The sequence below is a fragment of the Benincasa hispida genome, chromosome 9 (genome assembly GCF_009727055.1).
Source record: "Benincasa hispida cultivar B227 chromosome 9, ASM972705v1, whole genome shotgun sequence".
NCBI lineage: Eukaryota > Viridiplantae > Streptophyta > Magnoliopsida > Cucurbitales > Cucurbitaceae > Benincasa > Benincasa hispida.
In genome coordinates this window covers 80,016,333-80,088,421 of record NC_052357.1, presented here as the reverse complement: position 1 = coordinate 80,088,421, position 72,089 = coordinate 80,016,333, and the positions used below count along the sequence as shown (strand labels likewise).

The 72,089-nt window shown below is 36.5% G+C and overlaps 2 protein-coding genes across 6 annotated transcripts; one reads left to right on the top strand and one right to left on the bottom strand.

The window, feature by feature from the left end:
* Positions 1-39,978: 39,978 nt before the first annotated feature.
* Positions 39,979-46,782, top strand: LOC120086991 (serine/threonine-protein kinase tricornered). Of its 4 annotated transcripts, XR_005484395.1 has the most exons (14): positions 39,979-40,385; positions 41,046-41,220; positions 41,321-41,404; positions 41,961-42,202; positions 42,356-42,581; positions 43,054-43,133; positions 43,871-43,955; positions 44,156-44,287; positions 44,378-44,491; positions 44,940-44,987; positions 45,186-45,273; positions 45,971-46,015; positions 46,114-46,443; positions 46,562-46,782. XR_005484395.1 is itself a non-coding variant. In XM_039043834.1 (13 exons), exons 1-13 carry the CDS (start codon positions 40,243-40,245, stop codon positions 46,144-46,146), a joined length of 1,488 nt encoding a protein of 495 aa, XP_038899762.1. In that variant the 5' UTR covers positions 39,979-40,242; the 3' UTR covers positions 46,147-46,782. The 4 variants fall into 4 exon arrangements, 3 of the variants coding, with proteins under 3 accessions (XP_038899762.1, XP_038899760.1, XP_038899761.1); XM_039043834.1 differs by having other exon boundaries at positions 45,971-46,008; positions 46,114-46,782; XM_039043832.1 differs by having other exon boundaries at positions 46,114-46,782.
* Positions 46,783-48,100: 1,318 nt separating this feature from the next.
* On the bottom strand, positions 48,101-60,868 carry LOC120086990 (aminopeptidase M1). 2 transcript variants are annotated; one of them, XM_039043830.1, is made up of 19 exons: positions 60,550-60,868; positions 59,900-60,045; positions 59,087-59,189; positions 58,290-58,476; positions 58,121-58,214; positions 57,884-58,037; positions 57,657-57,761; positions 57,448-57,564; positions 57,182-57,295; positions 56,907-57,089; positions 56,464-56,767; positions 56,272-56,393; positions 56,089-56,186; positions 49,553-49,730; positions 49,346-49,460; positions 49,197-49,264; positions 49,033-49,107; positions 48,620-48,697; positions 48,101-48,505 (listed from the first exon to the last, which is right to left on the bottom strand). In XM_039043830.1, exons 1-19 carry the CDS (start codon positions 60,763-60,765, stop codon positions 48,320-48,322), a joined length of 2,643 nt encoding a protein of 880 aa, XP_038899758.1. In that variant the 5' UTR covers positions 60,766-60,868; the 3' UTR covers positions 48,101-48,319. The 2 variants fall into 2 exon arrangements, with proteins under 2 accessions (XP_038899758.1, XP_038899759.1); XM_039043831.1 differs by lacking the exons at positions 59,900-60,045; positions 60,550-60,868 and adding an exon at positions 59,700-59,845.
* Between the last annotated feature and the right edge of the window lie 11,221 nt (positions 60,869-72,089).

Here is a 72,089-nt window from a genome sequence, read left to right as displayed (position 1 = left end):
TGATAGAGTGAGATAATTTGTTACTTCGTACAACATCTCCGCAATCCTATGCCTTAATCGTTGTAAACAAACAAAGAGAGGGTCAAATGATTTCAAACACAACAACAAGTTTTTTTTTTTTTAGAGGAAAAAATGAGTAAGATGCAGATAGCTCAATGATAGTAAAAGTGACGAAGGAGTAAGAGTTCAAGAATCAAGTAAGGGGTATTCCGGGTTTTTCAGCTTCACAGAGGCTGTTTCTGGTTGGAAATCACCTCCGCAATATGCCTTAACTCACTGCCCATTAACCTTAAATGTACGACTTCCATCCTCAGTGATTAGCTCCACCGCACCATATGGGAATATTTCTTTAATGATGAAGGGTCCGGACCAATGTGATTTTAGTTTTCCCGAGAAGAGCCGCAGACGTGAGTTGAAGAGTATGACCTTTTGCCCGACTTAGAGGTTCTTACCGCATATGCGTTTGTCATTCCAGCGCTTGGTACGCTCCTTATATCTTCGCATTTTCATGTGTTGATCCTCCATTCTTCTAGCTCGACCAGCTGTAATTTTCGCGCTTCTCCTGCTTTCTTCAAATCAAAGTTCAGCTTCTTTACCGCCCATAGTGCTTTATATTCCAGCTCCAAAGGCAAATGACACGTCTTACCAAATACCAACGCATATGGGGACATACCTATGGGTGTTTTAAATGTAGTTCGATATGCCCATAACGCATTGTCAAGCTTTGTTTCCCAATCTGTTTGTGAAGGCCTTACTACCTTCTCAAGTATCAACTTAATTTCTTGATTGGACACTTCCGCCTGACCATTCGTCTGCGGATGGTATGTGGTGGCCACTTTGTGGAGGATTTTGTATTTGTACAACAGCTCCTTGATATTACGGTTGACAAAGTGGGATCCTTCATCACTTATGATGGCACGGGGAGTGCCAAAACGAGTGAAAATATATTTCTTCAGGAACTGTGAGACTACCGCCGCATCACTTGCGGCGCATGCTATTGCCTCTACCCACTTGGAGACATAATCGACGGCTAAAAAAATGTAATGCTTACCATTCGAATGAGGGAATGGTCCTATGAAATCAATCCCCCATACATCGAACAATTCAAGCTCCAAGATGGTGTTCATTGGCATTGCATATTTCCATGAAATGTTACCTGTGTGTTGGCATCGATCACACTTCATTGCGTAGTCAGCCGCATCCTTGAAAAATGTAGGCCAAAAGAATCCACTCTGCAAAACTTTGGCTGCGGTGCGCTACCCTCCAAAGTGCCCACCATACGGTGAGTCATGACATTATGATAATATGCGTTGTTGAGCAGCATTTGGTATGCATAATCAAAAAATCTGGTCTGCACCTCTTTTATACAGATTCGGCTCATCCCAATAATAATGTATGTATTCATTTTTTAGCCTCTTCCGTTGGTGGTAGGTGTAATCTTCAAAAAATTGCACGCAAACCAAATAATTGACTATGTCTGCATACTAGGGAAATTCTTCTATATGAAATAGCTACTCATTCGGGAATATGACACTCACCTCAGACTCATTGCGGTCAACCTCAGGATTTTCCAGTCTAGACAAGTGATCTGCAACTTGATTCTCTGTCCCCTTCCGGTCAATTATTTCTATATCAAATTTTTTAAGGAGGAGAACCCATCTGATCAACCTCAGCTTTGCATCCTTCTTTGTCATTATGTATCTGATCGCCGAGTGATCAGTGTGCATGAGTACCTTTGTTCCCAACAAATATGTCCGAAATTTTTCCAACGCAAAGATTATAGCCAGGAGTTCTTTCTCTGTAGTGGTATAATTTGTTTGAGCAGTGTTTAATGTTTTACTCGCATATGCGATGGGATGCAAAATTATTTTTCTCTTCTGCGCTAAAGCTGCTCCCATCGCATACTCGCTTGTGTCACACATTATTTCAAATGGCAGTGTCTAATCTAGCGCAATCAATACGGTATGGTAATCAGCGCATTTTTCAAAACTCTAAATGCGTTAAGGCAGTTGTCGTCAAACTCAAATTTTTTGTTAGCCTCTAACAATGCACTCAGTGATCGTGCTATTTTAGAAAAGTCTTTGACAAATCATCTATAGAATCCAGCATGTCCCAAGAAGCTTCGTACAGCCTTCATGCTAGTTAGAGGTAGAAGTTCTTCAATTGCTTCAATTTTTGCTTTGTCCACCTCCAACCCATCCCGGGAGACCTTATGTCCAAATACTATGCCCTCCTTCACCATAAAATGACATTTTTTCCAATTAAGCACCAGATTCGTCTCTTCGCATCTCTTCAGTATCTTTTCCAAGTTGGCTAGACAGACTTCGTAAGTGTTCCCATAAACGGAGAAGTCATCTATAAATATTTCCACAGAGTCCTTGAGATAATCTGAAAAGATGGCCATCATGCACCTTTGGAACGTACTTGGCGCATTGCAGAGGCCAAACGGCATGCGGTGAACAGCAAATGTCTCATATGGGCAAGTGAATGTGGTCTTGTCTTGATCTTCTTAAGCTATCATAATTTGGTTGTATCTAGCATAACCATCCAAGAAGCAGTAGAAGTCATTCCATACTAGACGATCTAGCATTTGATCAATGAATGGCAAAGGGAAATGATCTTTCTTTGTAGCTGCATTCAGCTTGTGGTAGTCCATGTAAATGTGCCATCCAGTGATGGTTCTTTGTGGTATTAATTCATTGTTTTCATTCGGAACTACCGTCATGTCGCCCTTCTTCGGCACACACTGCACGGGGCTGACCCACGTGCTATTTGCTATAGGATAGATAATGCCCGCATCTAGCCATTTAATGATCTTCTTCTTAACGACCTTCTTCATCGCAAGGTTGAGTCTGTGTTGATGTTCAATTGTTTCTTTGTGGTCATCTTCAAGACGAATACGGTGCATGCAATACGCAGGGCTAATTCCTCTAATTTCGGCGAGCATCCAGCAAATTGCTCGCACATGCTTCCTTAGAATGTTCATCAACGCATTCTTCTGGTCTTCGTTGAGCGCAGAGGAAATGATAACTGGCAGCTTCTCATTTTGTCCCGAAAATGCATACTTTAGATGGATTGGTAGGGTCTTCAATTCAAGTGTTGATGGTTCTACTAGAGAAGGTTGCGTTGTTTTCTTTCTTCTTTTTCTGTTGGCTCTACTTCTTGCTTTGCGATCATTTCTTCTTCCTTGCTTGTTTTTGTTATGATCACATTGCAGGCAGCAATGGATGCGCTGGCATCCTCTTCTTCATTCTCTTCATCAAACTTTTCTTCTTCAATCGAATTCTGGTCACCATTTGAGTCATGCAGGTCTTCTTCATCCGAAAACTTCATGGCACGAATTATGTTAAACTTGAGCTTCTATCCATTGATACTCAAGGTGATTTCCCCTTTATGCACATCAATTTGAGCACGACCTATGGATAGAAAAGGTCGCCCCAAAATGATGAGCACATCTTTGTCAGCCTCATAGTCTAAAATGATGAAGTAAGCTGACAGGATAAATTTGTCAATGGTACATCCTTCACCTTTCACTCTAGATGCACTAGAGATGTATTGGCCAGTTATAGAGTCACTGTTGTGGGCATAAGTTGCCCCACATTCAATTGTCTAAAGATTGACAGAGGCATAAAATTTATGTTGGCTCCCAAGTCACACAGGGCTTGCCCGATGTATAGTTCTCCATGGAGCATGGTATAGTAAAGCTCCCAGGATCACTCATATCCGGTGGAATTATTGATTTTGAACTTTGAGTTAACGCCATTGTGGCAAACCTACTAGCTTCCCTCTTCTTAGTTACCATATCCTTCAGAAACATGGCATAGGCAGGCATCTCCTCAATCGTTTCACTGAAAGGAATGTTAACATGTAATTGATTTAACATAGATAAGAAACGTTAGTGTTTTACCTCTTCGTTCTTTTTCTTCCTTAGTCTCTGTGGGAAAGGGGGTAACTGCACTTTCACGGTCCCCGTTTCAGATGGTTTCGAGGTCGACGCAACCTCCGGTTCTACTACTTCTTTTTCTCTTTCTTTCTCTTGCATCACCGCAATCTCAGGTTCAGCCACAATGGAAGTTGTTCAACTAAGCTCCTTCTTTTCTCCCTCCACAGTCTTCCCACTACGCAACGTCACAATCTGACATTGCTCTTTACCTGATCCCCCCGGGTTGCGTGGAAGTTCAGTTGAACTCGACAAAGCCCCTTGTGGTCTACTCTTTAGCTCACTCGCAATCTAGCCCATCTGTAATTCGAGATTGCAGATGAACGTAGCCTGACTTTGAAGCACGATTTCATTTTTCTCTATGTATTTCTTTAATAGGCTCTCCAAAGAAGAGGATTGCGGTGGTTGTGAGCTACTTACTTGATTGCTCGGTTGATCGTTGTTGCGTGGAAAGAATCCTTATGGCCCTTCGTTCTACGCCACGGGTTGGAAATTTTGTTGTTGATTCTTCCAAGCAAAATTGGGGTGGTTCCTCCACCCGGGGTTGTAGGTATTCGATTTACAAAGTAAATAGATTGTGGATTTTGTGGGCAATCTTCCATCGTATGCCCATCACCACAAATTGCACACCTTACGTTGTTTTGATTGATTGCATTGATTATCCCAGTTTTCGGTGTTGGGCTGCTGATCGCAATGCCTTGGATTAAATTCATCATTGCGGTCATCTGGTTTTGTAGTGAAGCAATAGCACCATTATTTGCGTCATTGTCCAAAAGTCTCAATCTCTGGTCACTCTTTCTTCAATCTTCATGGTTCTTAAGATGCGATCCAAGATATTCTTTGCCTCGTCATATGTTTTATCAAGCAGATCACCAGCGGCTGCCGCATTACTAGCGGTCTGCGAAGCGAGATTCAAACCATGATAGAAAATCTCCATTTGAAGGCAGTCTGGCAACCCATTATGTGGACAGTCCCGGACCAACCTCTTAAACCTTGCCTAGGCATTGCTGAGCAATTCGTCCATGTCTTGTTCAAAATTTGTGATAAATTTCCTTCGTCTGGCATTCCCAGTAGGTGGAAAATACTTCTTCATAAACTTTTCCACTACCTGATCCTAAGAAGTGATATCTCCTGACTCGAGAGAATATTCCCATTTCCTAGCCTGATCACAGAGAGAAAATGGGAACAACGTTAGTCGAACTTCTTCGGCAGAGATGTTCGGGAACACAAAAGTATTGCAGATTTCAATAAAGCTTCGAAGGTGGGCATGCGGGTCCTCGCCACACCTTCCTCCGAATTGACTGCAGTCTGGATAATCTGCAGCATCATCGACTTCATTTCGAATCGGCTTCCGTCAAGGGCAGGTCTCATGATTCCTGGGGAGAAATCATAGAGGTTTTGCAATGCATAGTCCCTAATGGGTCTATTGCGATCGTTCACCAACAGGATTGGATTCGCCATGACATTGTTATCATTTGGTGCTCCATTTCCAGGCTACTCTGCCATCTCTTCTTTATCTGACCGTGTTTGTTGTTAGCGGTCTCTCAGTCTTCGTCTAAACGTCCTCTCAATCTTCGAGTCATAATTTTCCAGAGATTGAGAGTATGCAAAGAAATCAGAAAAGTTATCGTTAGCACTCTATTTTCCCGAAGTCCCCGACAACGGTGCCAAAAACTTGATGCGTAATTTTATGAAGTGGAAATGTGGATGATATGCATTGCCGAAGTTGTGTTGTGCACTCAAGTTTCCTCAGTGGAATCTAAGTGTAAATTCCACTGAGTTTCCTAGTAAGTCAAGGGTAAAACACAGGGACTTGTGAAAACAGGATGCGTTGGTAATTTTTATGAAAACCTTGCGATAACCAAGTATATAAATTGTGGTTTGTTGTTGATTGCGTTGATGAGAAAATAAACAAATGCAGCGGATTTGAGAAAAGGCAATTGTGTGATAGATGCAATGAGTATCCCATGAACGGGTGGAGAAGATCTTTAGCTAGCATTACTTGGGAATGCGTTCGACTATGTGATCATGACGCAAATGCGATGCTCCTAAGTCTAGGACGCATGTGTTGAATGCAAAAGTGTCCATAGAGCTTATCCCTAGGTCTCTACGCTTGTCCTATGCGATGATGCAAAATGCATAAAAGCAAGGTGACCGCATACAATCATATCTTATCTCTAGGATGCATGCGATGCGTTGAAAACAAATAGTGCTCATTCCTAAGCTCATATCTCTTGATTATGCGTTCTAATCTGGCTCTTCCGAGCCTAGATTCTAACCTGACCTTTCCAAGTCTAGATCCTATCCTTAGACTACCCTCCCGAGTATCTCTAATGGACGAATGAAGCATACATAATACAAGATAATCACATCGCATGAAGATTCCCTAGTTGTGCTAGCTAAATACTTCTCAACCCATTCAACTGATTTAGCTACCCATGCATAAATAACAAATAGTGAACAGATATAGAGAAGGAAATTCCATTTTTATAAATGAGTTTGAGTACGAAATAACAGTGAAAGTTAAAGGTAAAAAGCCTGGTAGCAATTCCTTGCTAACCGAGGCTCTTACACTGCAATCTTTATTTGATTCTAAAGATGTTCTCGCTTCCACAAGCGTCGACCCTCTCTCTGTCCTTGAAGCTTCCGGCACTCTCCCAAGCTTACCAGAATGATCTGTCGGCACAACCTCCTCCCTCCGTCTACCTTAGAATGAAAGAAAACTATGGACAAAGACGTGTGTATGAACTTCGAACTAAAGAATGGTAAACTGATCAACCCCTTTTCTGAAGGCTTCCCTTGGTATTTATAGACATCCAAGGTGAACGGCGGTTTCTCTTTCATGATTGTACAAATGAGACGACTTTAATTCCTAATTGATGCGCCGAATATTTGTCATCGAAAAGCTGAATGTACTTATGATCGTTATCGGCTGTCAACTTAATTCGGATTCGACTGTCATCAGCTTTCTGTCCCATCGCGATTAATTAGCCTTTCACCCAGATGTGCCCATCATGTTGCACTGACCAAGTTGTAGCGATCCTTCTCGGGCGAATGTTTGCGAAACAATTATTGCAAAGCCTTGCGATGAAGTTGCGCTCGACCAATGATTTCCTATGATCGCAATTCTTGCATTGCGTCAACGCATATTCTGCACAAAAATGAAAAAATCAACTGTTCTAATATGATGAATGCATGCAACCACATTATTATGAAATTGATGCTTAATGGACACAAATTAGTATATTTCATCAATGCAATTAAACATTGTTTATGTGCCAAAAACTTGATGCGTAATTTTATGAAATGGAAATGTGGATGATATGCGTTGTCGAAGTTGCGTTGTGCACTCAAGTTTCCTTAGTGGAATCCAAGTGTAAATTCCACTGAGTTTCCTGGTAAGTCCAGGGTTGAACACAGGGACTTGTAAAAACAGGATGCGTTGGTAATTTTTATGAAAACCTGTCGGTAACCAAGTAAATAAATTATGGTTTGCTGTTGATTGCGTTGATGAGAAAATAAAAAAATGCGACGGATTTGAGAAAAGGCAGTTGTGTGATAGATGCAATGAGTATGCGATGAATGGTTTGAGAAGATCTTTAGCTAGCATTACTTAGGAATGCATCCGACTATGCGATCATGTTACAACCATGCATAGCAAGTCATTTTCCAATGCAAATGCGATGCTCCTAAGTCTAGGACGCATGTGTTGAATGTAAAAGTGTCCAAAGAGCTTATCCCTAAGTCTCTACTCTTATCCTATGCGATGATGCAAAATGCATAAAAGCAAGGTGACCGCACACAATCATATCCTATCTCTAGGATGCATGGATGCATTGATAACAAATAGTGTTCATTCCTAAGCTCCTATCTCTTGATAATGCGTTCTAATCTGGCTCTTCCGAGCCTAGATTCTAACCTGACTTTCCCAAGTCTAGATCTTGTCCTTAGACTACCCTCCTGAGTATCTCTAATGGACGAATGAAGCATACATAATACAAGATAATCGCATCGCATGAAGATTCCCTAGTTGTGCTAGCTAAATACTTCTCAACCCATTCAACTGATTTAGCTACCCATGCATAAATAACAAAGAGTGAACAGATATAGAGAAGGAAATTCCATTTTTATAAATGAGTTTGAGTACAAAATAATAGTGGAAGTTAAAGGTAGAGAGCCTGGTAGCAATTCCTTGCTGATCAAGGCTTTTACATTGCAATCTCTATTCGGTTCTAAAGATATTCCCGCTTCCGCAGGCGTCGGCCTTCTCTCTATCCTTGAAGCTTCCGGTGCTCAACCAAGCTTGCCAGAATGATCTGTCGACACAAGCTCCTCCCTCCGTCTGCCTTAGAATGAAAGAAAACCATGGACAAAGACGTGTGTATGAACTTCGAACTAAAGAATGGTAAACTGATCAACCCCTTTTCTGAAGGCTTCCCTTGGTATTTATAGACATCCAAGGTGAACGGCGGTTTCTCTTTCATGATTGTACAAATGAGACGACTTTAATTCCTAATTGATGCGCCGAATATTTGTCATCGAAAAGCTGAATGTACTTATGATCGTTATCGGCTGTCAACTTAATTCGGATTCGACTGTCATCAGCTTTCTGTCCCATCGCGATTAATTAGCCTTTCACCCAGATGTGCCCATCATGTTGCGCTGACCAAGTTGAGGTGATCCTTCTTGGGCCAATGTTTGCGAACACAAACATTGCAAAGCCTTACGGTGAAGTTGCGCTCAACCAATGATTTCCTATGATCTCAATTCTTGCATTGCGTCAACACATATTCTGCACAAAAATACAAAAATCAACTGTTCTAATGCGATGAACGCATGCGACCGCAATATTGTGAAATTGATGCTTAATGGACGCAAATTAACATATTTCATCAATGCAATCCAACATTGTTTAAGAACTTAGCACTATGATTACGTACATTTCTGCCCGTTATCAGTGATCTGTGTGTCTTGAGGAGCTCATCTTGGCATTAGTGCATTCGTATACGGGTCGTTCATAAATCTTAATGTCCCTATACCGCCTCTTCCTATCCGACATGATCAATGATGTAGGTGTGATCCTTGTCTGTAGAAAACAATAAATAATTTGTAAGTTATATGTGACCTTCACCTTAAACCCAATTAAATATTCACGTAATACACTAACCTCGCTAGACTCAAACACATATTGCTATATTGTTCTGGTCAGCAGTGACGTACACTTCCACCTCAATAATCAAGGTATGACACATCTATTCAGTCGAGTTGCAACTTTTTTAGCAATCGTTGATATGATCTCGTATGCTCACACCTACCATAATTCATAAACAATTATAAAACAAGAATAAGTCTTAACTGATATTGTGACTAAAATAAGTAGATTTCTTATGGCCAAGGAATGGATATTACCTAGAATGCATGACGAAACCCCGATAAGTTGTACTTGACAATGTAGTTCTTATTGTTCTGGGATTTTTTCTTGTAGTTATCGACCTTCCCACTCAATCCTCTTTGTAGTCCAAGTAACGTCCTCTCCCGTAACACATTTCCCCAATCCATGCCATTGAAGTAATCAAAATCCTCCACATCAATAAATAAGGTCTTATCGACATTGGCGATCGTCTTGTCCCTCCCCATCATAGCCAATTTAATGTAATAACTAATGTCATCTTCATAGCATCCATGTCGTTCTTAAACTTCAACTTCTTGTACACTGTCTCTAAGGTACCAATGTGAATGTCCTCCACAAAATCATTCTTGAAGTACCTATTACGAAGTGATCCAGGTGCTTCATCCCTCCTCATAACTATTGGCTTAAGTGATTGCCACAATTCCATCACCAAACAGGAAGTCTTATCTGAATAATGTTACAACCGTACCATTCAAATCGAAGGCATTGCATCCTTCCTATCGTCTACAACCTCCCTCAATAGAATGTAGTGGATCAATGGATTGTTGAAGATATTGTCAATGTTTATAAATCGCCCAAATACCATCTTCTTGAAGAAGGCAAGCTGAGTAAGAGTAAGTTTCTCTTTCACTATCTTCTTAGTCGTCCCAATGTGAGAGGATAGGCTGGTCGCTTGGTCTAGGAAACGATCCTGGGGAGGAATCTTGAATTGTGTAGACATACTACATAGAATAACAAACAAAACCAAAAAGTAAGCATTCTATTCAAAACTCAATACAAGATACTCGATGCACGATATTCAATACTTGATGCATGATACACGATACTCGATACTCGATACACAATTGCTCGATACCAGATACTCGATACATGCTACGTAGTATCCTTTACTCACATTACATGTGAGTCGATAGTTGGTTATCGAGCATTCAGTTTGATTTTCCATCTTCATGACTTATCCTACTCAAACCTTAAAGTCTAGATGGTTCGAAATACAAAAAATATGAAAACAAAAATGAAAAAAAAATTTGAGCTTCAGTCAAACATGCAAGATATAAAAATCGAAATGAATATCATATCGGTCGAGTATCGAGGAACATGCAAGTGCATGTCGAGGAACATGATGCCAAAAGGATGCTCAAAGAAAGGAAAAATGATGCCAAAATATAAACAAAGAGAAGAATGTTACCTGATGCAGGGAGAATCAATAGAGTTTCGAGACAAGAAGGGTGCAGTCGTCGAGGAATTCAAAAAGTTTAAAATGATCGAGTATAAAGTAATCGAGTATCGAGTATGATGTGGCTATAATCAAGTATGTACGTGTCTATTATCGTCGTATCGATTGACCGGGTATCGAGTTGTTGGGATTGGTTTCCTAAATCTTTCTTGTATTCTCGTAGTTTGTAAACTTTGTATAAACAAATTGTTATTAATAAAATAATCGTTATTTTATGAGCATACACTAAATCCAATAGACTAAGATCCTAAGTTATTTTATGTAATTTAAACATGTATGTCGTGACAAATAAGTGGATCATGTTTAAATGATAACCTAAATAGTCTGTAGTAGATGGATAAAGTTGGGTATCTTATCCTGGTGACACTATGGATACAATCCACTTTGTAGATGTTACAAATGATTTGATCCTGATCATTCATGTGGAAACGTGTGAGAGGGGGGGGGGTATACTATACAAAGAGTTTGTATAAGACCAGACCACGAAATGATTAGTCTCATTATACAACATCGTTAATAGTAGATATATACATTTCACCAAGATGACCATAGGTGACATGACCTAAATCCTGAATGAGTTGTGAACTTCTGCCTATGAAGGCGGTCATTTGATTTGCATGGGTGAGAGTGCCCAAATCGCCGACTCAATATGCCTACCATTTTTGGGGATTCGTCTGATTAGGGAGTTGGGAACACAACTGCACAAGATGGAATTCACTCCTTCCCTGATATTGGGATAAGTAGATAAATTACTTCATTAAGGATTGATTCCAAGGCTTGAACAATGTGGCCACACTCTCTCTTGGCTCGAGAGGGATTTGGTCATAGTTGGACTATGACTTCGGTGGTACTTAAGAAGTTAGATGTAACTACATGGGCAAAACGATAATTTTGGCCCAATTGTACTTACGAGCAATTTGTGAAGGGTCATCGCACTGTTGACTGGTTATATCCAATGGACACAGAAATATATATGTAGTGCAAAGAGTGCAGCTGTCTGTCTTTAGTGGAGTGACCTGCAGTTAATGGATGTTGGGTAATTTAACTAAAAAGTTTAGTTAATTATCTAAGTATCATTAGAGCTTCAAACTACAGATCCATAAGGTCCATTCTGTGGCTCAACAGGGATTATTGATAATTTTTTGGATTAATTTGAATTGTTCAAATTAATTAAGGGAGTTAATTATATATGATATAATTAATTAAATTAATCATATGTGATATAATTAATATAATGTATTTGATACATTATAACATAAAGTTTATTTTCTAAAGAAATTAAATATTTGAATGTGATTCAAATATTAATTATATGGATAGGATTCATATAATTGAATTTAGTATAAATGTAATTTATATTAAATACCATGCATTGGTGAGAGAAAATAAAACTATAAGCTATATTGTATTTGATACAATATACGGAATGTGAGGATGGGGTCAGTTCATTTTTTATCTTCTTCCTCAACTCTCTGATGGTCAGAGATATTCTCCTAGTAATTCCCAATCATATAGAAGAAAAGTATTCTTCTTTCTCCTCTCAAATCTCTCACTCTCATCTAAAATTTAAGAGCCCACAACTCCTGAATTCTCAATCCCAAGAGAATACAGAGGGTTCTCAAATGCTGGTAGCCATTTGGGTTGCCGTATTTTTGGAGATCGAGATCCAAAAGAAAGGGTTCGTGATCCAGATCAAGGGAATTTGTAAAGACCATTTGGCTTCAAGGGTAAGCACTGTTTCTTTCCTAATTTATTTTTTACGCATGCTGTAATTTTAAATATGTGTAATGCATACTTTTCTTATTTTGTAAAATTGGGATTCCATGAAAAAATGAAAATTAAGACGATCCTTTTCTGCTCGAAACTTCACCGTTCCTTCAATTTGTATCAGAGACAGGTTTTGGTCTCAATTTTTTAATTTTTTTCAGAATTGTTTTACAAATTTGGTGGATATTTGCATTTTTTATTTTGTTCATGTGATGAATTTATGGAATGTATGTTGGTTTGCGATTTATGGATGTTTTGGGATTAGGTTTTATTTTAATGCTTTATTTTTACAATTTGGTATGTAAGGGCTATGTGTTTTTTGGCGTTAATTGCTATCGAATTTGTATTATTAAAGTTTTGAGTCATTCGTGATATTTTCGATGATGTACTGGTGAAAATGAGGCCCAAATCAGAGAAAAAACAAAGCAAATCACAATTGTACAGTCGCTGCTGTACAGTAGCATTGCAACGCGTGAAAACGAGCCCAAATCAGAGAAGAAGCGAAGTAAATCGCAACTGTACAGTCGCTACTATACAGTAGCATTGCAATGTTGTGCCCTAGCGTTGCAATGTTGCGATGATGCAGAACGGAGATTTTTTCTGTAGCGTTGCAATGTTAGGTCACAATGTTGCAATGCTCCGAGACGAAAAAAATTCTGGTTTGTGTGCGGTTCGATTCATGGCTCGGCTGGTTCGCATTTGGTTTGCTTGGTTCGAGCGGTTCGGGTGCTGGACGGTCCGATTTTTATAGTTCAAGACCCAGCTCACTTGTTTTGAATCGGTTTGACCATTAGTTTGTAATAGTTAAACTTTCGATTAATTAAATTAATATAAATTTTATATTAATTTAACTAATGGTTTAGCAATCCAATCCATAAACTGTTATTTAAATTATGCATATAATGTATGATTTAATTTTATTAATATATATCATAATGTATGTCATATAGTAAAAATCCCACCATAGGCTATGCATTATTCATGCATCATTTATATTATAAATGTTATAATATATAGATTATGCAAGCTCATACATCATATAATATAAGTATTATACTATAGGCTTACACACATTAATAACATAGTCATGCATCATTTACATTATAAGAGGTATAATATATAGTTGAATATATGGATGCAATGTAGGTTATTAATTATTTCGTTATTTTAGTATATAACTGTTATATATGTGTAGTAATGAAATGAAATTGTATGAAGCATGATACTACTTTAGATAATCATATAATTGTTATGATTTTATTAAGTATGTTATTTGATTCAATGTATGATTTTAATTTGTTTTATTTATTTTATAATTTTTATAATTAAATAAAATTAGAAACAAAATTTGATAATTCAAAATTGCATGCAAACTTAGTTAAAATTATTTTTAAATTTTTTTTTAAAATATGATTCATATAGACCTAAGATCACAAATTTCTAATGAGATTAGAAATTAGTTTGATTTTTTTAATCAGTTTAATAGGATTAAATTGGTTTTAATAAAAGATTCAATTTGTAGCAAACATATCTATAAGGGACCTTTTGTCTAAGCCTAGTTATGTCTAAGCTGGGGTATTTAAGTTGACGGAAATGGAACACTCCTACTTGGGAACTTATCTGGAAAGGTGAATTAGTTAGATTTGCTATAAGCATGTGATTATTGATTGAGGTTTGTTAAAGTGTTTAATAAACATTAATCAAAATTGTTTAACTATCCAAAGTAAATGTTACTTTTGGACAAACTTAAACAATCACTTAGTAAAAATAATTAGCCGTTTTTCTCCTAAGTTAAATAGACCCTAAGTTTTTTAAAATACTCAATGGGAGGAAAACGATGTATACAATACGTCAATTTTTTCACTCACGTTTCTCCCTTAATGTTCACACTGTGAGACTCATGCTTGGCCTTGAGGTGCCCTGGGAGCATTCCCTTTAGATGGTGTTTGCATGGATCAATATCAAGGTTCACGGAGAGAGTATTTATAGTAAGTGAGAGAGGGATGTTTGTCAACATGTCCTACAGTCTTCTTCATTAATTTGCATTGTGAGATCTTATTACACGGCCTTGAGGTGCCCTGGGAGCGTCCCCCTTCGGATGGTTTGTGCATTAGGTCAATATCAAGGCGAATCCATAAATGGATAGGATTGCTTTAGTTTTTTCCCCAATCGATTTTTCCCTTTGGTTGGCTCATTGGGGCGGAACTTTAAGGTCTAAAATGAAGGGTTACACTTACAAGAAATTTTTAATCTAGTTAATAATTTCTTGACCAAATCAATGATGACTAATTGGTATAGAAACAAGAGTTATTTTGGTGTAATATAGTTGAGAATGTCTCAGTTCAGTGAAGGGACAACTGACTACCCGTCGGTGGCCTTTATCCTAAATCATTGAAGTATCATTGCAAAAATTAGATGTTAAATGGGGTTCAAGTAGTTTTTGCTAAAAATTGATTGGATGTTTTAGAGTTATGCTAAAATCTAATGTAGATCAATTTGTTTCTTTTCAGCAAAATTGTCAAACTATATTTTTCCGTTATTTGCCTCTAGTAATTTGACTGGTTTTAATTATACAACTTAGAAAGATTCAATTAAAACTTTTTTCGTGGTTAACGAACTCAACATCATCTTGACTGAGGATTGTCCTTAAGTCCCAACCCCTGATGCAACATAAAATGTTCAGTTGGAGTTCTGTTCGGACTATAGCCAACTTATCTCATATTGGGGAGAAGCGCCCTCGATCAAACAAACTCTGAATTTCATAAGAGAAGAAAGATCGTAGCGTAGAGGGAAGGACTTTTCCCTCTGGGGGTAGGAAAATCATGATCGGGAGATGCAGATGAAATGTGGACGAAGGCTAATGTTAAGGCCCAAGTTTACATTTTGGCAAGCATACCTGATACTTTAGCCAAAAGATTTAAGAGCATGGCCACTGCACATCAGGTCATGCAATCAATGCAAGAATTGTTTGAGCGAAAGTCCTCACAATTCAAGAAAAACAAGGTTGACGACGATGAAACCAGTAATGTTAGCTCCCTAGATAAACTCCAGTTCATATTGAATGTCAAAGAACAAATAGAAAAAGGTAAATGTTGCTAAATCTAGTGAAGTTAATCAACAAGAATTGTCCTTTAAGATGAAAATTGGAGTTTATGATATGGGTTATGGAGTTGATCTCACTACTCTCTAGAAAAGGAAGAATTCTAAAGAAAATAAATTTGATTTATTTGTCTTAGAAACATGCTTAGTAGAGAATAATGATTCTGTCTGGATAATTGATTCAGGAGATACTAATCACGTATGTTCTTTCTATCAGAATTTTAATTCCTAGAGACAATTGTTAGTTGGAGAGATGACTCTTAGGGCCGATATTGGTGAGGTCGTTTCAGCTGTTGTTGTAGGTAGACTTAAGTTATTTTTGGACAAGAAACAATATATGTTATTGGATGATGTATATGTGGTTCCTCATATCAAGAGGAACTTAATTTCTATTTCTTGTCTGATTAAACAAAAGTATTCTCTATCCTTCTCTGAAAATAAAGTGTTTATTTTTAAGAATGAAATGAAGTTAGGTTTTGGTTCAACGGAAAGTAACATATATACTAAGGTTGTTAATTACAAAAGTCGTGTTAAATACTAAAATGTTCAAAACGGAAACAATTGTTAAAAGATCGAGAGTTTCTCCTAACGAAAATGCTCATCTTTGGCATCTAAGGTTAGATCACATTAATCTCAATAATATTTAGAGATTGGTAAAAATTGGACTTCTAAATGGTTTAGAAGAAAACTCTTTACCTGTATGTGAGTCATGCCTTGAAGGCAAAATGATAAAACGACCTTTTACTGGAAAAGGTTATAGAGCCAAAGAAACCTTGGAGCTTATACATTCAGATCTTTATGGTTTGATGAATGTAAGAGCATGAGGAGGCTATGCAACATAAGTCTAAAGCATTTGAAAAGTTCAAGGAGTATAAAACTGAAGTCGAAAACTTGTTAAGTAAAAAGATAAAAACACTACGAACTAATCGTGGTGGAGAGTATATGGACTCAAGATTCCAAAACTATATGATAGAACATGGAATTACACTGCAACTCTCAGTCCCTGTTACACCTCAACAAAATGGTATATCGGAAAGGAGAAACAAAGCCCTGTTGGACATGGTTCGGTCTATGATGAGCTATGCTCAACTTCCTAATTCGTTTTGGGGATATGCAGTAGAGACTGTTGTTTATATTTTCAACAATGTTCCCTCAAAGAGTGTTTCTAAAACACCTTTTAAGTTATGAAGAGATCGTAAAGATAGTTTACACTGCTTATGAATTTGAGGATTTCCTTAGTTTACACTGCTTATGAATTTGAGGATATCCATTAAGGAAATCGAACACAAGGATTTCCATGAGCAACGGAAAAGATCATTCCAAAATTACAATCATGTATGAACATTAAAATTACAGTCAAAACATAAACATACGATTATGCAATCAATACAAAAAATACAGCATGAAAATACAAATGAACAAGGAGAAATGCTACGAACATTAGTCGACTCGTCTCAACGCTCTTTGCTCATGAACGCTCAAATACAGTAATCTCGAACGCTCAAACAACACGACCACTCTACAGCACGAACATCATGCACTCGTCCTCAGCGATCACCTCGGTCACGAACACCCCAACAGCACGAACAGCCTCCACAGAACCTCGACGGCATCAAGTTGAGTATGACACCACCAAGAAGGCTACTTTGGTATTCTCGGTGTGAGAATCCAAAGGGTAGGCTCTGTGTGGACTTGGTTTGAGGCAGAAGACGGAGGATACAACAATCGTGTAAACGATTGAGCAAGTGGGAGATGGCTAAAACCTATAGTACAGGTCGACGCCCAATTGTTTAGCAAAAGCTAAGCGATCATCTAGCAAAAGCTAAGCGATCGTTTAGCTCATCGCTTAGTTCTATGTCTGTCGCTTACAAAACACTATACGATCGTCTAGCTCGCTCAAGTTGTCGCTTAGTAAATCATATTAACTTGACAACTTCTGTGAGATTCTTTTTCCGAGAGAAAATCTCAAAATCACTTTTGCAAAACTTACTAAAATTAGGAAAACAATTTTCCTTTTATCTCACGGTTACCATGAACCACCAATAACCTCCCACTCAATTGGTTATTAGAGAAAAAGTTTAATTATCCAATAATTAATATTATTATAAATATAATGATAACCAACTTATCATACTATATTTATAACCTATAGTTTTAATATTTCATCTCATGAAACATATAAACAATAGTTCTTTTTCTATTTCATGTAAATCTCATTTACATTAATCCTCCATTAGATGTATCTCATACATCATACCAATCATAATCAATATATAATCGAATTACCTCTTGTCAATTTGAACATTTCAAATCAACACCAAGAACTGATCCTCAACTGAATCCATTGAGCTATCAAGGGGACCTTATGGACCTGTAGCTCGAAGCTCCAACAGTACGTGAATAACTGACTAAACTCTTTAGTCACGGGATCCACCATCCATTAACTATCAGGCACTCCACTAAAGACTGATAGTTGAAATTTCCTTACCACATATATATTATGTGTCCATCTTAACCAATCAGTAGTGCGACAACCCTTCATAAATCGCTCATAAGTACAGCTAAGCCAATAATCGTTATGCCCCTGTAGTTACATCTAACTTCTTAAGTACCACTGATCCCTCTAATGAACATAAGTCATAGTCCTACTATGATTGAGTCCTCTCTTCCAAAGAGAAGTTATGTCCACTATGTTCAAGCCCCGGAATCAGCCCTTAAGGGAGCAATCTCTCTACTTATCCTTGCTTCGGGAAAGGAGTGAATTTCATCTTGTGGATTGAGTTCCCAGCTCCCAGATCAAACAAGTCCCCAAAAAGGTAGGCATGTTGAGTTGGCAATCTGACCACTCTCACCCATACTAATCAAAGGACCACCCTCAAAGGCAGAAGTTCCCAAAATACTCAGGATTGAGGTCGTGTCACCTAGGGTCATTTAGGTGAGATGTAAGTCTCTAGTATCAACGGCGTTATATACAGAGTCTAGTCATCTCGTGGTTCGGGTCTTATACAAACTCTTTGTATAGGACACCCCCGCTCGCACGTCTTCACGTGAATGGTTAGGATCTACCATCTGTAGTAGTTTACAATACTTGCAAACCTCTACAAAGTGGGTCGTATCCGTAGTGTCACCAGGATCAGGTATCCTACCTTAATCCTTATACTACAGACCTATTTAGGTTATCACTCAAGGATGATCCACTTGTATATCACATATACATGCTTAAGTTCACATAAGATAACCAAGGAGCTTTGTTTATTGGATATGAGTAAATGCCATAATTAAATAAAAATTATTTTATTCATCAAACAATGTGAATCTTTACAAAACAACGAGACTCCGAGAGAATTAGGACACCAATCCCAACAGTCCAGCCCATGTGTTAATGAAAAACTCCAAAAAGTTGGAACCTCATTCAAAAGTATGCCTATTTGTTGGCTACCCCAATGAAACAAGAGGTGGCTACTTTTTTTATCCAAGGGAGAATGAAGTGTTTTTATCGACAAATGCTACCTTCTTGGAAGAAGACCACATGAGGATCATAAACAATGAAGCAAAGTTGTTTCAAGTGAAATTTCTAATGAATCTACTAAGACTTCAACAAAGGTTGTTGAATGGGTTGATACATAAACAAGGGTTGTTGATATCGGTTCATCTAGTCATTCATCTCAAGAGTTGAGATTTCTTTAACATAGTTGAAGGGTTATGAACCCACCTGTATGCTACATGGGTTTAACAGAAGCCCAAGACATTATAGCTGATGAAGAAGTTGGGGATCCATTGTCTTATAAACAATGTCTTATAAACAAGCAATGGAAGATGTTGACAAGGATGAATGGATTAAAGCCATGAATCAAGAAATTGAGTCTATATACTTCAATTCTATCTGGAAGCTTATAGATCAACCTGATGGGGTAAAACTTATAGGTTGTAAATGGATCTACAAGAGAAAAAAGGTGTAGATGGAAAGATACAGACCTTTATAGCTAGATCTATGGCAAAGGGTTATACCCAGGTTGAAGGAGTGGACTATGAAGAAACTTTTTACTTGCTGTCATGTTAAAGTCTATTAGAATTCTCTTATCTATAGTCATGTATTATGACTATGAAATATGGAAAATGGACGTCAAGATTGCATTTTTGAATGGCAATGTAGAAAAGATCATCTACATGAATCAACCAGAAGGATTCATTGAACAAGATTAAGAGCAAAAGGTTTGCAAGCTTAATCGGTCCATTTATGGACTGAAACAAGCATCTCAATCTTGGAATATAAGATTTTATACTACGATCAAATCTTATGTCTTTGATCAGAATATTGATGAACCTTGTGTTTACAAGAAAATCATCAACAGCTCAGTACCTTTCCTCGTGTTGTATGTGGATAATGTCTTACTTATTGGGAACGATGTAGATTTTCTTATTGATGTAAAGAAATGGTTGGCTGCCCAATTCTAAGTGAAAGATTTGAGAAAGGCGCAGTTTGTTCTCAGGGATCGTAAGAACAAAAGGTTGGCCTTGTCTTAGACATCATATATTGACAAGATGCTTGTCAGATATTCGATGCAGAATTCCAAGAAGGGTTTATTACCTTTCAAGTATGGAATTATATTGTTTAAGGAATAGTGTCCTAAGACTCCTCAAGAAGTTGAAGCAATGGGACAAATTCCCTATGCATTGGTTGTTGGTAGCCTTATGTATGCAATGTTATGTACCAGAGCTAATATTTGCTATGTAGTAGGGATTTCAGTCATTATCAATCCAATCCAAAATTAGATCACTGGAAAACAGTCAAAACGATCCTTAAGTACCTTCGGAGAACGAGGGACTATATGCTTGTGTATGAAGATAAGGATTTGATCCTTATAGGATACATAGATTCTGACTTTTAGACTAATCGAGATTCTCGAAAATCCACATCAGGATCAATGTTTACTCTAAATGGAGGAGCTATGGTTTGGCCAAGCATCAAGCAAGGATGCATCACAGACTCTACTATGGAAGCCGAATATGTAGTTGTTTGTGAAGCTGCTAAAAAGATTGTTTGGCTTAATAAGTTCCTTACTGATTTGGAAGTTGTTCTAAGATTCTAGGTTATTTTATGTAATTTAAACATGTATGAAGAGACATACAGGTGAATCATGTTTAAATGATAACCTAAACGGTCTGTGGTAGATGGATAAGTTTGGGTACATTATCCTTGTGACACTAGGATATGACTCGCTTTGTAGATATTAAAAACGTTATAAAGTGCTACAATGATCTGATCCTGATCCTTCATGTGGAGAAATGTGATCGGAGGTATCCTATACAAAGAGTTGGTATAAGACTAGACCTACGAAATGATTAATCTCGTTAAACAACGTCGTTAATAGTAGAGACTTAGATTTCACTAGGATGACCATAGGTAACATGACATGAATCCCGAATGAGTTGTGAACTCCTACATATGAAAGCGGTCATTTGATTTGCATGGGTGAGAGTGGCCAAATCCGACTCAATATGCCTACCATTTTGGGGATTCGTCTGATTGGGGAGCTAGGAACACAACTATACAAGAAAGAATTCACTCCTTCCTTGATGTCGGGATAAGTATATAAATTGCTCTCTTGGGCTTGAACAATGTGGCCACACCCTCCCTTAACTTGAGAGGGATTTTATCATAGTTGGACTATGGCTTATTATTCATAAGTAGGATTAGTGGTACTTAAGGAGTTAGATGTAACTACAAGGGCAAAAATGATAATTTTGGTCTACTGTACTTACGAGCAATCTTTGAAGGTTCATCGCATTGTTGATTGGTTATATCCTACGAATATAGAAATATATTTGTAGTGTCAAGAGTGCAGTTGTCGGTCTTTAATGAAGTGACCGACAGTTAATGGATGTTAGGTAATTTAATTAAAGAGTTTAATTAATTATCTAAGTACCATTGGAGCTTCAAACTACAGGTCCTTAAGGTCTCCTAAATTAATTGAGGGAGTTAATTATATATGATATAATTAATTAAATTAATTTTATGTGATATAATTGTTGGGATTGGTGTCCTAATTCTCCTAGTAGTCTCGTAGTTTGTAAACACTTTGTAAACATATTGTTATTAATAAAATAAGTGTTATTTTATAAGCATTCCAATAAACTAAGATCCGAGGTTATTTTATATAACTTAAGAATATATGTGTAGACATACAAGTGGATCATGCCTTAAGTAATAATCTAAATGGTCTGTAGTATAAGGATAAACTAGGGATACCTTATCCTGGTGACAGTACGGATACAGCCTGCTTTGTAGATGTTAAAAGTGTTGTAAAGTGCTACAAATGGTCGGATCTTGACCATTCATATGGAGACATGCGAGTGGAGGAATCCTATACAAATAGTTTGTATAAGACCGGACCATGAAATGATTAGTCTCTTTATATAACATCGTTCATAATTGAGACTTACATTTCACTAGGATGACCATAGGTGACATAACCTTAATCTTGAGTGACTGCTCATGATGGCGGTCCTTTGATTTGCATGGGTGAGAGTGACCAAGTTGCCAACTTAACAAGCCTATCATTTTGGGGATTCGTCTGATTGGGGAGCTGGGAACTCAGCTACACAAGAAGGAATTCACTCCTTCCCCGAACCAAGGGTAAGTAGATAAATTGCTCCCTTAAGGACTGATTCCGAGTCTTGAAATAGTGGCCTCACCCTCTCTTGGGAAGAGAGAACTCAGTCATAGTAGGACTATGACTTACTATTCATTAGAGGAATTGGTGGTACTTAAGGAGTTAGATGTAACTATAGGGACAAAAAGATAAATTGGCCTAGCTGTACTTACGAGCGATTTGTGAAGGATCATCGCATTATTGATTAGTTATATCTAATGGACATAGAAATATATCTGTAGTGTGAATAGTACAACTATCGGTCTTTAGTGGAGTGACCAATAGTTAACGGATGGTGGATCTCATGACTAAAGAGTTTAGTCGGTTATTCATGTACCATTAGAGCTTCAAGCTACAGGTCGATAAGATCCCCTTGATAGCTCAATAGGACCAAATTAAGAATCAAATTTTGGGTTAGTTTGAAGCGTTCAAATTAACAAGAAGAAATTTGATTATATGATATAATTAAATTGATTCAATTATATGTGATATAATTGATATGATATATTTGATACATTATTAATTGGAGGAATTAATATAAATATGATTTTTAGTACATACCATAAAATAGAAAAAGAACTATGGTTTATATGTTTCATATGATGAAATATTAAAACTATAAGTTATAAATATAATATGATAAGTTGGTTATTATATTTATTTATAAATATATTAATTATATGGTAATTAATTATTCTTTTTCTTTAATAATCGACTTCAGTGGGAGGTTATGCACATTTATGGTAACTGTGAGATGAAAAGGAAAATTGTTTTCTAAAATCAAGGTTGACGATTCATCGAATCTATCTCACAAAAAGAAAGACTATCGAGTAAAAGAGTTTTACTAAACGATAGCATCTCACAGACTAAACGATTAATTATCGAGTTTACTATATGATAGTTACTCATTACTACACGATCAAGTAGCAATACGATAGGCTTATTCTTACTACACAATCAAGTATCAAGTCTATACGTTAGACTTCTTCCTTTTCCCACTTACTCGATCGTTTACCTCCTTCATTTCTCTATCCAAAGTCATACAGAGCCCACAACTCCTGGACTCTCACACCGAGAATACCAAGGTAACTCTTGTGATGGTGTTCTTGTTCTGTTCGAGGGTCGAGGATCGAGTTGCACTCAATAGTTATCGAGGATTATTCAATTCGTGTTTTTGGTTGTTCTGATCGTTCCGTTCTAGTTCGTGTTGTTGAACGAGTTCCTAAACGTTCGAGGGATACTTGAAGAAAAATTTCTTCAAAGGTTTGCATACTCTATCCCTTGTTCAATTAAAGAAGCATGCTTGTAATTTATTGTTTATGCATAATCTATTCTTTTATTGTAATTGTTTGTATTTTTTCTCAATGAAATTTGGAACGATCCGCTTCCACTCACTGGTTCTCTATTTAGAGTTCCTTCAATTGGTATCAGAGTCAGGTTGTTCTGATATTCCAAATTTCATTATTGTATTGAACTTCCTTTACAGTCTTGGTGGGTTTTAAGTTTTCTACAATGCGTTTAAGAGTTAAGTGTGCTTGTGGATGGTTTGATGGATGTTTCGAGATGATTGCCTCTTCTATAATGCTTTTTTTACATTTCAAAGTTAATTTGTATGGTCCCCTATGGTTTTGTGTATAATTAACTTGCTATCGAGCCTGTATTCAAAGTGTTTGGAGTTTTTTGAGTCGTTCTTGATGAAGTTTCAAAGCATAGAGATGTTGTTCACCTTGGGGAAGAAGACTAAGCGTTGGTCGTGTCATGTAGCCCAGGGTGAACGATTATTTGGATTTGACTAAACGATCGTGTAGAAAAGTTTTGCTCGATCATGTAGTATTTACTAAACGATCGCATGGCTGATGCTAAACGATCAGGTAAAGAGTTTACTCGATCGTGTTGCATTGACTACTCAATCGCGTAAACGCTCGGGGTAAACGATCGCATATAGTATATGATACTCGACACATGGCGTGGTCGCGCACTAAACAATCGTGTAGTCCAGCATGGTTCATCGCATAGTCACTGGCTACTCGATCACCCGGTATAAGATACTTTATTCTTTCTCCTCGATCGTTTAGACGATCATGCTTTATCGCATAGTTGTTGTCTACTCAATCGTTTAAGCATGCGTTGTTCGTTGTCCACTGCACGATCGTGTGGCCTTCATGCTTCATCGCATAGTCAAAGGCACTCGATCCATGCTACACGATCGTGGTTACTCGCTCAACGTTACTTGATGATCACAAGGAATTGCTACACGATGACTTGAAGAGGCTTCGCTCGGGCGGTTCAAGACCCAGTTTGCCTGTTTGAACCGGTTGACTCGATGATCTATGTAATAGTTAGTTTTATTGTTCCTGTTTTGAGGCACATATCTCGGTCCATCATGTTTTATTTAATGTACATGAGATGTATGTTAGTTTATATGCTATGTATGACATATAGATTCAAATAGTTTATATGCTATGTATGACATATAGATTCAAAACCCACCTTAGGTTATGCATTTATTCATGCATCATCTTTTATATTGTAAGTGTTATAATATAGTAGATTGCATGATTAAATTACATTAAAGCATGCTCATGCATCATATAATATAAGAGTTAGATTTATTCATGCATCATTTTTATACTATAAGTGTTATAGTACAAGGGTGTATGAGAGCATGTATGCTTGTTTCATTACTCAGTTATATAAGTGTTATATAAAGTAGTAATGAATGAACATTGCATGAAGCATGCCACTTAGGTTTATTTATAAAAGTTATAAATGCCTTGTGGATGTGTTACTTCGCATTGTGGTTAATTTTGATTGTTTCATTTTTTATAAGAGTTATAATTAATGAAATTAGAATTAAAATCAATACCTAGGAGTTGCACACAAACGTAGGTAAAATCATGTTTTAAAAGGGTTTTAAAATTTGATTGAGATAGACCTAAGTTCATGGATCTAATGGGATTAGAATCCTAAGTTTAATTTTTTAAATCGGTTTAATAGGATTAAATTGATTTCCATAAAAGATTAAATTTGTAATAAATCTATCTATAAGGGACCTTTTGTCTAAGGTGGGTTCTGGCTAGGCTGAGGTATATCAGCTTGAAGGAAATCAGACATGAGGATTTCCATGAGTAGTAGAATGATCGTTCCAAATTCCATTCGATATTGAACATACACAATTACAGTATAAGAAACAAAAAATAATAGGTCATGCACAATACGAAATTATAGCATGCTTTCAGATAAGATCAAAGGATAGAGTATCATACCTTTGAAGACTCATTCTTCAAACTCCCTCGATCACGAACGCTCGATCAGTCTCCAAGACAATAATACACGAACGCTCGAACACAACGACCGTAACACAACACAATCACCAGCAACCACCATAGAACAATGCGAACACACAACGAATGACCTCCAAAACCTCAAACTCAGTCGAGTTGAGTGAGGACACCACCACAATGGTTTTACCGTTGGTATTCCTCCGATGTGAAAAATCCAGAAAGTGGGGCCCATGTAGATCTTGGTTAGGAGGAAGAGACTAGAAGGAACTAAAGGAAAATCGAATCTGAGAATTCCCATGAAAGTAGCGGAAAAAATATCAATTCCAAATTACAATCATGGTTATGAATATTACAAATTAACCAGTCGTAAACAAAACATACAATTAATGGCAATCAATACAAGAAATTACAAGCATGAATGATCAAATAAACAAGAAGAAATGCTACGAACGTTTGTCGACTCATCTCTACGCTCTTGCTCAGAACGCTCAAACACAACAATGTCGAACGCTCAAATAACACGATCCGCAACACTTAAACGAACACTTTCGCACTCCATCCTCAAGCGATCGCCCGGTCACGAATCTCTAGCAACATGAACGGCCCTCCACAAAACCTTGATGTGTCGAGTTGAGTAAGACACCACCAAAATGTTACCTTGGTTTTCGTGTGAGAAATCCAGAGGGGGGTTCTGTTTGGACCTTGGTTTTGAGGCAGACGAGGAGGAAAGAAAATCATGTCAAGATTTGGGCAAGTGGGAGAAGTAAGAAACCCTATCGCAATAGGTCATGCCCAATCGTTTAGTTAAGTAAAGCGATCGTCCTAGCAAAAGCTAAGCTGATCGTTTAGCTCAGTGTCTGGTCATCTACATAAAACACTACACAATCGTTTACTTCGCTTAAGCTGTCGTTTAGTAAATCCATATTTACTTGACAAGCTCCGTGAGTTTGTCTTTTTTGTGAGAGAGAAAAACTAAAAAAAAACAAAATTTATTCAAACCTTTTGTAAAACTTACTAAATAGGAAAATAATTTTCCTTTTAATCTCACAGTTACCCCAATGAACAACAATAACCTCCAACTCAATTGGTTATTAGAGAAAAAAGATTTAATTATCCAATATTAATTTATTATTATAAATATAAATGATTAATCAATTTTATCATACTATATTTATAACCTATAGTTTTAATATTTCATCTCATGAAACATATACCCCAAGTTCTTTTTCAATTCCATGGTACTTAATGTAAATCTCATTTACACCAATCCTCCACTATATGTATCTCATACATCATACCGATTATATCATATATAATCAAAATACCTCTTGTCAATTTGAACATTTCAAATCAACACCAAGAACTGATCCTCAACTGAATCCATTGAGCTACCAAGGGGACCTTATGAACCTGTAGCTTGAAGCTCCAACGGTACATGAATAACTAACTAAACTCTTTAGTAACGGGATCCACCATCCGTTAAATGCCAGGCACTCCACTAAAGACCGACAACTGAACTCTCCTTACCACAGATATATTATGTGTCCATCTTAACCAATCAGCAGTGCGACAACCCTTCACAGATCGCTCGTAAGTACAGCTCGGCCAATAACCGTTATGCCCCTGTAGTTACATCTAACTTCTTAAGTACCACTGATCCATCTAATGAACATAAGTCATAGTCCTACTATGACTGAGTCTTCTCTATGACATATGGCCACTATGTTGAAGCCGGAATCAGTCCTTAAGGGAGTAATCTCTCTACTTATCCCTACTTCGGGAAAGAAGACATTTTCATCTTGTGGATTGAGTTCCTAGCTCCCAGATCAGACAAGTCCCCAAAAAAGTAAGCATGTTGAGTTGGCAATTTGGCACTCTCACCCATACTAATCAAAGGACCACCCTTAAAGGAAAGAGTTCCTAAAACACTCAGGATTGAGATCGTGTCACCTATAGTCGTTTAGGTGAGATGCAAGTCTTTAGTATCAACGACGTTATATACAGAGTCTAATCATCTCATGGTCTAGGTCTTATACAAACTCTTTGTATAGGACACCCCTGCACGCACGTCTCCACATGAATGGTCGGGATCTACCATTTGTAGTAGTTTATAACACTTGAAAACCTCTACAAAGTGAGTCATATCCATAGTGTCACTCGGATTAAGTATTCCACCTTAATCCTTTTACTACATACCTATTTAGGTTATCACTTAAGTCATGATCCACTTGTATATCATATAAATATGCTTACATAAGATAACCAAGAAGCTTTGTTTATTGGATATGAGCAAATGTCATAATTAAATAACACTTATTTTCTTTATTAAACAATGTGTTACAAAACAACGAGACTCCGGGAGAATTAGGACACCAATCACAACAGGAACAACAATCGTGTTGACGATTGAGCAAGTGGGAGATGGAAAGTGTCTATCATATAGAAGAATTCTCGATCGTGTAGAAGAAGGTAGCCTATCGTATAGACAACGCCCTGCGATCGTTTAGCTATGACGCTGAGTGAATTATCGTATAGTAACACTCCACGATCGTTTAGTCTCTCTTGGAGCTATCGTTTAGTGAAACGATTCCACTTGATAACAATCCGTGAGTACTTTCCGAATTAAGAAACTCCACTAAATTTAGGAAAACATTTTTCCTTTTATCTCACGATTACCATAAAACCACCAATAACCTTCCACTCATTTGGTTAATGGAGAAAAAGAGATAATTATCCAATAATTAGTATTATTATAAATATATATGATGACCAACTTACCATATTATATTTATAACCTATAGTTTTAATATTTCATCTCATGAAACATATAAACCATAGTTCTTTTTCTATTTTATGGTACTTAGTGTAAATCACATTTACATTAACCCTCCACTTAATGTATCTCATACATCACACCGATTATATCATATATAATCAAATTTCCTCTTGTCAATTTGAACATTTCAAATCAACACAAGAACTGATTCTCAACTTGAATCCATTGAGCTACCAAAGGGACCTTATGGACCTGTAGCTTGAAGCTCCAATGGTACTTGAATAACTGACTAAACTCTTTAGTCACGAGATCCACCATCTGTTAACTGTCGAGTACTCTACTAAAGACTGACAGCTGAATTCTCCTTAATACAAATATATTTTGTGTCCATATCAACCAATCAACAATGCGATAACCCTTTACAAATCGTCGTAAGTACAGCAGAACCAATTTACCTTTATGCCCATGTAGTTACATCTAACTCCTTAAGTACCAATGATCCCTCTAATGAATATAAGTTATAGTCCTACTATGACTGAGTTCTCTCTTCCAAAGAGAAGCCGTGGCCACTATGTTCAAGACCCAAAATCAGTCCTTAAGGGAGCAATCTATCTACTTACCCCTACTTCGAGGAATGAGTGAATTCTATCTTGTGTAACTGAGTTCCCAGCTTCTAAATCAAACAAATCCCTAAAAAGGTAGGCTTGTTGAGTTGGCAATCTGGCCACTCTCACCCATACTAATCAAAGGACCGCCCTTAATGGTAGGACTTTCTAAAACACTCAGGATTGAGGTCATGTCACTTATGGTCGTTTAGGTGAGATGTAAGTCTCAAGTATCAACGGTGTTATATAAAGAGACGATTCATCTCGTGGTCCGGTCTTATACAAACTTTTTGTATAGGACACTCCCGCTCGCATGTCTCCACATGAATGGTTAGGATCAACCATCTGTAGTAGTTTACAACACTTATAAACCTCTAAAAAATGGGTCGTATCCGTAGTGTCACCAGGATTAGGTATCTCTCCGTAATCCTTATACTACAGACCTTTTTAAGTTATCACTTAAGGCATGATCCACTTGTATATCTCATATACATACTTAAGTTTTCATACAATAGCCATGGAGCTTTGTTTATTGGATATGAGTAAATACAAGATAAAATAACTCTTATTTTATTCCTAACAATGTGTACAGTTTACAAACTACGAGATTCTGGGAGAATTAGGACACCAATCCCAACAAAGCTGACGGAAACGGAACACCCCTACTTGGGAACCTCCCTGGAAAGGTAAATTAAATAGATTTACTAAAAGCATGCAATAGTTGATTAATGTTCGTTAAAGAGTTTAATGAATGTTTATTAAAAGTTGTTTGACTTTCCAAAGTAAAAGTTACTTTTCTGCAAACCCAAATAGTCACTTAGTAAAATAATTAGCCGTGTTTTTCTAAGTAAACTAAACCCTAGGTTATTAAAATACTCAGTGGGAGGAAAAGATATATATGATATGTCAATTCCACTCATATTTCTCCCTTAATGTTCACACCATGAGATTCATGCTTGGCCTCGTGGCGGTCTGAGAGCGTCTCCCTTCGGATGGTGTTTGCATAGGGCAATATCAAGGTGAACGGAGAGAGTATTTATAATAAGTGGGAGAAGGATGTGTGTTAATATGTCCTGCGGTCTTCTTCATTGGTTTGCACCGTGATATTTTCTTGTATGACCTCGTGGTGCCCTGGGATTGTCCCTCTTCAGATGGTTTGTGCAGTTGGTCAATATCAAGGTGAACTCTAGAAATTGATAGGGTCACTTTATTTTTTGATCCAATTGGTTTTTTCCCTTCGGATTGTCTGTTTGGGGCGGAACTCTAGGATTTAAAATGAAGGGTCACACTTACGGGAAGTTATTAAGCAAGTTAATGATTTCTTGACCAAATCAATGATGGCTAGTCGTTATAGAAACAAGAGTTGTTCTTGTGTAATGATTAGTTGAGAGTGTCTCAATTCAGATGAGGGATAAATTGACTACCCTTCGGCGGCTTTTGTCCTAAACCACTAAAGTGTCATTGCAAAACTAGTTATGTTATAGGGTTCATTTAGATTTTTCTAAACTTGATTGGATTTGTTTTTAAAGAGTAATTGCTAAAAATCTAACATAAATCAATATGTTCGTTTTTCAACATGTCAATGCTTGATTTTCCGTTAGTTTCCTTTTCTAATTTGACCGATTTCATACGTTGGAAAGAGTCTATTAAAACATATTTCGTGGCAAACGACCTCGTTTTTGTCATGTTTGAGGAGTGTCTTCAAGTCCCAAACCCTGATGTACCGTGAAATGTTTGTAATACATATAAGGTGTGGATGAAGGCTAATTCGATGACCCGACTTTACATTTGGGCAAGCATACCTGATGTATTGGCCAAAAAAGTTGAGAACATGGTCATTGCATGTGAGAACATGGACTCGTTGTAAGAATTATTTGAACGTAAGTTCTCATTTTTAGAAAAATGGGATTGATGACAAAGAAACCAGTGATGTTAGTTCCCAAGATAATCTACAATCTTTCTTGAATGTCAAGGGACTAAAAGAGAAAGTAATTGCTGCTGACTCTGATAAAGTTCATCGATGAGAATTGTTCTCTGAAATGGAACTTGGAGATTATAATCTAGGTTCTGACATTGATCCCACTACTCTCTAGAAAATGAAGAAATCCGAAGACGATAAATGCGATTTGTTTGTCTTGGAGACGTGCTTGGTAGAGAATGATGATTCTGCGTGGATACTTGATTTAGGTGTTACTAACCACGTATGTTCTTCCTATCAAGGATTTAGTTCCTGGAAACAATTGGAAACTGGAGAGTTTGACTTTTAGAGTCGATACTGGAGAGGCCGTTTCAGCTGTTGCTGTAGGCAGACTTAAGTTATTTTTTAACAAGAAACGATATTTGTTACTGGATAATGTTTATGTGGTTCCTCATATCAAAAGGAACTTAATTTCAGTTTCTTATCTGATTGAACAAAGTTATTCCATCTCCTTTTCTAAGAATAAAGTGTTTATTGTTAAGAATGGTATGGAGATTGGTTTTGGTTCAATGGAAAATAACTTGTACGTACTAAGGTCATTAGTCATAAAAGCCTTGCTTAATACTGAAATGTTCAAAACAGGAACAACTATGAAAAGACCAAGGATTTCTCCTAAAGAAAATGTCCATCTTTGGCATCTAAGGTTAGGTCACATCAATCTTAATAGGATTGAGAAGTTGGTGAAATGTGGACTTCTAAATGGTTTAGAAAAAAACTCTTTACCAGTATGTGAATCTTGCTTTGAAGGCAAAATGACCAAACGACCTTTTACTGGAAAAGATTATAGAGCCAAGGAAACCTTGGAGCTTATACGTTCAGACCTCTGTGGTCCGATGAGTGTAAGAGCATGAGGAGGGTATGGATGTTTCATCTCTTTCATAGATGATTATTCTAGATATGGATATCTATACCTAATGCAACATAAGTCTAACGCTCTTGAAAAGTTCAAGGAGTATAAGACTGAAGTTGAAAACTTGTTAGGTAGACAGATAAAAACACTATGATCTGATCGTGGTGGAGAGTATATGGACTTAGAATTCCAAAACTATATGATAGAATATGGAATCATGTCCCAACTCTCGGCCCCAGGTACACCTTAGAATGGTGTATTAGAAAGGAGATACAGAACCCTGTTGGACATGGTTTGGTCTATGATGAGTTATGTTCATCTTCCAAACTCGTTTTGGGGATATGCAGTAGAGACTGTAGTTTACATTTTGAATAATGTTCCCTCAAAAAGTGTTTTTGAAATGCCTTTTGATTTATAGAGAGACCGTAAAGGTAGTTTACGCCACTTCAGGATTTATGGATGTCTAGCCCACGTGCTAGTGGCTAACCCTAAAAAATTGGAACCTTGTTCGAAAGTTTGCCTATTTGTAGGTTACCCCAAAGAAACGAAGGGTGGATACTTCTATGATCCAAGTGAGAACAAGGTATTTGTATTAACAAATGCTATCTTCTTGGAAGAAGACCATATAAGGGATCATAAGCCACGAAGTAAACTTGTTTTAAATGAGATTTCTAATGAAACTGCTGAGACTTCAATAAGAGTTGTTGAACAAGCTGATAGATCAACAAGAATTGTTGATGTCAATTCATCTAGTCAACCATCTCAAAAGTTGAGATTGCCTCAACGTAGTGGGAGAGTTGCGAACCCACTTGAACGCTACATGGGTTTAACAGAAGCTTAAAACATTATATCTGATGATGAGGTTGAGGATCCATTGTCTTATAAGCAAGCAATGGAGGATGTTGATAAAGATAAGTGGATTAAAGCCATGAATCAGGAAATGGAGTTTATGTACTTCAATTCCGTTTGGGAACTTGTGGATCAGCTTGATGGGGTAAAACCTATAGGTTATAAATGGATCTACAAGAAGAAAAGAGTTATGGATGGAAAGGTACGGACCTTTAAGGCTAGGCTTGTGGCAAAGGGTTATACCTAGGTTGAGGGAGTGGATTATGAAAAAACTTTCTCACTTGTTGTCATGTTGAAGTCTATCCGGATTCTCCTGTTCAAAGCCACATTTTATGATTACGAGATATGGAAAATGGATGTCAAGACTGACTTTTTGAATAATAATCTTGAGGATACCATCTACATGGCTCAACCAGGAGGATTCATTGATCTAGATCAAGAGCAAAAGGTTCGCAAGCTTAATAGGTCCATTTATGGACTGAAACAAGCATCTAGATCTTGGAATATTAGATTTGATAGTGTGATCAAATCATTTGGCTTTTATCAGAATGTTGATGAGCCTTGTGTTTACAAGAAAATCATCAATAGCTTAGTAGCTTTCCTGATGTTGTATGTGGATGTTATCCTACTCATTGGGAATGATGTAGGTTTTCTGACTGATATTAAGAAATGGCTAGCCGCCCAATTCCAAATGAAAGATTTAGGAGAGGCGCAGTTTATTCTAGGGATTCAAATCATAAGGGAACGTAAGAACAAAAGGTTAGCCTTGTCTCAGCCATCGTATATTAACAAGATGTTAATCAAGTACTCGATGCAGAATTCCAAGAGGGGTTTATTACCTTTCATGCATGGAATTGTTTTGTCTAAGGAACAGTGTCCTAAGACACCTCAAGAGGTTGAGGAAATGAGATGGATTCCCTATGCATCGGGTGTTGGTATCCTTATGTATGTAATGTTATGTACTAGACCTAACATTTGTTATGCAGTGGGGATTGTCAGTCGATATCAGTCCAATCCAAGATTAGATCACTGGACGGCGGTCAAAACGATCCTCAAGTATCTTCGGAGAACGAAGGACTATATGCTCATGTATGGAGATAAGGATTTGATCCTTACAAGAAACACAAAGTTTGACTTTCAGACTGATAGAGATTCTCAAAAATTGACATCAGGGTCAGTGTTCACTCTGAATGGAGGAGCTATAGTATGGCGAAGTATCAAACAAGGATACATTGCGGACTCCACTATGGAAGCTAAATACGTAGCTGCTTGTGAAGTTGCTAAGGAGGCTGTTTAGCTTGGGAAGTTCCTTATCGATTTGGAAGTTGTTCCAAATATGTCTTTCTCGATCACACTTTATTGTGATGACAGCGGGGCTGTGGAAAATTCTAAGAAACCTTGGAGTCACAGAAGAGGCAAGCACATAGAACAGAAGTATCATTTGATTCAGGAGATTGTGCATCACGGTGATGTGATTGTCATGAAGATCGCGTCGGAGCACAACGTTGCTGATCCATTTACAAAGGCTCTCACGGCTAAAGTTTCCGAGGATCATGTGGAGAGTCTGGGTCTACGGGATATGCGACATCTTGTCTAGGACAAGTGGGAGATATTACTGGGGTATAGAGTATGCCCTAGTTTATTGTATTTTGTACTGTTTTGTATTGTACATTAGTCTCCCAAGGCTTTAGGACAAGTGGGAGATTGTTGGGATTGGTGTCCTAATTCTCCTAGTAGTCTCGTAGTTTGTAAACACTCTGTAAACATATTATTATTAATAAAATAAGTATTATTTTATAAGCATTTACTAAATCCATACACTAAGATCCGAGGTTATTTTATGTAACTTAAGCATGTATATGGAGACATACAAGTGGATCATGCCTTAAGTAATAACCTAAATGGTCTGTAGTATAAGGATAAAGGAGGGATACCTTATCCTGGTGATACTATGGATACGACCCGCTTTGTAGATGTTACAAGTGTTGTAAAGTGCTACAAATGGTTTGATCCTGACCATTCATGTGAAGACATGCAAGCGGGGTATCCTATATAAAGAGTTTGTATAAGACCGGACCACGAAATAATTAGTCTCTTTATATAACATCATTCATAATTGAGACTTACATTTCATTAAGATGATCATAGGTGACATGGTATTAATCCTGAGTGAGTTGGGAACTCTTGCTCATGAAGGCGATCCTTTGATTTGTATGGATGAGAGTGGCCAGATTGCCAACTAAACAAGCCTACCATTTTGGGGATTCGTCTGATTGGGGAGCTGGGAACTCAGCTACACGAAATGGAATTCACTCCTTCCCCAAAACAAGGGTAAGTAAATAGATTGCTCTCTTAAGGCTTGATTCCGGGTCTTGAAATAATGGCCCCACCCTCTCTTGGGAAGAGAGGACTTAATCATAGTAGGACTATGACTTATTGTTCATTAAAGAAATCAGTGGTACTTAAGAAGGTAGATGTAACTATAGGGGCAAAATGGTAAATTTGTCCAATTGTACTTATGAGCAATTTGTGAAGGGTCATCGTACTGTTGATTGGTTATATCCAATAGACACAAAAATATATCTGTAGTGCGAAGAGTGCAACTGTCGGTCTTTAGTGGAGTAACAAACAATTAACGGATGGTGGATCTCGTGACTAAAGAGTTTAGTCGGTTATTCACGTACTATTGGAGCTTCAAGCTACATGTCCATAAAGTCCCATTGGTAGCTCAATGGGTTCAAGTTGAGAATCATATTTTGGATTAGTCTGAAGTGTTCAAATTAACAAGAGGAAATTTGATTATATATGATATAATTAAATTGATTTAATTATATGTGATATAATTGATATGATGTATTTGATACATTGTTAATTGGAGGAATTAATATAAATATGATTTATATTAAATACCATAAAATAGAAAAAGAACTATGGTTTATAGTTTCATATGATGAAATATTAAAACTATAAGTTATAAATATAACATGATAAGTTGGTTATTATATTTATTTATAAATATATTAATTATTCTTTTTCTTTAATAATTGACTTCAGTGGGAGGTTATGCACATTTATGGTAACTGTGAGATAAAAAGAAAATTTGTTTTCTAAAATCAAGGTTGACGATTCATTGAATCTGTCTCACAAAAAGAAAGACTATCGAGTAAAAGAGTTTTACTAAACGATAGCATCTCACAGACTAAACAATTAATTATCGAGTTTACTATATGATAGTTACTCATTACTACACGATCGAGTAGTAATACGATAGGCTTCTTCTTACTACACAATCAAGTATCAAGTCTATATGTTAGACTTCTTCCTTTTCCCACTTACTCGATCGTTTACCTCCTTCATTTCTCTATCCAAAGTCATACAGAGCCCACAACTCCTGGACTCTCACACCGAGAATACCAAGGTAACTCTTGTGGTGGTGTTCTTGTTCTGTTCGAGGGTTGAGGATCGAGTTGCACTCGATAGTGATCGAGGATTCTTCAGTTCGTGTTCTTGGTTGTTCTGATCATTGCGTTCGAGTTCGTGTTGTTCAACGCGTTCTTGAACGTTCGAGGGATATTTGAAGAAAGACTTCTTCAAAGGTTTGCATACTCTATCCCTTATTCAATTAAAGAAGCATGCTTGTAATTTATTGTTTATGCATAATCTGTTCTTTTTTACTGTAATTGTTTGTGTTCTTTCTCAATGAAATTTGGAATGATCTGCTTCCGTCCACTGGTTCTCTATTTAGAGTTCCTTCAATAATTAATATAATGTATTTGATACATTATAACATAAAATTGAGAGGATTTAAATATTTGAATATGATTCAAATATTAATTATATGGATGAGATTCATATAATTGAATTTAGTATAAATGTGATTTATATTAAATACCATGGATTGTTGAGAGAAAATAAAAATATAGGTTATATTATATTTGATACAATATAAATAACTATAGGTTAGGTATTATATTTGATATAACTATATATATTATTATATATATATATATATATATATATATATAATATATATATATATATATATATTAAATTAAATTAAATTAATTTTAATTTTAGTTTAATTAAAGGGAGAGAGTTGCAACTTTCTCCCCTTAATACTCTTAACCAGAACATGAGGATGAGTGTAGTTTGTTCTTTATCTTCTTTCTCAACTATGGTTAGAGAGATTCCCCTGGTAATTCCCAATCACACAAAAGGTTCAAGAGAATAAAGAGGGTTCTCAAGTGGTGGTGGCCATTTGGGTTGTCGTATTTTTAGCGATCGAAATCCAGAATGAAGGGTTTGTGATCCGGGTCGAGGGAATTCGTGAAGACCATTTGGCTTTAAGAGTAAGCGTTGTTTCTTCCCTAATTTATTTTTAACGCATGCTATAATTTTAGATATGTGTAATACATATTTTTCTTGTTCTGTAAAATTGGGATTATGTGAAAATTAAGATGATCCTTTTTCGCTCGGAACTTCACCGTTCCTTCACGAGTGATTGTGCATCGAGGATCAAGTGACGAGCCAACGAGAAACAAATGATGAGCCATCAAAGATCGAGTTCCTTGGTAGTGACAAGTACATGAGGTGTATCTCAGGGGTGAAGCGGTAAAATCACACGTGGATGACGTAAGCAAAAAATCACTTTCCATTACTTTTTTAACAAGTGATAATTTTTCAGTTGGGCCTCCCAAATGAGGTCATCCATACAAAAAAAATTCTTTACAATTTTCATTGGCAAATAAAACTAAAAATATTTAAACTTTCATATAAATCATCTTATAATATTAAAATAAATTTCCTAAATATCATCGAATTCTTACTACGCAATGTTTCCATATATTATACAAATATTTTTATTCTTAAAGTATGTATTTTTCTGCTTACGAATAGATCTGGGGGGGAAGGAAGCACCAAATCAACAGCTGTTTTTCGTACTTTCCCAAACTTAAAAAATAAAAAAAAATTAAAATTAAAAAAAAAAAAAAAGTGTGTGAGAGAGAGAGAGAGAAAAGAAGCCAATTTGGAGCTCCCGGGAAGAACAAGCTTTCACTTACTGTCCCCTAATAGGGGTAGTGGTAGGCTGCTATCGGTTCTAGTTGAAACAACATGTAACCGACCAACGAATCGGTGGGTCTCAGAAAAAGTGAACGTGCAATAGTTGATGACCGGTGGAAAGTTGAGAAGAGAGGGTTTGTTATTATGGAGTGGGCTGCAGACGATTATTGGCAATAATAAGGTACAACGCAGAGCATGATAAAAACGGTGGTGGTAGCAGATGGTGTCGGGATTACAGCTAGATCTAGCTTGGATTTCACTGTAGAGCTCCTTATTCTATGCGTAACAGTCTGGGATGGCTGTCATGCCCCCATGCCATTGCCTTTTCATATTTATAAATAAATAAATAACTAAAATAATTATTTTAAATGATAAATCATATTTTTAAGTATAATAAAATGTCATTGTCTATAAATGATAGACTACGATAGACTTCTATCATTAAACAATAGACAATGATAGAAGTCTCGTTGTCTATTATTAGATTTGAAATTGATAAACTGTAATATTTTACTATATTTATAAATAAATTTCATCATTTTCTTTTATTTGAAAATAATCCTCAAAATATTCCATAAAGATTTAAATCCACTTTTTAAACATAGAGCTCTTGACATTAAACATTTTAGCCCCTTTCCATATTAATTTATATATTTTTTTTATTAAAATGTACCGTATATATCCTCTAAGTTAAATTAAGGGAAATATAAATATCAATATTTCAATTTTATTAATATATTCATGTTGATAGGTATTTTTATAAATAAATAAATCTATAAAAATTATATAAATTAATAATCGAGTTATGTTTACTGTCAAACTAAGTTATGGATTCATATTTATATTGAAATTTATAGATGACAATTTAATCGTGTTTTAGTTTTATAAATAGATAACAATTTGAAATTAACAATTGATGTGATATCTAAAACATATAAATACACATGAGGTGTGTATTTATATAAGCATTGATTCATCTTTAATATTGATGTTGAATCATTGATATATCGATGTAATTGATGGATATTTCAATATGTAGTTAAATTACCAATTTGATCTATTTAGTTCCCCTAACTTCAAAAACTTCAATTTGATAATGTTGAAATTGTTGTGGTACTTAAAGTTATTGTAATATATCAATTTAAACTTTTAGATTGATTAGTAATTCAACATGGCGTCAAAGTAAGTGACAAATAGTTTGGATTTTCGTAATGTCGTTTTTTTTCAATTAATATCGTTTTTCGGTTATTCGCTTTTCACATTTTTTTTTCAAAGAAATAACTAATTAAACCTTAATTCACATGTTATTTTTATGCGAAATGTTGGAGCTTTTATGACTTGAAAATGCAATAATTCTATTGACAAAAGGTTGAATTTTGAAATTAGAGATACTCAACTTGAAATGCAACTCAAACTATATAAACAAACAAAAAAAAATACTAAATTTATTAAAAAAAAGTTAAACTAATTTGTCTAATCTTTCTTTAAAAAGAAAAAACTAATATGACAACTTGAATTTACCTTATATTATTTATCGAGTGAAGATTAGATTTTGCTAGTCTCATATTTGTAGAAGTGAAAAATGTAAAATTTGAAAAATCCCAAACATTTGATACTCTGAGAAATAGGAAATATTAGTTTTGAAACATATTTAGGGGTATTTGGAACCGTAATGGAATGAATTTGTCATATAATGTAATCCAAAACCCATGTTTGGATTGAACATTTTGGGTTCGATCTGTAATACCAAATTCATTTCATTCCCACACTTTTTAACACAACATTTTTTTTTACCACTTTCACGCTTCATAATTCAATTTATGTTTCACTCTCGATTATTTACACATCTTAACATTTTTTAGATTTTTAATGATATTGATTCATTCCAGCACACCAAACAACTCCTTGAATATATCATAAATTCTACTCATGTTTGTACATCATATCAAATTCTCTTGTCATCATTTGTGACATAAAAAATTATTTTTATCTTAAACTGCCCTTAAATATTCAAATGACGAGGTGGCAGAGTATTTGTACGTTATATTTTACAGTTGAACAGTGGAGTTGCATGTGGTGCGACGCAGGAGAGACAAACCCGTTGTAAGTAACAAATCCAAAGCACGGACAAGATTAAAAGAAAAAAAAATGAACTGACGGGGAGAGCAAGAGAGTGGGCGACACGTTCCAATCATGGAAAACGATGAGCGGGTGAAGTCTTACGGTTTTCACGTACTAAAAATGCGTTAAGACGTCATTTCACCATACGACAGCGATGCTTCTCCTTTCCTACGGGTCCAACTTTCCCACACTCGCACTACAAAGCGCGTGAATATCACTCGTTTCATCACAGCACCCTGAAAAGAGCTGCAATTACCTACAACGCCAGATGATGCTACAAAAGTAAATCTCCCAATGCTAGAACGACACGTGGATGAGCGGAATATTTAAAGCCAAGCGGCCTAAGAAAGAAAGTCCGAGTGGGATTGAATGTGTTTCCACGCTCGAAGCAGCAGATAAGAAAGAGGGGGCTAAGCCTGAGAACTTTTTCAGAATGGGTTTTATGCTCTCACTGAGGTTTCTCTTCCAGTTTTTCTACCTGTTGCTATAGATTACTGCTTCTTCCGATTGAGGAAGTTCGTTGGAGTCGGCGGCGTTGATTCGGTCTGTTTTCTCGTCGGCGGTTGCATAGAGTGTTGTTTTCCTTTGGAGGTTTATTTCTACGGATCTTAAATGGAGGATCGGGAGGAGGAAGAGAAGGCAGAAGAAGAGGTGCAAGGTTCCAGCCTGACGATGGAGAAAGTGGCGGCTGCTAAGAAGTTTATAGAGAACCACTACAGAGCTCAGATGAAGAACATTCAAGAACGGAAGGAGAGGTACTTCAATTTCCTTAGCATGCGCTTCTTTGATTCTGAGGAAATGTAGGAAACTTATAGTTGTTTGAACTGAACCGTTGAATTCGTTTCTCAATTGGGTACGAGCTTATTAATTAAGCCCTTCGTTTTACTGTAGCAACGTCGGTATGAGATTGAGATCTCATTGTATTCTCTCGCACTTCACTTGCTGTGTTTGGCATCTTTGCAATTGTGGTATATTAATTATTGTGTCTCTTAGTAATTATAAACTCTAATCAAACGATCTTAGCATCCGTATTTGGTTCATTTGAATTTTCCTTCCTACTAGTAATGTAGGATACTAAAGAAACTATGCAGAGTTAATTGTCCGAATTATCATGCTTCCCTAGCTCATATTTGTTTTCCGGGTTAAATCGTTCCATTTGGAAAGAATATTGTAATGTTCGGAAAAAAGCTAAGCCAAAGGGAAAATTCTTTAGGTCCGTTAAACCTCTTTATGGAAAGAGTGCAAGGAGCGTCGGGAGATGTGGTTTTTTCACCGACTCTAATCTTCAACATTTGAATCGTGCTCCTAGGCTCATTTGTTTTCTCAGTCTTTCTTCTTGCCAGGACTGTTTCAATTTAGATATAAATTTGGACTTCTGGACTCATTTTTTTTTTTCAATTTCTTTTTTATGGAAGACGATGGATGTTGGAAAGAAAGTTAGCCTCATCGGATGTGCCTAAGGAAGAACAAATCAATCTCATCAAAGATTTAGAGCGGAAAGAAACTGAGTTTATGCGACTCAAAAGGCACAAGATCTGTGTTGATGATTTTGAGCTTTTAACCATCATTGGCAGGGGGGCTTTTGGTGAGGTTAGTTTATCATGCTGCTCTTTATAATATTATTCAGTTTCTTCAGTCAATTTTCCTTTGATTTTTAAATGATTCGATTGTTATGTTTGGTTCATATCAGGTTCGATTATGTCGTGAGAAGAAATCCGGTGATATATATGCAATGAAAAAGTTGAAAAAATCTGAAATGCTGATGAGGGGACAGGTAAAATGTGATTTTGAGTTCTCCTAAATTCAATTACCAAGGTAGAATTCATCATTTTTTTTCATTTGCATGTCATTTGTTCAATTATGTTCAAGCTATCACCATTTCACTGACATGGAATAAAAGTTGATCCTTCCTTTGCGTTTAGATGTAAGAATTGGTGTTATATTCTTAGAGATGTCTGCATGGCACAACAATCTAGTTGGACTTGGTAATAATATGTTTGTTAATGGGAACATATGCTGGATAGCCTTTTCATGCCAATTTGACAATCTTATCAAGTTTTCGGATGTCAAATTCTTGCTCATGAATGTTTATTTGAATCAACTAGCACCAGTAATTTTTTTTTGGGATCAAGCTCCCTAGTATTGAGAGGAGCATACAATTAAATTTGAGTTCTGCTATATATGAACTCTGTAAGGTCATGAGCTGTCTTTGTGGAAATCTTTCTGACTGCTTTAGTCTCTGAAAAATGTCTTTGTGTAATTTGAATTATAAATTTGGTTTTTGACCTTCAATGTTATCCTTTATAATTGTCTCTCTTGTTGCTTTATAGGTGGAACATGTTAGAGCAGAAAGGAATTTATTAGCTGAAGTTGCCAGCCACTGCATAGTGAAGCTTTATTACTCATTCCAGGATGCTGAGTACTTGTATTTGATCATGGAATATCTGCCAGGTGGAGATATGATGACTCTGCTTATGAGAGAAGACACATTAACTGAAAATGTAGCTAAATTTTACATTGCACAAAGTGTTCTAGCAATAGAATCCATCCACAGGCACAACTATATTCACAGGTTCTAATTTTGCTTCTGTTTTCATGCTTCTGTTGAACTAGATAGCCGAAAGATGTGTGACCATTTGAATCTATACATTCATTGCTATTTTTATTTTTATTTTCATAGTGGAACTCAAGTTGTCCTAACACTTTAATATCTTTCTTATCACAGGGATATTAAACCTGACAATCTTCTTCTGGACAAAAATGGTCACATGAAACTTTCTGATTTTGGTCTCTGTAAGCCGCTGGATTCTCTAACCCTATCAGCACTACATGAAAATAAAGCCATGGATGATGAAAATTTGGCAGAACCAATGGATATTGATGATAATAGGAGCAGTTGGAAGAGTCCCAGTGAACAGTTACACCATTGGCAAATGAACCGGAGGAAATTGGTATGGTAATTGCCATCACGATTTTTTTCTGAACGGCAGCTAAACTGCATTTGAATAATCTCTATAAAGATTAGCACAATATGTTATAATGTGCATTTTTAGATATAGTGCAGATGTACTGGTTAAGAGTATAGATCATTGATATAGTTGTACAATATGCTATCCAGCTACAATATCATTGTATTTCTGGAGCATCTAGTAACAAACTGCCGAGGGGGTAATAGGTGTTATTACGTTTGACTTTCATCAATATTGAAATGATGCCTCCATATGACATCATGCTGCCTAATGGTCAAGAATTTTTCGCCTTATGTTTATCTATGTTACCTAATCTCTAAAACCTTTATGTGTTACTGGAGATGCCACATACTTAAAAGGATGCGATAACTTAGTTTATACTGTGCCAATTAAATAGTTTTAAACAGTTGGGCTCTGTTATCGTTCATACCTTTTCCTCCTTTCATTTGAACAGGCATTTTCAACCGTTGGAACACCGGATTACATAGCTCCAGAAGTATTGCTTAAAAAAGGATATGGGATGGAGTGTGACTGGTTAGTTTTGGCATATTTTTGCTGACAATTATCAAGTTCCACTCATCCATTTCCACAATTGTTGATGCATACTAAATCTGAACAATATTTATGGAATATCGCAACATTGTAAACAAAGATTTCCGTTAATAACTTCCGCATCTTTGGTTGATGTTATCACTGTTTGCATTTTATGGATGATAGTGATTCTTGGAAAATTATTTTAAATGGTAAAACTCTTGAAAATATTCACAAGATATAACAAAATTTTAGAATTATCAAACGTTGATAGACCCTGATAGAAGTCTATCAATGTTTATCAGTGTCTATCATTGATAGTTATAAAACTTTGCTATATTTTATAAATATTTTGGTTTATTTTTCTATATTTAAAAACAGTCAATGATTCTTTTCGTAGGTTTTAGTTGTTTTTCAGATATATTTTTGTTGATCAACTAACATCAAATTTTTTCTGCTCAACATGATAATAATGTTCAATTATTCCAACAATAAAAATATACTGTATGGAAAGAAACAAGAAAAAGTAAATTTAGTTGATAACTTATTGTAAGCACATTGAAACCATTCACAGTTTGAACCCCATCTACATGAAGCTAGAAGGGGAAGAGAAGTATTGATCAACTAACATGCATGGTTCTTCACTTCTGAACGAGATATTTTCATCAAACTTTTTTATCAAGAAGTAAAGCATATTGTATTCATGTCTTCGTTATTCTGTTTAACCGAATTTCCCTCAGGTGGTCCCTCGGTGCAATTATGTATGAGATGCTCGTAGGTTACCCTCCATTTTACTCCGATGATCCAATCACCACTTGCAGAAAGGTAAAATGCGCCTTAATTTTATATTGTAAAGCTTTAATCCGTTAGTTTTTCAATATCCAATGTTTTTCTTTTCGACTAAAAGATTGTGATTGAACCTCTTTTACCTGTACACTTGTTGCATCTCTAGAAATGGATGGAAATCTTATCCAAAAGAAATTGAGTGGACAGGAATAGTAAACTAATTGACCAATTACTGACAGATTGTTCATTGGAAAAATCACTTGAAGTTTCCAGAAGATGCTAAGTTGACAATTGAAGCAAAGGATCTCATTTGTAGGTTGCTATGTGATGTTGAGCATAGACTTGGTACTGGAGGAGCATACCAAATTAAAGTAAGTTTCCACTTGTTAGAACAATCAAGCATTTATGGGTAATATTTCTTTTTATCTTAGCAATTTATAGGAATGCACTGTATGCTTCAGGCCCATCCTTGGTTCAAAGATGTCGTCTGGGATAGGCTTTATGAAATGGAGGCAGCATTTAAGCCTGAAGTCAATGGAGAGCTTGATACCCAGAACTTTATGAAGTTTGATGAAGTATTTTCTAGATACCTATATTCTTCATCTATACATAACACACTTGCACACGCCTGCATGCGAATGTGTAATTTTTTCAAAATTTTCTTTACATTTGTAATATTCTCTAATGTCGTCTTATATTCAAGTCCACAACCACTGTACTTTCCTCTTTCGAGTTAGCAACCATGCTAACAAACATGTTCTTATTATGATCCTGCCCTTTGCACTACTGAATATCTCAAGCCTTTTCATTTTTTTACTATGTGTATAATTAATTCCAAACAAATTTACACGCATAATACATGATTATCCTTGAACTCTGATTTGTTCCAAGTCGCAAGAACACATCTATTGACAACTTGACTCGCACTTGCACTTTGAATGCTGAATTGCAGAATGTTCTGATGCATTTGTGTTGTGTAAACTAACATCATTCTAATAATTGACTTTTTTACTATGATTTTAGTTGGATCCACCTATACCAGGAAAACGTGGCTCGGGACCGTCAAGGAAGGTTTGTAACAGTTGCATTTTCTTCTTTTCGTGAGAAAAAATTCTGCAAATAAGCCATAGGGGATATTTTCTACAGAAAACCCTCGTCAAACTAATACATTACAATAAACAAGTATATAATAATCTTAGGCAGGTTACTTTCTCAATATATGTATGCTTGTATAGTATATAGGTTTGAATTAGTATTACTTTGTTGCAGATGCTGTTGACTCCCAAAGATCTCAGCTTTGTTGGATATACATACAAGAACTTTGATGCTGTCAAAGGAGGGCTTCATGGATCACTTGGTAATTCTTTTGATTGGATCAGTTTCGTTCCAATTATTTAAACGAGCGAGTGATCGGCGATAGTTTAAAATTTGAAACTCGTTATAAATTTATAATTTAACCTAGAAGAAGAATATAGTATTCTGAGCCAGCCCTATTTTAAGAGGTGCATAGGAGGGCCATAATAAGTGTGCATCTAGTTTATTTCTAAAGAAATAAGAAATACGTTGTCTATAGGCCGATAACATAAATAATTTCTTAAAAATTCTTTCAAGTTTCACCATCTTATTATTCATTAACTATATAACATTCCATTCTGCTTCTGCACTTGGGAGGGAAAAGAAAACTTGTTTTTTGTGTGATCTATGCTTAAAGCCGCAGAGGATCATTGGACTTCAATGGGTTTTCATGCCTTATACATCATTCTCAGAATATCGTACATATGAATCATCCTCTTGTTAATTTTAAAAAAAAGTCTGATCTCATATTCAAGTGGGTAGTTTGGCAATCATTTAAATAACCAAACCATCCTTGATCCTTAATCTAGAACTTAAATCTTTTGGGATTCATAATCATTTCAATTATATTCTGATTTAACCCCATTTCTTTTCTTTATTCTCTCACAAGATGTCTGATTTTAAAACTTTCCCGCTTAGTTGATTGTTATCCATTTTGAGGCAAATCTTTGACCAAACTTCTTTCAACTCGAATGTTGCAGATTCTCAGAGATTATCAATGAAACAGCCTCCAATAGATGTATTAAGTAATAGATCTTGTGCTTGATATTATTCATACCTTTTTTCTTTCTCAATCAGCATTGTATACGTTTATTTAATTTTATGGGTTGATTTGTTCCTGCAGATGGCACTGGGGGAGACTACACAACCGAACTAATAGGCAATGACACCGAAATGCAGATGGTAGCAGTATCAGGAGACCCCATGTTGCCATAAACATAATGGTAAAACGAAAGGCGAGCTGATTGATGTGCATATCTTTTTCCTCATTTGCCCGCTAATCTAATTAGGATTATGAGGGTAATTGGGGTCCCTGAAGTCTGCATTTTGTCGTGTAATGCTGCCCATTCAGTTACGGTTTACAATACAAAATGGATATATAAAGCAAAACAACAATGCCTGAAGAGTTTCTAATCATGAGAGACCAGCTAAGTAATCAAGCACTTGGTGAAAGGTAAGTAGGGTTTTGTGCATTATATTATTATATAAAATGTAACTTAGAGCAGAGTCATGTAACTTTGTCCTAGCTGCCCAGGTTGGCAATGTTTTAACTTTGCCTTCTCTTGTGGCAGTTCTCTTTGGTCAAAGTTCTCTTTTCTTCCCCATCAAGGGAACTGGATAGCCATTACTACAGAACTATTATTATTGTGATCATGTGTGATGATGAGGTTATGTTGAAAACAAACATATATATTTTAGTTGTGAAATTTTGTATGTTTTTTATATTATATTTTTGAGGGGCAGGTCGATTTGAGGTTAGACCTGGCCCACTTTACATCCTCATTTCTTGACATTCTAGGATTTGTTTTGTCCATTTTTGGTCTTGGCAATTTCGGTGGCTGTTTCTTATCTTAAAGAATAAGGTGCATTTTAATTCCTGTTCTATGATATGGCTATAAAACCTAACCATTTTGTGTTCTCATTGCAAACGGACTTCGAATATTCGAATGTAAGCATTATGTCAGCTACACAAGAAAATATCTTGGCTTAGGAAGAGGATATTTTATTTAACTTTATGCTTAATACTTTGTACTGTTTGTAGGAACATAAGGGCAACCTTTTTATAGCATGTTTTCTCACTTGGGTTGGTTACTTTGCATACCATTTGTTGACTGATTTCTTCTGTTTGACTACAATTATTATAATTATTTGAATAATTTAATTTAATTTAAAAAGAATCTAGATGAACCACGCGGGGCTCGTTTTGCGTCTCCTCTTCATGTTGTGAATTGTGTGTGAACGCAATCCGCTGTTTTCATTGAAATTATTTTCATTGAAATTATTTTCATTTTCAATCATAAATCATAAAATACACCAATGCGACTAGAAGACGGATCATTCAAGTTCACTGTATTAGTTTAACTTCTGGCAGGTTCCATATTAAGAATAAACATGATATGGTACAAAGATTATCTCTTTGGGTACATAAAGTGAAACTTCTTGTTTAACCAAAGTTTGTGAATCTGACTATTGAGAATATCAAATTTATACCTTATTAATCTGGACTTAGTAACTCTATCTCGAAGACTCCTTTTGAATTCATTTTTCTTGAGTTAGATTTATTATTTATTTTTAATTATCTGTTTGAATTTTTTATAGACAATATCGATACCAAATTGTATACACATAAGGTTATATCTCAAAACTAATTAACATGAAGAATAACTCATCCACATTATACAGATAAAGTCAATCCTCGACTTTCAAAGGTCTGTAATAGGGATCTCTAACATCCTATTAGATAAGATGAAGTTTTATCTCGAACAACTCTAAGTATGAGGATTTATTTTGATATGTGATCGATTTTGACCGAGATAGCATCAAGACAACACCGAACAATTGACCCCCCAAAAAAAAATACTACGGAAAAGGTGGAACATTTTATACTATTTCTTACCTGCCTCAAGATACATAAACTTTGAATCAGACAAAATTCTGTTAATCAATTTAACTATTAGTTATATCATGTTAATTGTGACAAAATAAACAAATAAATAAAGGTATAATCTAGAGGGCAAGAACTAGACATAAGTGTACAATTTATTTAAAGAAAAAAAATGAAAAAAATGAAAAAAGAAAAGAAAAGAAAAGTAAAGGAGAGATGCAGAGTGTACAATTAACCTCAAAGAAAAATGGCTTTATCTTCAATTATTTTAATTGTGCGACCAAAGTCGAGCCTATTTTCTAGGGGCAAGCAGACAGACGAAAGAGAACGGATGATTATTCTACTTTATTATGGGATTGGGGGGGATTTGTTTGGAGTTCATAAATCTAATAAACTGTTACATTACCAGGAGGCTTATTTTCAAAGATGCTTCACATTCAGAAACCTAATATCGCCTCCACGCTAGCTCTCTTATAGCATCGGGAAGAGTAGTCTCCTTCTGGACGCTCTGAACCCATCTCGAATTAATGTGAACACGCTCGATGCTCTGCTTCAACGTTCGGGCCATCGATGGCTTAACACGGCTTGCAAAGAACTCCTCAACTTCCTTAGCTTTTTCATACGAGGCAAACTGAAATGGCGAGGAGAAAATAAAGGATAGATAGGTTGGTTATTGGCGAGAACTTGAGGAGAAACTGATTATCAATGAAGGAGTGTGATAGAGAGAGAAGAGAGCTATACAAACCGGGGAGACTGTGGCACTGACAAAGCGTCCAATCAGAAACCCGGAGTCGAAGATTTTGGAGATTTCTTCCCATTTAGTCTGCATTGACATTGTTTCATTATTATGAATTATGATAAAACATACAACCATGGTGTCTGTCAAATAGAGACCATGTTAAGATACACACCAAGAATATATATGATGCCCTTTGGTGTAGTTTCATGTTTCACCAAGTCCAACTTTGATTTCGAGTCTTGTTGTAATTACTATATAGGCGATGTGTGTGTGCATGCGTGTGTTAATGGAATGGGATTTTTTGTAATTACTATATATAAACTTTTGATTGATATACTACCAGGATAAGTATTTGCGAGAAAGGTTTAAATCAAATAATAGTATTTTGTGCTTCTTAATGGAACGGGATTAAGTATCACCTTCAGCCATGTCCAAGCTGTTTCACGTGCTTGCCAGTTAACACCTAGTCCAAAAACAGCATCTTGACTACGAACCTAAACAAGTGGAAGCGAAATCAGTGTTTAGAGTCTCACATGCTAAAGGTTGCCATTGATAAATCGAGTATAGGAAGAAACTAGAGTACCTCAGACGACAATAAAAAGTTGAGAACTTCAAGAATGATGTTAGGATCTGGACAAGATGCCAAGGAACCTAAGAAGAAACAGAAGTAATTATATGAATATTAAACACAAGGACGCTCATTGTTGATAAAAAAAATGATATGTGATTTACTTAGAATGCGTGTTTTCTCCTGGCTAAGATCAGACTCTCTATAAATTCTTAAAAGAGATTCGTAACCAGATCTGTTTGAAGCATTGACTGTCTGCATTACGGCCACATACGCCGCCTGAAACATTATAGTAAAGAGAGAACATAAGCCAATTATGAACATAAGATGCTTGCTTAGTTGCTTGGGCCACATTATGTTCTAGAGCATACCTTTCTAATATCGGGTGGGAGTACTGGCGTACTTCTGTCGTCTAAGAATGCAAGGCATCGCCTATTTGCTTCTTTTATTGTCTGCTCATGACCGAACAGAGCAAGAGCAGTCAAAAGTTCTCCTCTCAACATTGCATCGAGATGGCTTTCATCTGGTTTGGGATCCCAACCTAGTTTTCTGCAAATTAATTTGCACATGTAAATAACATAACTACAAATAGTGCAAGACAATTTACGTTGAACATAACTTTTATATAGTTTGTACCGGTAAACTACAGGCAATGAAATGCTCATTAAGATAGTTCAATAGTCTAAGGATATGGCTGCAATAGTTCCAAATCATGACTTCAAAAGATCTAAGTAGTAAAGTACACCTTACCCTTTTGACAAAAACGCCAATGACCCAATGGTTTACATTGAACACATTAATTTTGATATCACCAAATTCTAATTTCTTTCTGATAAAAATAAAAGAAGGGGAAAAAACACACTAATTTACGTGGAAAACCCTAGGCCAGGGAGAAAAAACCATGATCAACTCTTATTATTTAGTTTTCACTGAAATACAGAAAGACTGCTCAAATAAATAGACAGACAGGAATCCCTAGGCCCATAGGAGAATTACAAATAAACCCCTAGGGCAAACCAACCCTTTTTCGACACTCCCCCTCAAGTTGAGACGTAAATATCGATCAGACCCAACTTGCTAACACAGTAATCAAAACTCCGTCTTAACAACCCCTTTGTAAGGACATCTGCAATTTGCTGATTTGAAGGAATGTAGGGAATACATATGCTCCCATTGTCCAGTCTTTCTTTAATGAAATGTCTATCAATCTCGACGTGTTTGGTTCTATCATGCTGGACCGGATTGTTGGCAATACTTATTGCTGCTTTATTGTCACAGAACAATTTCATTGGAAGCTCACTGTCTTGTCGAAGATCTGTTAATACTTTCTTCAACCAGATCTCTTCACATATCCCCAAACTCATAGCCCTGTACTCGGCTTCTGCACTACTCCTAGTGACCACTCCCTGTTTCTTACTTCTCCAAGTAACTAGATTGTCCCAGAAAAACGTGCAATATCCAGACAAAAACTTTCTATCAACAGCAGATCCAGTCCAGTCCGAATCTATATATGCTTCTATACCACGTTTACTAGACTTCTTGAACAGAAGACCTTTACCAGGAGTACCCTTTTAAATACCGTAGGATGCGTTCAATGACTGTCATATGTTCCTCATAGGGAGCTTACATGAACTGACTAACAACACTCACGGCATATGACATATCAGGTCTTGTGTGAGATAAATATATCAACTTCCCAACTAATCGCTGATATCTCTCTTTGCTAACAGGGGCTCCATTATTAACATTACTCAGTTTGGCATTATACTCTGCAGGGGTGTCTGCAGGTTTACACCCAGTCATTCCTGTTTCTTTGAGGAGATCTAGAGTATACTTTCGTTATGAGACAGAGATACCCTCTTTCGATCGAGCCACCTCCATCCCAAGGAAGTATCACAATTTTCCCAGATCTTTAATTTCAAATTCTTCAGCCATCTTTGTTTTAAGTCTCATAATTTCATCAGTATCATCACCGGTCAAAACAATGTCATCTACATACACAATAAGTACTGAGGTCTTTCCTGAACTCGACTTTTTTGTAAACAACGTGTAGTCTGAGTGCCCCTGATCATACCCCTGAGCTTTAACAAATGTGGTGAATCTGTCAAACCAGGCTCTTGGCGACTGTTTCAACCCATACAGTGACTTCTTCAATCTACAAACCCGATGGTTAAACTGGTGTTCGAAGCCGGGTGGAGGGCTCATATAGACTTCTTCTTCGAGTTCTCCATTAAGAAATGCATTCTTCACATCCAATTGGTGCAAAGGCCAATNCGAGTTCTCCATTAAGAAATGCATTCTTCACATCCAATTGGTGCAAAGGCCAATTTTTGGCTACCAGTCTCGCCTTGTATCTGTCAATCGAGCCATCGGATTTGTACTTGACAGTAAACACCCATTTACATCCAACCGTCTCGTGCCCCTCAGGAAGAGCAACCTGTTCCCATGTTCCATTTTTCTCTAGAGCTCTCATTTCTTCCATAACTGCAGCCTTCCACTTGGGAGTTTCCATTGCAACTTGTATATTACTTGGAACCATTACCGTATCTAGACTGGTAGTAAGAGCCTTAAACTCGGGAGATAGGTTACTATATGTCATGTAACTATGCATAAGGAACTTTGTACATGACCTAGTCCCTTTTCTCAAGGCAATTGGGAGATCAAGAGATGCATCACGGTTTTCCTCTTCTTCACGTTACTTATTGCAGCTAGCCATCTGATCTATGGATCTTTCGTTAGAAGGACTTCCCACACAATCACCTTCCATTCCACTATTCTCGTTTGCTAGAGTTATTTCTTCAGTGTTGTCTTTTCCATCAGTTTCTCCATCTCCTCAATTCCCTCTATTTTCTCATCATTTGCATCAATCTCTATATCTCTGTCCACTCTACAATTATTAGTCTCAACACAATCATCAGTATCACAAACAGAGATATTCATACCTGGAACTAAGACCGAGTCAGACTCATGAACTGGATCCGGAGAAGCGACATGCGGCACTGTTTCCTTCCTAAGATTCTTCCTGTAGTAAGTTATCCAAGGGACTTAATTAGTGAGAAGAACAGGACTAGGAAGAACAGGGCTAGGATGTTCAGGTTCAGCCGACACCTCTAGGGGAATGGAGTACGTGGACCAGTTAGCCTCTTCACTAGAACGCTCCCCCTGAAGAGGACTAACGGGAAAAAACGATTGATCCTCGAGAAAGGTGACATCCATAGACACAAAATACTTCCGAGACGAGGGATGATAACACTTGTACCCACGTTGATGGAGAGGATACCCAACAAAGACACATTTCTGGGCACGAGTAGTGAATTTCGTACGATTGAGACCGTGGTATGGACAAAGACAACACATCCAAACACCCGCAGAGGTACGTCAAGAATTAACCGGGTGTTGGGATACAAGTCTTTGAAACAGTCAAGAGGAGTATGGAAGGATAAGACACGGGAAGGCATGTGGTTGATAAGGTGGGCTGCAGCGAGGATAGCATCGCCCCACAGATAGGAAGGAAGAGAGGTAGATATCATAAGGGAACGAGCGACTTTTACTAGATGCTTATTTTTCCCCTCGACTACCCCATTTTGCTGGGGAGTATAGGCACATGAGCTTTGATGGATAATTCCTTTAGATACCAGGAAGTCTCAAAATGAGTGATTAATGAATTCACGCCCGTTGTCACTCCGTAAAATGGAAATTTTTGTGTTGAACTGGGTTTCTATGGTCGCATAAAATTGTTGGAAAACAGAGGACACCCCAGACTTATCGATCAAAAGGAAGACCCAGGTCAATCTGGTGTGATCGTCAATAAAGGTGACAATGGACCTCAGACATCACTATGGATAAGACTGAACGGTTTGGACGGCTTGTAGGGTTGAGAGTGAAACGAAACACGACTTTGTTTAGCCCGGATACACACATCCCACTGTAAGGATGATATATTAATATTATGAAATAAATGCGGTAAAAGATACTTCATATATTGAAAATTGGGATGTCCCAGACGGTAATGCCATAACATAAAATCAGTCTCAACAGTAGAGAAATTCAAAGAAATAAAACTAGTCCTATAACCATCCTTAAAGAAAGTTTCATCAGTCAGGAAATAGAACCCCCTATCGTGCCGGGCAGTGCCAATCATCATCCCCGAGCTTAAATCCTGAAACAAAACATGTCCAGTGAGAAAAACAGTTTGACAGTTCAGGTCCTTGTAATTTTACTAACAGATAGTAAGTTATACGAAATTTTTGGAACATGCAGCACATTACGCAATATCAACCATTAAATGGAAGAAGATGTCCTTTCCCTACGATAGGGGCAAAGGACCCATCTGCGATTCTAATCTTTTCATTGCCAGACACTCGGGTGATATGATATAAAATGATCAGAAGACCCGATCAGATGATCTGTTGCTCCAGAGTCACAATCCAGGGCCGTTTACCATTAATGCTAATAAAACCAAAAGACTGAGTCGTACCTGAGTGTGCAATTGCACTGACCCCAACAACACTTAAGTTACTCGACTGTCAGCTTGAGGCGAAGTCGAGGTCTTGTCAATTGCCGAATCGCTGACCAGAGCCCGTCCAAGACCAACCTTGTCCTTTGACTGACGTCGTTTGTAATTGGAGGTTCTCCATGAAGCTTCCAACAATGGTCTTTCGTGTGCCATGGTTTTTTGCAATGCTCACAGACAGGTGGAGGTTTCTTGTCACTGTCTGACCCAGATGGACTTGGTGGCAAAAGCAGCAACCTCAGTAGACGTAACTACTGAAATATTTTCATGGTCGAGACTCGTCTTTTTCAAGGCATATTTCAAGCCACCTCCCTCAGTGACGGTGTAGGACGTTGGCCCAGGATCCTGCTGGCGACACCATCAAATTTCGGATTTAACCCAGCCAAAAAATCATACACTCGATAACTTCCTCAAGTTTGGAATACTATCCTATCATGTGTACATCTCCAGATAATCTCACGAAATAAGTCCATTTTTTGCCATAACAAGGACAATTTGTTGAAGTAATGACCGTGACTTCCATAGCTTCTTGTTTACATTCATGGACTTGTTTGCATAAGGTATAAAGGCGGGATGCATTCTGCTTCTGCGAATACAACTGCTGTACTGCATCCTAGATCTCTTTGGCAGTCGCCGTGTAAAGTAACGGTTTGCCAATCTGGGGTTCCATACTACTCACCAGAATTGATTGTAGCAATGAATCTTCTGCTATCTAGATACGTTCGTGGAGACTGCCGGTTCAGGTTTGGCTATCTCCCCGGTTAGATAGCCAAATTTCTGTCTTCCTTCTAGAGCCATTCGGATGGATTGAGACAAGGAGAAATAATTTTTCGCCATTAAACTTTTCTCCAATAATAATTCTTGCAGAGTGTCCTATTGATCCTGATAATAAATTTGTAGCAGGTAAAGAATGAAAGAGTTTACCGGGTTCTGGAGCCTAGCTGTAATTGGATTCCGGTTGAACAATTTTTGAGTTTGTACAAGAACCGACCCAAAATCCACGAACTGTTGCTGGAGGAAAAGTTTGCTTTTAACTCATCAAACACGCCTCGGTCAGACCTGCCAGAGAAGTTCACTGGAAAGCGACCGGACCGGTCACTGCAGTCAGAGAGGATCGGCCGATCTACCACTGGAGGTTGCTGGTCAGAAAACCCACCGACAAAGTCGTGGCTAGTCGAGCTAGAAAAGTCGCCGCGGCCTCGAACCCTAGGGCTGTCGATCGAACGGGTGAACTCTTGTCTGGGTTGCGCGAAGCCTGTCGGGAGATCGATCGAGTTGTGTGCGAAAAATGCTGGAAGATCGACAGATCTGGTCGCCGTCGACCGTTTGGATTCGAGGAAGGTTGGGCTGCAATCGGATCTGTTCGCCGAACACCATCTACACCTGGGAGTCAACGAGTCCGGTGAAGGGTGGCTGGGCATCGCTCAGATCTGGACGTCGATTCTCTTTGGTTGGGCCGATCGATCTGTCTATCGACGAATTGGGTTGTCGTTCTGGCGGCACTCATTTGTTGAAGAAGGCGAGGTAAGGCGGTCTCTAGGTATTGTTGGACAGCTCTTAATTGTGTCAGCTATCTCAAAATTGGTTGTCGAAGGAGACTCATCAAGGTGGCTAGGGTTTCGTTCCCTGCTCCGATACATGATAAAATAAAAGAAGGTAAAAAACACATTGATTTACGTGGAAACCCTAGGCCAGGGAGAAAAAACCACGATCAAATCTTTTATTTAGTTTTCACTGAAATACAGAAAGACTGCTCAAATAAATAGACCCATAAAAGAATTATAAATAAAACCCTAGGGCAAACCAACCCTTTTTCGACACTTTTCAATAAAGCTGTAGAGGCTAATAATTTGGGAATTAAGCCAAAGTCTCCTTTCTGGCCTTTAGATTTAATGGTTTGAACCAATGATAGTATCTTGGCCAGTTGAAAAGATTTTTTTTTTGGGGGGGGGGGGGGGGGGGTGGTGGGGTGGTGGTGTGTGGAAGGGGAAAAAACAGAAATTAAAACAAATCAGAACCTCGAAGCTAACTTTTGGGGTCATTTACATTTATAGCAGCACCCAATTTTTTTTTGAAAAAAAAACCCCAATAAAAGCACATCATTTTAATAGATCAAGCTAAAACTTCCACACTGCTATGCTATATTCTAAATATCCCGTTATGTTTCGTTTGAACACCAAAAAATAGTGCACACATCTCATACAAGTACTCAACTATAAAATAATATCCATCATAACTAATGACAGCATACTTAGGTTATGCAAAAATACCATTTAAATCATGGCCAAAAAATCCTACATACCCATTTATTATTATTATTATTATTTTGATAGGAACCTACATAGCCAATTATGAAGAATGAAAAGTCACAAAAAATTACATGAAATATCTTACTCTGCTGCAAATTGGAAAATGTTGGTGAAAAATTGTCTGAGGTTGTCCAGTAACTCAGGAACCGCATCAGCTGCAATTCTTTCAAGTTTGTAGCTTATCTATAAAAGAGTTGCCAAGAATAAGCTGTCTAAGCTGACGAAAAAAACGACAGGAGAAAAAAAGGAGTCTAGATGAAAAGATTACACTGATCAAATTCGATAACACAGTATAGTCAAGTTCCTCCCTGTAAGCACCCATCAAGGTAAGCAAAGAGGCAACTGATTGCTGGCAAGCCATAGAAAGGGCAAATGCATCATCCAAAATACCTGTTGAAAGAATAATCTTAGCTACTCCTTATTACTACCATCAAAATGTGCAAGCTAAAATGTTAGTTACCAAATCTGTCCGTTGGAGTCAAATGATTTTTCTCTATTGCATTTCTAAGCTTAGCTGCAAGATCTTCGTCATACTTCACCCGGTAAAAACCAGTCTGATCTACATTAAGCTTTATCCAATCACAATATTTATCATTTCCACCAGAGTATTTGCTGATGGAGCAACCAAGGAACTCCTTGATGTCTACAGATTCTGTCTTTGTTTGCAGCAGAAAATTCTTGCGCACATCATAAGAGCCACAGCACAATGTTATGGGAACAATCCATTGCCCCTCTCCACAGGAACCACTCGACAAAAATCTTGACTGCCAATTACAATGTCCATGAATTACATAACCCTCAAAAGTTAATAACGAAATGAAATGAAAACTTAGAATGATAAAGCTAAGCATAATGAACCCATAAATTAATTTGATCAAATGACAGAAACCAGCACAAAGAGACCTGCTCAAACACCAATTTCTCATCTTTCACTTTGACAGTGACAACAGGATATCCTTGTTGCTTGGTCCAGGAACTCATTAAGTTGTTCACAGGTTCACCAGACCCCTCCTCTAGAGCAGCCCATAAGTCTTCAGTCTTAGTATTTGAGCAACTGTGCTTTTTTATGTATGCAGCGAGTGATTTCTGATCAATTCAAACAACCCAGATCAATGAGTCGGATTAATAGGCAGAAACAACTTCATTTTCTTAGACAAGGAAAATAAGCCCTAAACAACCTGAAAACAGTCAGCACCGAGATAGCTTTGTAACATTCGAATAACAGATGCACCTTTTCTGTAGCTAATTGCATCAAATATTTCATCAACTTCACTGGCATGATTTATCTCAACCTGAAAGAAAAACATGCTTCTTTAAATTGAACAAGAAATAAAATTCTACCTACAATGGTCATTCCTTAAGACAGCCGGAGAATCAACAAATAAAGGTGGTGATAATGGAAAAGGAGAAAGCCATGCCTGTAGACTTCCAGTAACACATTTACCTCAATTGGATGTGATTCAGCAAGCCCATCCAAAGTAAGACCGTGGTTTGACTCTTCAAGAAATTGATTCCATACTTTCCACTCTGGAAACAAGCTATCAGTAGCTAAATAACTCACCTACACAAATGAGATAAAATGAAGATCACTATAAGCATTTCGTCCATCTGTCAGGTAAAGAATTCAAGAAAATTTGAATGGAAGTGGAATACCCATGTTGCAAATCCCTCGTTCAGCCACAAATGTGTCCACCACTCCATAGTTACAAGGTTGCCAAACCATTGGTGTGCAAGTTCATGAGCCACAACAGTTGCCACCTTAGCAATGAGAAAATAGAAAAAAAGGAGAAGAAAGATCAGGGAATTGGAGACTGCAACATTCTAATTCAAATAATGAATCGTAAATTCTGTTTTTAAAAAGGTCTGGATATGCAGATCACCCTCTGTTTGTTAGCGGCTGCTGAGTGCTGATCATCATAAAGTAAAGCAGTCTCACGATAGGTAACTAAACCATAGTTTTCCATGGCCCCAGCAGCAAAGTCAGGAATTGCAATCATGTCGAGTTTAGGCAGAGAGTATGGCACAGCAAAATATCTGCAGAAATTGCACCATTGCTTATGTAGTAGATAAAGAAAGAGTTTTAACAGGATGAAGTAATACTGTGTGAATTAGCATACTCCTTGTATAGATCAAGAGTCTTAACAGCAACATGTAATGCAAATTTTCCTTGATTTGCCTTTCCAACTTGACAGTATACACGAACTTTGACCCCTGCTAAGATGTAAATTCATGCTGTTACTAACAGTGCCCTCAGCATGCGCAAGAAATTCTAATTTATGATTTTACCATCAGTTGTATGATCTTCCACATAATCAAATAAACCAACAACAATGGCCACTAAATATGTCGACATAATTGGTGATTCTTGATATGAAACCGTCTTCAAATGACCATTCACTTTTTCTTCAATAATTGGCATATTGGAAAGTGCTATTAGTTCAGATGGTACATCTAACGTGATCTTGAATGTAGCCTGTTTGTCAACAATGAACGGATTAAAGCAATAACTAAGCAAGGCAATGGTGTATAATAAGCTGAAGGTTTAAACATCATTCCAGCCTCTCACTTTTCACATAATTTCTTCTTACATTAAAATTGTTCCGAATAATTCGTAATAATTCGTAATTTTCATTAAAGGTCAAAATTATCACAATAATTTATTTATTCATATTAACAAATTTGAAGTAACAAAAGGAACAATTCCTTTGATGGATGAAATTTTCAACAACTCGAATATTGTTAGAAAATATGAAAATGGAATTTTTACAATTGTAAAATCTATTTCCTTGACAGCACATTTTTCACCTCTAACAACATCAAACTTCACAAAACAATTCCTCTATTTTGAATCTTCTAACCGACTTGATAGCCTATAAATAAATAATCCTTCCAAGAAATAAAGAAGTTAACAACATAGACCTAATATCATATTTTATTAAAGACAAATTTGGCATTGCTACCTCTGTGTTGATCCAACATGGTGCCAGAGTAGTCCCCTCCACAATTATAATTGATGAACTAAAGGTGATTTAGATTTTTATAGAGGGAGAAAGGGAAGGAGATGGAAAGTGAGATGGTGACACCTTAAAAGCAGGTTCATCCCAGCAAGGGAAGCAACGTCTAGCATCAACTGGTTCAAATTGTGTAACAGCCATGTTTTTCTTCTCACCGTTGTGCTCATAAGTGCTGGGGGACACAGAAAAATCCATATCATTCAAGTTAAAAAAGAAGCACAATAATCACCGTTCTGTTGCTAAGAAATTGAGGCAACAGAAGAAATGAAATTAATGAAAATTATTCCATACAGGTTGGGAGGAGTGTGATTGCACATAGAAGCTAGTTCTCCATTTCAAAGCACCACATAGGGAAGTAACTTCAAAATACAATAAAATCCTAACCAGTTTCATACTCTTGACTTTTCATTATCCTAGTATGTTGACATCTTATTCTTTTAGTTTTATTGGACTTATCTCAATTTTTGCTGAAAATTAGGAATTCTAAAACCTTCTTCATCCTATGAAAATTCGATAAACTATTTTAAGAGAAGTACCATCCCTTTTGTTTTCCTACAGCTGGGGCTAGTTTTAGGATCACTATATATCAAACCTCTTGAGAACTTGGATGAGAAAGAAAATACAAATCTTTAACAAAATCTTATGAACTAGAAATTGTCTCATTTCTTGAACCTTCACATACCTCAAAATTAAAAAGGTTGTATAAGTCTGGGTGAGTTGAAACTTATTAAAGGAACCAATAACGCCTTTGCCATTAACATATTTCACCATACATCAAGTACTCTAAAATATTCGATACAGGTCCAACATTTTCATCCCAACAACTTTTATCCTTTTCATTTCCATCCATAGGTCTTAAACTCTCACATTCAACCTAATTACCTTCTATAGAATCCTTTCATTTTATCATTCAAGATTCCTTCGAAGTCCATACTCAATGTTCCTAACCCAATTGGTAGCGTCTCTGCAAACTCCAAAACTAAAATTTGGTTCTCTTCACACGCTTGAATGCTCGAAGGCTGGATAACCTGCACCAGCAATTGTTCGTCAAAGAAGCTTTATAGAAAATGCATAAACAAAATCGCAAACTTCCATAGGAAATACACGACTGCTAATCACTTGTCATTAGAAAACATATCGAACTCCTGTTCACATAACTTGTAGTCGACAGGACAGATAGATGGGTTTTATATAACCCACTAATCAGCGAAGACATCATTACAGATACCAAATTACGAAATGCTCAAAGGAAACATGAACCATCATCAGCCACCGTGAAATTTCAAAACTAAAACACAGCAGGGAGTTCAGACTCGATCAGTTACTCCGAAATTTAACAACGTAAAAATCCAATTCCATCTCAAGAGCTGAAAATGGACAGTAAACTAATAGAAACAAATCAAGAATGCAATCGAAAACATGCATCGAAGAATCCACGTCATTTCCCTCCATTCATCCACTATTTTTCTTAAAAACCTCCAAAACGCTCCTGATATGGAGTCTCAAGTGAGCAAGAGAGAGCGATTCAATACCTTGGAGGAGTTCCGATTGGTAAAGGAAACAGACGCATCGTGAACATGAAGGTCGGCGGCATTGAGTACTAGGAATCGAGTATCGGAAAGGATATCGTTATCGATTGCAACAGAACCAGAGAATTTACAGAGGGAGAGGTCCGGTTTGAGGGTGATATCGTATCGTTTCGGAACGGCAAATTTCGGGAGCCGAGGTTGACCTCTGAATTGATCCATCGGTGAAAGAATCGGAAAATTGGAAGCGGAAAATCCAAACACTGCGAAACTCAAGAAGATGTACGGGTTATTATATATTAATGAGCTCGCCGGAATAAAATGACCACTTTATTGCATATTAAAAAAAGGCCATTTCCTTTTAAAATCGGAGCTTTAAATCTTACTATACATCCACGGTGAGAAAAACTATACATTTTTTTTTCTCTCTTTTAAAAATTAAATAAAAAATATCTTAAATTTTTTTTAATAAAAAATATGGGAATGACTCTATCCCTGTTAAATAATGCTCATTCTGGCAAATGAATTCAAGATTTAATTTACATTTTTAAATGTATTTTCTATACTTTGAAATTGATTTTAATGATTAAAACTATTTTTAGAATGATTTTTTTGTCAAAATTTTGGAGTGATTTTGAAAAATAACTAAAGTGATTTTATCATTTTAGAATTACTATGAAACATATCAAATCTTTATTAATAAATAAGCTAAAATGAACATATTTGTAAAGTTTTGTTGAGATTTGATTCATCCACCTTACATATTGCATATTATACAAAGTTTATGTAAGGGTAATTAAATTATAAAATAATAATAATAGGAGCAGGAGAAGTACTATTATACATAATTTAGCCATATTTTATATACAAAAAATAGCAATTGTTGTGAATTTGAGGAACACAACAGAAATAGAGATATCAATAAAATATAATATTAAAAGAAATATAATATAATATAATGATAAAATAAATAAATATTAAAATGAATTAAACATAATATATAAATTAAATTAAACTAAACTAACAAAATATGAAATAAGAAATTTCTCTAAAATCTCAATTTTCTCAAGTTTTCATGGATTTTGCCAAATGTGTATCCTCCGAAACCTACAAAATGCCAATATTTATAGGTAATTTGAAAAGTAGAGGTAGGTTACATGAACACTAATAATATATAATGTTGAGACACATGACAACACTTTAAGAGTCAATAGACAATAAACACAAACACCTATTATTATAATGTTTATAATAGCTACTTCTTTTTTGAACATATAAAATTACTAGTCACATTGGTTTCTTCAATATCTCTCCTTTGTTACTTTGTTCAAAGTCTATTAACCTTTCTTTTTAATAATGAGTTCAAGACTATTCTTATTCTTCTTTTTCTAGGGATTGATTATGGTTTTCATGCATGACTTTAACATAGAGTTGACTTCGATTTTCAACCTTGAAATTATATTTAAGATAAGAAGAAAAACACACTTTTTTTAATATAATAAATGGAAAGTAGGAGGATCTTAACTTTTAGCCTCGAGATATGACTTAGTTGTCATTAAATTAGAAGTAAAACGTGAACCTCAATTTTAGATATATTTACATTTATAATATACAATGCAACATTTTCATCAACACCTTCAAACTTTTAATTATAAAATTTATACTTTTCTACTTTAAAAAGAAAAATTCTTCGACCTTTTAATTATAAAATTTCTACTTTTCTACTTTCAAATAAATAAATAAAATTTTCTATTATATTCTTCTAATTGAAATTACTTCACATTATTTTACCTTTTACATTCTCTTTGGCGTAAAGATAAAATGTTGGAAGCATGTGATGACATTCACCAATAGATAATCAATAGAAGAATATTTGAGAAGAAACAAAATGATAAGGAAAAAAACGAGAAAGATAGACGGTCAAAGTAAGACAACTTGAATGCCTAAGCACTATTCACAAGCCCATTCACTTCAAGGAAGAAACTCCACAAGTTTGATAACCAATTATCACACCTCCTCCGATTTACCCCGTAACTCAAGAGGAGAAGTGGTGGAAACGGTTTGATTCGATCCGGTTTGGTGATTAAATCGGGTTAAACCAAAAATTTGAAGAAAAAAAATCTATAGTAGAAACTGGACCGAACCGCAAAAATGGTTCGGTTCAATTTTTAAATTCGGTTTCTGACTTCTTTTTTTTTTTTTTTTTTTTATTTAAACCATTTGTTTTTGTTTGCTTCTGCCTATGGGGTAAAGCACCTTTTCTATAGTTTTTTTTCACTCTTTTATTTACAAAATTTTCTAACTATCATTAAACCAATCCAATCAAACAATCCATTTAAATTATATTTTGCAAAAAAATATTTTTCCAACTATCAATTTTAAAATTCCAAGGCACAATTAGAAAAAATCTCAAGTAAAATTATAGCAATTATCAAATAGTACTAGTTTAACAGAAATTCCAAACCACAATAAAAAGTTCTAGGTTAACAATAGCAATTAGCATGCAACCAACTACTAGTGCTATAAAGTAAAAGTTCTATAACATTATAAACATAGAAATTTCAAACAACCACCTTCAAAGTTTCGAGTTACAAAAAAGCAAATAGTAATCCAAGCACTAAATAATAACCAGGGGTGATCATTGAAACCACTGAAATCGAACTGAATATTAAACCAAACCGAAACCAAATTAATGTGGTTCGGTTCGGTTTGACATATGTTGAAACCGATTTAATGCAGTTTGGTTCGATTTCAAACACGAAAATCGATTTGAAACCGAATCGAACCGCTTTTAAATGAATATATTAAAAATATATAATTATATATAAGATATTTATATATAATATATTTAATACCTTTTAGGGTTTCACCATTTCAATCTCTCATTCACAAAAGCAAATCGCTTGAGCTCGAGTCCTTAATGGTCGACGCTGCCTGAACCTAAACGCTAAATCTCTTCTCTCTCAGACTCGCTCGACGCCGCCGTCAGCCATAGATACCTTCATCCTCCGTCAAAGTTTCTACAAATTTTGAAGTCCTTCGATTAGACGTCAAAGTCCTTCGATTAGACGTCAAAGTCCTCCAATCTTACGTCTCAATCTCAGGCAGGTACTATTTGTTTCTTTCTTGTTTGGTTTGGTGGGGGGGCATCCATTTGCTTTTCTTTTCGAAGTACAAATCAACTTACTCCAGACTTTTAACTCAATCATGGCCCCATTTGTTGTTAATGTAGAGTGAAATGAGTACATCTTTTTTAGATTTTAATTTCTACTAAACTATATATTCATTGTTTTTATCTTCATCAAATTTTAATTGGATTTTAGTTTCTATTAATAATTCGTTTTAATATGTAGTTTTGTGTTAAATAACTCTTTATTGATGGTGTTAATAATATTTACTATCTACGAGTTTTAGGGCATAAAAACCAACAAGCCCATCCAAGAAGTTGAAGATAGCTTCATCCATCGAGAGAGGGGAAATTCTATCAAAACTCCATCCTAACTTGCCATAACCACCATTCCTCCAAGATTTTCTTATGGGAATTTTGAGTGAGAACTCGATCTTTGTCTGGGAAAGAAGAGGGAGTTCCTCCAGATCATTACAGTTATCACAAAGCAGTCACCACTAAGAGCCTTAGGGAGCAATAGATTGTCACCTACAACTTGATTTCTTCACTGCTCCTTTATTTCTTGCATCTTTTGTTTCCTTTAAATTTGTATTAAGTGTAGTGATTGAAAAATACTATTCTTAATATGAATGCAATTCCTTCCATGTTTCATACATCTCTATCTTCTTCCACAAGCATGAGTAGTTAAATTATCCATAGGTTGAGGGAGAATAGTTAACATTTTTCACTAAGTCATGCATAAATAGACATTCATCTTGTTCTAACATGTGTTTATTTAATTGCTAAGATTAAATCGAGAGATTGATCTAAGTATAAAATAATCAACACCTTGAGAAAGGAAGAGATTGTGGAACCAGTTTAACAAGGAAAGTAGTAACTTTAGAGATAAAGATAGTCTTTCGCAATCAAAACTCATCGCATGCATCATAGAGATAGGGTAGTGTGGCACCAAAAAACAAGAGGTGAGGTTTGTTAGTTATGAGTTTCTGGCATGAACACATAACTTATACATTGCTTAGAAAAAAAATGTTGGTGAATATTTCTCAACCTTATTTATCTATTGTTATTTCATTTTTTCTCGTCACGCATCGCTTTATTTTGAACTACAATTATCGTCGCATCCATTTTATCCATCCCATCGCCTAGATTAAATAGAATAGTTAGACATACATTTTCATTGTCTATTTTATAATCAAAACACTGCGTCAAGATCAAGCAAAACCTCACAGCATATTTTAATCGTATGTCCCTGAGTTTGATACTCAGATCGCATTGATCTATACTTTAGTTAGATTTGCACTTGGATTTAATTAGAGAAAACATTGCATTTAGATTAATAAACTTTCATATTGAAGAGCATAGCATAAGACATTTCATCGCATCAATCTAGTATGGCAATATAGAGCTAGTATCAGATTGACTCATACTCAGACGATTTTTTGACATGTGAGATGATGAAGATGAATTATTCTTATCAATGGGTAATGATAAACAATATTATCAAACAATTTTCTCAAAAAACCCTCCACTTTATTTCCTACCTCTTTTGCTACATCAACATCAAATAAATGATTCAAACAATACATAAGAAATTTTATCTTACAACGAGAGTCCAAAATGAAAGCAATATACAAGAATAAATTTGTTTTCTCACTTTTTCCCCAATACTTATCAAACTTCTTTTGCATTCTCATTGCCATTTCATACAAAAGCAGGACTAGTTACACTTGAATATTTTATGAAATTCTGAACAGTACTAATCTCATGAAAGACCGTATTGGAAGTAACATAAAGAGATCCTGAAAGCCTAACAATTACTTCAAAGAACACAACCAAGAGTTTGGTAAATACTCTAGCAATTTCCCAATCTTTTGTGGTTTGTTTACTCTCCTCGTCCTCATTCACGTGGACAATGTCATGGTCTTCTAACCACTTAAATGCCTTTTCAAACTTTATAGTTGCATCAAGCATCAAGTATGTGGAATTTCATCTAGTTGGAACATCAAGACACAACATATTATTACTAGATATGTTCTCCTATTCAGTACACTTCTTAAATTTAGCAAGTCGGCAAAAAAAGATCTAACAAACCTCACGATATTTCAAATTCGAATAATTGAATCATTCACATCTTTTAGGCCATCACATATAATTAAATTCAATACATGTGCACACCATCTAACATGCAAGAAATCACCATCCAACACCAGCCCATGTTTAAAATGCTTCTTTAAGTAAACAATGACAATATCATTTAACGAAGCATTTTCTACAGTCAATGTCATAACCCTTTCAATATCCCATTTTTTAAAACATTTTTCAACCTCTTTTCCTATTATCTCCCCTCTATAGTTCTCAATCTGAGTGAAATTAATAATCCCGTTTTGTAACTTCCAATCTCTATCAATAAAGTGTGAAGTCAAAACCAAATAATTCATAATTTGGATTGATGTCCAAGTATCAATTGTAAGTGAGACTCTATATCCTTGATCCATAAACATATTTTTCATTGTATCTTTCATGCTAGTATAGATTCCTAAAATATCCTTATCAATTGTTTTTCGAGAAAGAAGAACAGATTTTGGTTATACTAATATTAAAGTTCCTCCCATAAACTCTTAAATCCTCATTCAACACAAATTTAAATGACAACTCATCAATTATTATCATCTCGGCAAATAGTTTTCAAGCATTCTCAATAGTAAACATCTTATAGTTGATGGATGCAGATGAACTATCTCCCATACTCTCTTTCTTCTTAAATACCAACTTACTTTGTGCTACATCTAACTTGCTCTTCTTGTCTGATAAGATTTTTTTAACAGTAATATTCAATATACATTTTCATAGTTGAAATTCCATTATTTTTAGGATGACATGCATACACCATATCATAATAATTACATTTAGCATGTGGATCATCATTACTATATTCAGAGCATTTAGTAAAGTGATCCCATACTATATACTATTTTTTTCCCTTTTTCCCTTTGAAACAATATCAATTCGAACTTGTGGTGGTGGTGGAGGCATCTCAACAACATCATCATTAGAATTGTTATTGCTATTGTTGTCACTCATGTTTGAAGGAACTCCGTTTACAGAGAACCTTTGAGTGAAGCGGATCGTTCAAATCCCATTGTGAATGAACGCATACATTTACAGTCATATAAGAACAGATTATGCATAAATCTTAAATTATAGCATGCTTTGAAATAAAAACAAAGGATCAAGAGATTATACCTTTGAAGAACCCTTCTTCAAGTAATCCCTCAATCGTACTCGTTCACGAACGCGTCGAACAACTCGAACACTCCTCGAACAAGCAACAAGCAGCAACTTGATCCTCAAACCAACAAGACACTACCACTTGGTGACCTTGGTATTCTCGGTGTGAGAATCCAGGAGTGGTGGGCTATGGCTAATTTTGGTTAGAGGGGAAGTTTGGTGTGGAATAAGAAGACGATCGAGTAGATGAACAACACTATCGTGTAAACGAACAAGTCTATCACATAGGCAAGTCTCTCAATCGTGTAGATAATGAGGCTATCGTATAGTCTCTCAAGCAATCGTGTAGATACTCAATTGTGAATGCTTGTCTCATTTGGAACAATAGAAACCAATTTTCATTTATCCCATTTTTGCCAATAACTACCCACTAAGGGTGGTTACAGAGAAAAATGATATAATTATCAAATATTCCACTTGTATGTCTCCACATACATGTTTAAGTTACAATGACAACCATGGATCTTAGTTTATTGATTTGTGGTTAATGCAACTAAAATATCATATATTCATAGACAATGTGAATAAAATATCATATATTATAAATCACACAATGTTTGTTCAGAACCCTACGAGATTTAGGGTATCAACCCTAACAATCTCTCACTTGTCCTAAAGCTAGTGGTGTGTACAAAATCAAATTACAAGTACATAAAACAATAAACTGGGGCACAAAACAAGCCCAGTATAAGATCTCTCACTTGTCCTAGTCCAGTCATGGTTTGTCCCATAGACCCATACTCTGTAGGTGACCCTCAAACACTATAGTCGTGAGGGCATTTGTAAAGGAATCAGCAACGTTGTGCTCCAAAGCTATCTTCGTGACTATCACGTACACTCGATGCACAATCTCTCGGATGAGATAGTATTTCTGCTCAAAGTGCTTGCCGCGCTTATGACTCTGAAGCTCGCGTGAATTAGCCACAGCACCACTATTATCACAATAAAGGGTGATAGGCTTAGACATGTTCCAGATCAGTCAGAAATTTTCTGAGCTAAACGACCTCCTTAGTAGCTTCACAAGCCACTACATACTCAGCCTCCATGGTGGAGTCTCCGATGCACCCTTGCTTGGTGCTTCGCCATACTACAACTCCTCCATTAAGAGTGAACATTGATCCTAAAGTGGATTTCCTAGAATCTTTATCAGGCTGAAAATTAAAGTCAGTGTATCCTGTAATGATCAAATCCTTAGAACCATACATAAACATGCAGTCCCTCATTCTCTGAAGATACTTGATGATGTTCTTGATGGTTGTCCAGTGACCATATCCTGGATTAGATTGATATCTAATGACTATCCCCACTGCGTAGCAGATGTTAGGTCTAGTACATAACATCGCATACATCAATCTGCCTACGGTAAATGCATAGAGGACCCATCTCATTTCCTCAACCTCTTGAGGTGTCTTAGGAAATTGTTCCTTAACAATGTAACTCTGTGCCTGAAAGGCAATAGGCCCCTCTTGGAGTTCTGCATACTTGATCAACATCTTGTCAATGTACGATGCCTGTTACAGTGCTAGCATTTTGTTCTTACGATCCTGAAAGATCTGAATACGAAGAACAAATGGAGCCTCTCCCAAATATTTCATTTGAAATTGGGTCGCTAGCCAATTCTTAACTGAAGTCAGTAAACCTACGTCATTCCCAATGAGTAGAATATCATCTACATACAACACTAGGAAAACTACTGTACTGTTGATGATTTTCTTATAAACACAAGGTTCATCAATGCTTTGATCAAAGCCATAAGATTTGATCGCAGTATCAAACCTTATGTTCCAAGATCAAGATGCCTGTTTCAGTCCATAAATGGACCGATTCAACTTGCAAACCTTTTGTTCTTGACCTTATACTATGAATACCTCGAGTTGCACCATATAAATGGTCTCCTCAAGATTGACATTCAGAAAAGCAGTCTTGACATCCATTTGCCATATTTCATTGTCATAATATGAGGCAATGGATAGAAGGATGCAGATAAACTTCAGCATGGCAACGGGCGAGAAAATCTCCTTATAGTCGATTCCCTCTACCTGTGTATAACCCTTTGCCACCAATCTAGCCTTAAAGGTTTGTACCTTCCTGTCAGAACCCCGTTTCCTCTTATAGATCCATTTACAACCTATAGGTTTAACCCCATCAAGTTGATCTACAAGATCCCAAACTGAATTGAAGTACATAAACTCTATTTCGAGATCCATGGCTTTGATCCATTCATCTTTGTCAACATCCTCCATTGCCTTCTTGTAAGACAACGGATCCTCAACCTCCCCATCAGCTACCATAGCCAAGATTTCAGTTAAACCCATATAGCGAATGGGTGGGTCCGCAACCCCCCCACTATGTCGAGGCACCCTCAACACTTGGGGTGGATTTTATCCACTAGATGAACCTACATCAACAACTCTTGTTGAGGTAGCAAGCTCTTCAACAACTCTTGTTGAAGATTCAGTAGTTTCTTTGGAAAGCTTATTCAACACGATTTTGTTTCTAGGTTTATGCTCCCTTATATGATCATCTTTAAGAAAAGTAGCATTTATTGATACAAACACTTTGTTTTCTTTAGAATCATAAAAATAACCCCCTCGCGTCCCTTTGGGGTAGCCTACAAATAGACATTAACTTCGAACGTGGTTCCAATTTCTTAGGATTAGCCTCAAGCACATATGTTGGGCAACCCAGATACGAAAATGACATAAACTAGCTTTACGACCATTCCACAACTCCAAAGGTGTTCTGGCAATACTCTTGGAGGGAACACAATTCAGGATATAAGCTACAGTCTCTACTGCAAAACCCCAAAATGAGTCAGGTATAGAAGCATAACTCATCATCGATCGAACCATACCCAACAGGGTTCGATTTCTCCTCTCTGATACACCATTCTACTGAGGTATACCAGGTGCTGAGAGTTGGGAAACTATTCTATATTCTATCATATAGTTCTGGAACTTAGAATCCAAAAACTCTCCACCTCGATCAGATCGAAGCATTTTAATCGTTTTACTTAATGCATTTTCAACTTCAGTCTTGAATTCTTTGAACTTTTCAAAGGACTTAGAATTATATTGCATTAAATAAACGTGCACAAATCTTGAATAATCATCAGTAAAGGTGATGAAATATTCATAGCCTCCCCTGGCTCACACATTCATCGGACCTAAAGGTTTGAATGCACTAGCTTTAGAGGCTCTTTGGCCCGATAACCTTTTCCAGTAAAAGGCTTCTCAGTCATTTTGCCTTCAAGGCATGACTCGTACACAAGTAAAGAATTTTCTTATAACTCGCTTAGAAGTCCATTCTTCACCAACTTCTCAATCCTATTGGGATTAATGTGCCTTAAACGTAGGTGCCAAAGTTGGGTATTTTCTTTAGGAGAAATTTTAAGTCGTTTATTTTGAGTTACGACAGTTTTAAACATCTCTACGTTATGGAGGGAATTCGTTGCTTAGCGCATACAAATTATTTTCCAGTTGAGCTAAACATACATCAATACCATTTTTTTAAAACAAACACTTTATTTACAGAAAAATGTATTTGATATTTGCATTCAAGCAACGACTTTACAGAAATTAAGTTCCTCTTTAACTCGGAAACTACATACACATCATTCAAAATGATAAACCTATTCTGTAAAGTCAACCGGAGGTCTCCCATTGCCACAGGTGAGACGATGTGCCCGATTCCAACTTGCATCATCATCTCACCAGCACCAAGCTGCCATCAGGAACTAATTCCTTGAAATGAAGAACAAACATGATTAGTGGCCCTAGAGTCAATAATCCAGGCAGAACCATCATTCTCCACTAAACAAGTTTCCAAAACTAGTAAATCACATTTACCTTGTTTGGCCTTCTTCTTCTTAGCCAAATAACGTTAGCGGTTCCGCTTCCAGTGCCCATCTTAGTTGCAATAGAAACACTTTCCTTTGTCAACCCTCACTGATCGCTTACCTCTTGGAGAAGCAAGTTGTGGGTTAGTAGGTGCCTTCCCTTTACCACCCTTCTTCTTCTTCCACTTTCTGGTACCGGAAGTAGAAGGTGCAGGTTTAGTTCCAGAGGCCGAACATTTATGGAACATTTTGGAAGATGAGGTAATATTTGCCTTACCAACCTTCTTCTCCTTACTTTTCAGCAAATATTGGAAAGTTTGCAACTCATTAAGTAAAGTTGTAAGGTTGTAATCAACCCTGTTCAGAACAGCGTTGCTTACGAAGTGAAGGAACCTTTCTGGTAACGACTCTAGAATAATGCTAACCTGACTGGCCTCATCAATGCTCGACCCGTTTATCTCTGCCACGTTGAAGTGGACCATCATGTTGAGAACATGTTCCTAAACAAGTTTTCCCTCCTTCATGTGTGAGTTGAAGATGTACTTCAGAGCGTCGTGGTTGAGCTGCGCGGACGGTTGTCTGAACATTCCCCTCAGGGACTCCACGATCTTGCGTGCAGTGATCATGGACTCATGGTTTTTGGCCAAAATGTCGTTAAGGCTGGCCAAGATATATGCTCGGGTCTTTTCGTTCGCCCGTGTCCATCGCTCATACATGTCTCGAACGTTTCGAGCAGTGTTAGGAGGTGGAATAGGAGGACACTCCTCCACAAGGACGAACCTTAGGTCATCGATGATCAAAATCGTATTAATAATATTCTTCCAACTAGTGTAATTTTTGCCAGTCAATTTGTCGGCGACAAGTAAAGATAAAGTAGCGGTAGCCATAATTTAATTGCTGAAAAATGAACAAACTTAATAAGTCTACTTGCATTAAACCACTTTTAATACCAATTAAGTTTTAGCAAAATAGTTCTAGTGTACTGATGACTGAAAATTAATTCGTTGTCATGTGGTCGTCAAATAACTTGTGAAGTTGCTGACGACATATGTATGTATGTATATGTATATGCTTTGTGACAATAATAAATGCGATATTACGTTCTAAATGATGTATGCAGTGATGCTTTGATGCTTTCGTAGTATGCGTTCGTGTAGTGGGCGTGTCACAAGTTTTCTTACGCTGGAACCAAGTATAATTCCAATGCAAGTTTCTCAGAGTGATTTGAGGTCGAACACGGGAATTGCGGTGATTAATTCGTTACTATGTGGTATATGCGACCGGTAAACATAA

What these genes read in the sequence shown, in the direction of transcription:
- LOC120086990 (XM_039043830.1), bottom strand. Translation starts at nt 60,765, where the DNA reads ATGGATCAATTCAGAGGTCAACCTCGGCTCCCGAAATTTGCCGTTCCG. An exon ending in CCAATCGGAACTCCTCCAAG is followed by an intron (nt 60,046 to 60,549) that starts GTATTGAATCGC and finishes TTGCTGGTGCAG; the next exon opens with GTTATCCAGCCTTCGAGCAT. An exon ending in ACGAGGGATTTGCAACATGG is followed by an intron (nt 57,565 to 57,656) that starts GTATTCCACTTC and finishes TCATTTGTGTAG; the next exon opens with GTGAGTTATTTAGCTACTGA.
- LOC120086991 (XM_039043832.1), top strand. Translation starts at nt 40,243, where the DNA reads ATGGAGGATCGGGAGGAGGAAGAGAAGGCAGAAGAAGAGGTGCAAGGT. An exon ending in AGGCACAACTATATTCACAG is followed by an intron (nt 42,203 to 42,355) that starts GTTCTAATTTTG and finishes TTCTTATCACAG; the next exon opens with GGATATTAAACCTGACAATC. An exon ending in AAATGAACCGGAGGAAATTG is followed by an intron (nt 42,582 to 43,053) that starts GTATGGTAATTG and finishes TCATTTGAACAG; the next exon opens with GCATTTTCAACCGTTGGAAC.